Source organism: Triticum urartu, chromosome 1A (genome assembly GCF_056163025.1).
Source record: "Triticum urartu cultivar PI428250 chromosome 1A, HENAU_Tu73, whole genome shotgun sequence".
NCBI lineage: Eukaryota > Viridiplantae > Streptophyta > Magnoliopsida > Poales > Poaceae > Triticum > Triticum urartu.
In genome coordinates this window covers 380,922,877-380,994,965 of record NC_141873.1, presented here as the reverse complement: position 1 = coordinate 380,994,965, position 72,089 = coordinate 380,922,877, and positions in this window count along the sequence as shown.

The window sequence follows — 72,089 nt, the reverse complement described above, 5'->3', positions numbered from 1 at the left end:
ACTTTGCAAGCTTGCACAATTCACCACACACATCACAAAAATGCATGGGTTGCACCTCTGGAAAGATAAAAAAATTCTTAACAAAACATATGTAGGAATCACAGGCATATCATGCACACAATAATCATGGCAAAAATGACAAAAGTCTAAGATGAACTAGCAGATCTGACAATTAACTCACGAAGCCTCCTTCTAACAGCATTTCGGGCATCAACATGAGCTCAAATGAAAATGATGCAATGGAATGAAATGATGTACTCTCTGAGACGAACATTTTGATATGCTATATGCCCAAATCGGAGCTACAGATGAGGAGATATCACAGGTCAAAGTTTGCATAAAAATTAGGGTTCCGGGGAGAAAAAGTCAACCGAGGGGATTTTCCAGATCCAGATCCAGCGCGGTTCCCGATGCACTCCCCGGAGTCTCGCCAGAGTCCGGCCGGAGTAGGGCGTGGAGGAGGCGGCTGAGCTCTCCGAAGCCGGATCCGGCCACGGGAACACGGGGCGGCGAGGTGGGACGAGACGACGGCGGTGGACGGAGGCGAGCGGCGCTCCTCTCCGGCGAGGTCGCGCGGCGACCGGAGCAGGCGCGGCGGAGGGCGGCGCGGTACGGCGGCGTCGGGCGCGAGGGAGGCATGGAGTCGGGCGGCGGCGGATCGATGTGGGCCGCGGGGGCCTGAGGCGGGCCGGCCGGGCCTCGGGCGGCGCGGCGAACTGGGGACCCGCCCGGGACATGTGGCGCGCCCTGGTTCGTCACGGGCGGCGGCGACTTGTCCGGCCAGCACGGACGTGTCCGGCGCGGCGCGGAGATCTTTTTTTTTAGGGTTGGACGGGGAGAGATCCGGATTTGGAATGGGGGGTGTTTAAATAGGCATAGAGGGAGCTAGGAGAGTCCAAATGAGGTGCGGTTTTCGGCCACGCAATCGTGATCGAACGCTCTAGGTGATGGAGCAGAGTTTGGTGGGTTTTGGGCCAAATTGGAGGGGTGTTGGGCTGCAACACACACGAGGCCTTTTCGGTCCCTCGGTTAACCATTAGAGTATCAAACGAAGTCCAAATGATACGAAACTTGACAGGCGGTCTACCGGTAGTAAACCAAGGCCGCATGGCAAGTCTCGGTCCAATCCAGAAATGTTTAAACCCCACACACGTAAGAAAGCTAGAAATGACCACCGGAGGAGAATGAAGTGCCGGAATGCAAAACGGACAACGGGGAAAATGCTCGAATGCATGAGATGAACACGTATGCAAATGCAATGCACATGATGACATGATATGAGATGCATGACAACGAGAACAACACACGGAGACAAAGACCCGAACCCGAGAAATAAATATAACTTAACGCCGGAAACGGCAAGAGTTGGAGTACAAATTGGGAAAGTTATATCCGGGGCGTTACATACTAGCAATGTCCTCAGATGAGGAATTAGTGATAGCAGAGGCAGTTGAAGAATTTGCAGCAATGGAAGTATTTGAGCATTCAGGTGAAGAATTAGCAGTTTCACGTTCAATGCACTTCAAACATGGAGGAACAAATTCATCCTGAGTAGCGTTGATCTGTTGAGCAAGTAATGAATCATGCTCCTTCCGAAGATCTTCATAACTTACTCTTAACTGCTCAAGATCTTGCTTTCTTTGAAGAAATTCATAAGAAAGCTTCTCATGATCAGATAGGAGAGTGTTATGATGAGCTTGAAGATTTTCAAACTTGGACTGAAGTCTCTGAAGATTTTCAGTCAAGATTTTAGTGCGATCCATTTCCTCGCCCAACATATCATCGCTTTTATCTAGCATATTTTGAACCTTTTGAAGAGCCTTTTGCAGTTTCACAGCAATCTTAGCAAGTTTAGAATAGCTGGGTTTGTGGTTTTCATCAGATTCATCCTCACTAGATTCAGAGGAGGGATATTTGAGTACCTTTGAGCCTTTTGCCATGAAGCAATAGGTGGGAGCGTAGTCCTCATCGCCGTCATCAGTAGTGTTGGGGAGGTCCTTTTCTTCAGAGTTGAAGATGGATGATACGTCTCCGTCGTATCTATAATTTTTGATTGTTCCATGCCAATATTCTACAACTTTCATATACTTTTGGCAACTTTTTATACTATTATTGGGACTAACATATTGATCCAGTGCCCAGTGCCAGTTCCTATTTGTTGCATGTTTTATGTTTCGCAGAATATCCATATCAAACAGAATCCAAATGGGATAAAAATGGACGGAGCTTATTTTTGGAATATTTGGCAAATTCCGGAAGAAAAATCCACGTGAGACGGTGCCCGAGGTGGCCACAAGGCAGGGGGGCGTGCCTGCCCCCCTGGGCGCGCCCCTGACCCTCGTGGGCCACCCGTAAGGCGGTTAATGCCCTTCTTCGGCCGCAAGAAAGCTATTTTTTCGTAAAAAAATCACGGAGAAGGTTTCAGTCTAATCGGAGATACGGATCTCCATACATATATACGAAACGGTGAAAGGGCAGTAGACCAGAACGCAGAAACAGAGAGAGACAGAGAGAGAGATCCAATCTCGGAGGGGATCTCGCCCCTCCCATGCCATGGAGGCCAAGGACTAGAGGGGAAACCCTTCTCCCATCTAGGGAGGAGGACAAGGAAGAAGAAGACGAAGGGTCCCCCTCTCCCCTTCTCTTCCGGTGGTGCCGGAACGCTGCCATGGCCATCATCATCATCACCACTGTGACGCCCCGAGACCGTTGCGCCAGGTGTCTTCCAGTTATTCACCGTCATTGCCATGTCTTTCGCTTGCGTGTTCATCTTGTCATGTCATCATGTGCATTACATCATCATGTTTTCAAAACTTGCATTCGTCCGGGTTTCCCAGTTCTGTCTGTTGCCTGTTCTGAGCCCAGACACACTTGCACGCTCCCGCGGCATGTCCGAAATAGTATTTTATAAGTGGCCGGAAAATGTTCTTGGAATGGGTTGAAAGTTGGCATGCGGTGTTGTTATGTTGTTAGTAGGTCGCCTGCCAAGTTTCATCGCATTCAGAATTCGTTTGACGCTCCAACGGATAACTATAGCGGCAATAGTTGTCGGTCTATCGTCGGACGTTTTTGGTCTCCGGAACCTGTTGCCGGGTTTTCCCTCTCTTTCCTCCCTAGACCATCTACACAGTCCACTGCCTACCGCCAAGCCCAACCTAACCTCTCTCGTCAGCCCGCGGCCCTCCTCGGGCGCGCGTCCGAAACTGTCCCGAACCTGACCCGGATAGTCGTCACCGTTGGGTCCGGATCATCCCCAAACATCTACAAAACATCTTCGGTCTCGTATTTGGACTCCCTAGCCTATTCATTCTCGTTCATCGGATTTTGATCGGATGATCCAAACTCCCCTCTTTATCACATATATAGTCCAACCCTAACCCCTACTTGTCCCATCCATCCTCCTAGCCGCCGCCACCTCCTAGACCTATCAGGATCTCACCCCAGCTTCTCCCTCCCTCATTTCTTCCACCAATCCAACCGCATCTACACAAATCAAATCTTGTCTTCCTTGATTTCTGTGCCAACCCAATCACCCACAGCCTCGCTCGATCCAGATCGAGGGAATCATGGCTCCGACCACCTCCCTCGATTTGCGCCACCGCCCAACCACTCCCTCCAACCAATGCCTACCTCCTCGTCCCCATGCCGCAGCAGCGGAGCAGGAGCCCTCGCGCCCGAGCCTCACCGACTCTGCAGGCCGCGCCCTCCGGCGACCCCGCCGCCGGCGGCCACGACCAGGACCGGCCTCGTCCCGCTCCTCTCCTCCTCCTGTTTTTCCCTCTATCTCTCTCTCACGGTGGTCCTCTCTCTCTCCTTCCCAGGAACGAGCAGGAGCTCGCCCAAGCTCCATGGCACCACCGCCGTCGTCCTGCTTCGTCCGGCAACCTCCAAGCAGCGCCACCCACCGGATCTACTCGAGCTCGCCTCACCCCTACGCCTAAGTCCCGCGTCGCCAAGCCGCCTCCCTTCCCTCGAGTCCATCCAGCTCCGCCATCCACCATGGGCGTGGAGCTCGTCGGCGTCGTCCTCGTTGCCATCCCAGCCCCGTCGCCGTTTGCCTCATCGTCACCGGCTCCAGCCACTTCTCCGGCAACCTCCATCTCGGAGTTGCTGCCTCTGCCCGAGCTTCCTCGCCATGCTCTGGCGTCCTCCGCCCGAGGACCAACGCTGTTGTATCCTCCATGGCGCTGGGCCTCTTGCAGCTTCTTCGGGCTTCGTCCGCGGCCTCACGCACGCCACCGTCCAGGAACCCCAGTGCTGCCCCGCTTTACCTCACCGTACCAGAAGAAACGAGCTCCAGGGACGCACGTCTCCGTGCATCACCGGCCGCCGCTGGGAGCCTTACCTCGTGCCGCCCGGGTTCTGCATCCCCTGCCGGACCTCCCCTGCTTTGCCTTGGTCCGCCGTCGCTGCCCTTTGCGCCACCCTTTGCCAGGCCCTAGCAGCCGCCAGCGACCTCTGCTCGCTCTGCATCGAGCAGAGGAGATCTCGTGACTCCCTCAAGCTCGCCTCCTTGTTGACCCGATCCGGCGCCAACGTGGACAAACACCCCAGGCCCAGCTCGCCCTCCATCTCCTAGCGCCAGATCCCACCTTCACCGACTGGGACTCAGCCCATGGTGAGCAGCCCAGCTCCTTCAGATTCGGCCCGATAGTATTTTTTCCTTTGCACTGCAATTTGCTAATTATCCAGGGACACCAGTTTTGCAGTTTAGTCCCTAGAATCATGCATCTAATAACTTCTCACCCATGCATCGGAATTAAATAACTTATATATGTAAAGTGCTTAGAATTTTGTGTAGGTTAATAATATCCAACTTTCATCCATGTTAAAAATGTTTAAAGTGCTATTTGTTTAAATTTGCTTAAATAACTTGTTAAAATGCTTTAATTCATAACTTAATAACCGTAGCTCGGTTTTTAATAAATTATATATGTAAATGGGGTAGAAAAATGCCTAGTTTAACATGGTGCACTTTTCTTGCATGTTTAACAACTATAAAATATGCTTTAGGGCAGAATAGTATCAAATCTAATATATGCTCATGAGGATTTCTCTGGACTTGTTGCTTGTTGTTCTGGCCTCATTTAAACTTGTCTAGATAGGTAGTTTATTTATGCTTCACCTCTTGCCATGCTAACCAACATTTAATATTGTTGAGTACAAAAACGGGAGAGAACTAAATAAGTCACGTGGTGTTTCGTCAATATGCAACTCATTGCATATTGAGCTCCACTTAATTTGTAGGATTGTTTGTGCATTTTGCCATGCCATGACATGCCTCATTAAACCGGACATGCATCATACTTGGTTGTGCATCATGCCATGCTTATGTGATGGTTGTTTACTATGATGCTTATTTCTTTCCGGGTTGCTTCTCTCGTTAGCTTCGGTTTCGTTCCGGAGTTGTGAGGATCCGTTCGACTACGTCCATTTGTCTTCTTCGTGGACTCATTCTTCTTCCTTGCGGGATCTCAGGCAAGATGACCATACCCTCGAAATCACTTCTATCTTTGCTTGCTAGTTTCTCGCTCTATTTGCTATGCCGTGATACCTACCACTTGCTATATCATGCCTCCCATATTGCCATGTCAAGCCTCTAACCCACCTTTCGTAGCAAACCATTGTTTGACTATGTTACCGCTTTGCTCAGCCCCTCTTATAGCGTTGCTAGTTGCAGGTGAAGATGAAGCTTGTTCCATGTTGGAACATGGATATTTTGGGATATCACAATGTCTCTTATTTTAATTAATGCATCTATACACTTGGTAAAGGGTGGAAGGCTCGGCCTTATACCTGGTGTTTTGTTCCACTCTTGCCACCCTAGTTTCCGTCATACCGGTGTTATGTTCCTTGATTTTGCGTTCCTTACGTGGTTGGGTTATAATGGGAACCCCTTGACAGTTCGCCTTGAATAAAACTCCTCCAGCAAGGCCGAACCTTGGTTTTACATTTTCACTAACAACCTATCACCTTCCCTTCGGTTTTCGCGAGCCCGAGGGTCATCTTTATTTTAACCCCCCCCCCGGGGGGGGGGGGGGGGGGGCAGTGCTTCTCTAAGTGTTGGTCCGAACTAGAGCCCCTTGCAGCGCCACCTCGGGGAAACTTGAGGGTTGGTTTTAGTTGTATGGATTGCTCATCCGGTGTGCTCTAAGAACGAGATATGTGCATCACCTATCAGGATTTGTCGGCACATTCGGGCGGCTTTGCTAGTCTTGTTTTACCATTGTCGAAATGTCTTGTAACCGGGAATCCGAGTCTGATCGGGTCTTCGTGGGAGAAGGAATATCCTTCATTGACCGTGAGAGCTTGTGATGGGCTAAGTTGGGACACCCCTGGAGGGTTATGAACTTTCGAAAGCCGTGCTCGCGGTTATGGGCGGATGGGAATTTGTTAACTTCCGATTGTAGAGAACTTGACACCTAACTTAATTAAAATGCATCAACAGCGTGTGTAGCCGTGATGGTCTCTTTTCGGCGGAGTCCGGGAAGTGAACACGGTTTTGGAGTTATGTTTGAACGTAAGTAGTGTCAGGATCACTTCTTGATCACTTCTAGTTCACGACCGTGCTTTGCTTCTCTTCTCGCTCTCATTTGCGTAAGTTAGCCACCATATATGCTAGTGCTTGCTGCAGCTCCACCTCACTACCTTTTCCTACCCATAAGCTTAAATAGTCTTGATCGCGAGGGTGTGAGATTGCTGAGTCCCCATGACTCATAGATTACTTCCAAAACCAGTTGCAGGTGCCGATGATGTCAGTGCAGGTGACACAACCAAGCTCAAGGAGGAGCTCGATGAAGATTGTGTTTGTTGTGTTGTTTCGTTTCCAGTTGATCAGTAGTGGAGCCCAGTCGGGACGATCGGGGATCTAGCATTTGGGGTTGTCTTTCTTTATTTGGTTCCGTAGTCGGACCTTGATTGTATTCTGGATGATGTAATGCTATATTTATGTATTGTGTGAAGTGGCAATTGTAAGCCAACTCTTTATCCCTTTCCTATTCAGTACATGGGATGTGTAAAGATTACCCCTCTTGTGACATGCCTACCATGCGGTTATGCCTCTAATTCGTGATCCGACACGTGGGAGATATAGCCGCATCGTGGGTGTTACAACCGTGATCTACTCCAACACCTCCGCCATCTTCACCAACATCTCCATCACCTTCCCCCCTCTATCTTCAGCGGTCCACTCTCCCGCAACCCGTTGTACCCTCTACTTGAACATCGTGCTTTATGCTTCATATTATTAAACAATGATGTGTTGCCACCCTATGATGTCTGAGTAGATTTTCGTTGTCCTATCGGTGGTTGATGAATTGCTATGATTGATTTAACTTGTGGTTATGTTGCTGTCCTTTGGTGCCCATCATATGAGAGCGCGCGTGGATCACACCATAGGGTTAGTTGTATGTTGATAGGACTATGTATTGGAGGGCAAGAGTGACAGAAGCTTCAACCTAGCATAGAAATTGATGCATACGGGATTGAAGGGGGGCCAATATATCTTAATGCTATGGTTGGGTTTTACCTTAATGAACGTTAGTAGTTGCGTACGCTTGCTAATAGTTCCAATCATAAGTGCATAGAATTCCAAGTCAGGGATGACATGCTAGCAGTGGCCTCTCCCACATAATACTTGCTATCGGTCTAGTAAAGTAGTCAATTGCTTAGGGGCAATTTCACAACTCCTACCACCACTTTTCCACACTCGCTATATTTACTTTATTGCTTATTTACTTACAACTGCCCCTACTTTTTGTTTACATAATCTTTATTATCTTGCAAACCTATCCAACAACACCTACAAAGTACTTCTAGTTTCATACTTGTTCTAGGTAAAGCGAACATCAAGCATGCGTAGAGTTGTATCGGTGGTCGATAGAACTTGAGGGAATATTTGTTCTGCCTTTAGCTCCTCGTTGGGTTCGACACTCTTACTTATCGAAAACTGTTGCGATCCCCTATACTTGTGGGTTATCAAGACCTTTTTCTGGCGCCGTTGCCAGGGAGCAATAGCGTGGGGTGAATATTCTCGTGTGTGCTTGTTTTCTTTATCACTAAGTAATTTTTATTTGTTGTTCTTAGTTGTTTTCTATCTTTAGTTATGGGTAGGAAACACAAAATACCAAAAAAATTAGTTGTACCTACTAAACCAATGGTTGAAGAACCACTCAAAATCTATCACACTGCTGAAGCTTATTACTTGGATCATCTTCGATCCCTATGTGCTCGTGCTGAAACCCCAACTAGCTTAGTTGAGGGCAAATCTTTAGATGAGCATGCTTGTTATGTGCGACACCGAATATCTAAAAAAGGGAAAATTTTACTGGGTCAAACTCATTGTTTGTAATGCTATGCTTGGAATTTATGCGAAATATATTATATTACTTGTTGTTCTAAAAACCCTAAGAAACACCTTCCCTATCAATGTGAGTTTAGTGATAATGGAATCGTATCTTCGTATGCTAAGGGTGCTTATAGTTACTATGATGTTCAACAAATTGAAGAATTTGTTGCTTTTAAGGGTGCTTATGAAATTGCTTCTTTGATTGAAACGTATGATGCTACTCTTTACAAATCTAAATTTTTTGCCATACTTAAATATTGCTATGATAATTATGCTTCTAATGCCTATGTTGAATCATATATTGAGGACTACCCTGCTGTCCAAGAAGAGACTAATATTTTGCAGGAGCCTATGGAAGAAGAAATTGATGAAACTGTGAGCTCATTGGATGAAAAAGATGAGGAGGAGAGCGAAGAACAAAAGGAGGAAGAGCGGATTAGCTACCCATGCCCACCTTCTAATGAGAGTAACTCTTCAACTCATACATTGTTTAATTTCCCTTCGTGCTTACCGAAGGATGATTGCTATGATGATTGTTATGATCCCGTTGATTCTCTTGAAATATCCCTTTTTGATGATGCTTGCTATGCTTGTGGCCAAGATGCCAATATGAATTATGCTTATGGAGATGAACTTGCTATAGTTCCTTATGTTAAACATGAAATTGTTGCTATTGCACCCACACATGATAGTCCTATTATCTTTTTGAATTCTCCTGACTACACAATATCGGAGAAGTTTGCCCTTATTAAGGAATATATTGATGGGTTGCCTTTTACCTTGCACATGATGATTTTGATAGATATAATATGCATGTGCTTGCTGCTCCTACTTGCAATTATTATGAGAGAGGAACTACATCCCCGCCTCTCTATGTTTCCAATACAATAAAATTGCAAGAAACTGTTTATACTATGCATTGGCCTTTACTATGTGTGCACGAATTGTTCTTGTATGACATGCCGATGCATAGGAAGAGAGTTAGACTTCATCATTACATGATATATGTTACTTTGTGCTCACTACTAAATTACAAATCATTGTTAATTAAAATTGGCTTTGATATACCTTGGGATCCGGGTGGATTCATTACTTGAGCACCATATGCCTAGCTTAATGGCTTTAAAGAAAGCGCTGCCAGGGAGACAACCCGGAAGTTTTAGAGAGTCATTTATTTCTATTGAGTGCTTTCATATAGTTTAAAAAACCACAAAAATAAAGAGGGGAACCCAAAACTTTTTCAAAAAGGAAAGTGAAAGTGAGAAAGACAAGCATTGTTGAAGTGGGAGAGCTCCTTGAACTTTGTTCATGCTCACTGAAACTTTGTGAATCTTAATTACAGAATTTGTTCAACAAAAATAATTATCCCCTTGTACAATTCCATTGTATTATAAAAATAATGTGCCAAGGTTTGCCTTTAGGATGTTTACATTTGCTTGATGGTTTGTACGGTGCAGGACAGAAACTTTGGCTGTAGTGCGCGATTTTACATTCTTAGCTGGAACGTCAAACGGTTCTGATTATTTTTGCACTGTCTTCCTATACAAATTTTTTATTTTTCCTAATTTTGGTAGATTTTTTCAAGTATCAGAAGTATGGTGAATGTTCAGATTATTACAGACTGTTCTGTTTTAGACAGATTCTGTTTTTGATGCATAGTTTGCTTGTTTCGATGAAACTATCCATTTATATTAGTGGATTAAGCCATGTAAAAGTTATATTACAGTAGACACAATGCAAAAACAAAATATGAATTGGTTTGCAATAGTACTTATAGTAGTGATTTGCTTTATTATACTAACGGATCTTACCGAGTTTTCTGTTGAAGTTTTGTGTGGATGAAGTATTCGATGATCGAGAAGGTCTCGATGTGAGAAGAAGGAAGAGAGGCAAGAGCTCAAGCTTGGGGATGCCCGAGGCACCGCAAGTAAATATTCAAGGAGACTCAAGCGTCTAATCTTGGGGATGCCCCGGAAGGCATCCCCTCTTTCTTCAACAAGTATCGGTATGTTTTCGGATTCGTTTCGTTCATGCGATATGTGCAATCTTGGAGCATATTTTTGCATTAGTTTTCATTTTTATTTTATGCACCATGCTGGTACGAGATAGTCCTTGGTTGATTTATAGAATGCTCTTTGCACTTCACTTATATCTTTTGTAGCGACCCGACCTCAAACGGTCAAGTCTCTGTGCTTCAGTGTCATCCCTGGAACGGTAATGCTGACACACACATAGTACACGAGGATTTATAATAGAGTAGCAATCACACACTTATTAGATCGAATGTCTCAAAAGAGAACTTATAACAATAGATATGGCTTAAGGCCATCTAATACGATAACAACGGAAGGCTTGGAAGATAAAGTGAGTCCATCAACTCCAATGGCATAGCTGAGCTGCACGGCAACGACCTAATGAACCTTACTCCTCGTCTGAAAAGTCTACAACATAATACGCTGCAGCCCAAAAACGGGTCAGCACATCGAATATGCTGGCAAAGTAACACAGTAGAGCAAGAACAAAATAATGCTATCACTACATGCATATTTGGCTAGTGGAACGCTCTATGCTTACAGTTTTGCGAAAAGCCAATTTTTTCCTACAACAAAGGAATGGATTTTATTTAACTATCATGGTAGTTGAAACATCATTGAGAAGGTTCCTCCAACTCAATCCCAATTAAAGTAATTAACAACCCAACAATATTATTTAGAGTGATGAGATACTTATGATACTCCAAGTACTAGATACTCAAGATGTCCATAACCGGGGACACGGCTAACCATGATTAGTTTATAGACTCTACAGAGGTTTGTGCACTTTTCCCCACAAGACTCGATCTCCTCCGTTGGATTTCTCGCACTACATGGTGTTTGAGAAACGGATGACCGAGACAGTCTTTTCAGAAGCATTAACCCCTTACTCCGGGCAGACCATACCAAACCTACATCCCTCTACCTACTGATCCACCTCTTCGGGAGCTTCACGCAACTTACTCAACTATGCTAGAGCCCATATTAGCTTGTGGATGCACACGGAAGTTTCTAGCATGAAAATATCTCAGTTCCCTTTGAGCCTGGGTGGCGGACCATAGGATTATCACACGGGTACTCCAGGATATCCTAGGACAACACTGGATTCCCCAGGTGCCCAACAAACAATCCACCCAGATGTGTATTCAAGTTGCCACCTTAAGTTGAACCATTAATTAGCAATCTCACATCTGTCATGGATTTCACTCACCCAAACCACGTCTACGAGCATAGCATAGCAATATAAGAAATTTGTAGAAGTAATTCCCAAGGGTTTGATAATAACAAGGCAATAGGTTCTACCTCATCAACTACTTCCCAACCCACATGTTAATCACATCCTAACCATGCAATGTTTGAGGATTGGAACTAATGCATAAAAACTGGGTGATAAAGGGGTATGATCAAATTGTTACTTGCCTTGCTGATGATCCGCAAAACCTAGGGACTCGTAGTAGCACGCTTCGCACTCCGGGTGTTCTATCGCAAACAAACAATAGCATACATAAGCAATCAAGCAAAGAAACACGAGTAAATCTCAAATAAGAAGAGCTAACCAAAAAGTTCAACTTAAGAACTCCGGTTTGCAAAAAGAATCAAATCAAACAGAGCAACGAAACTCAAACTGTGAAGGAAACAAGACCCGTTTACTAATCTGGACTAAGGTCAAATTTTACAGTAGCAAAAGCTTGTTCAAGTTGGTTAAACGGAAAGAGGATTTCAAGATGAAGATCTAGGCGCTTGAATCGCCTGATTCCGGCAAACGAGCGAAAAGATAAACTAAAACGAAAATCGGATCAGAAATCACGATTGAAAATAATCGCGAAAAAATCCGAGAAAAAGAAAACTGACGAACTGGCTAACGAACGAGCGTTCGTTGTCTGTTACTAACGAGTGAACTCTGTTTGTTAAAACGAATGTACGGACGAACATCCGCAAAGTAACTAAACCAAAAAAAACCGGTGAACCGATCTATCCAAAAAAACTAGGGTTTCTAAAAAAACCGAACCGGTTTTAAAAAAACGAACGGTTCTACCTCCGGCGAGGTCCGACGCGGCGGGCGGCTCCGGCGAGCGGCGGGGCAACGCGGGGCGGCGGCGACGAGGGCAGGCGGCGGTGGCAGCTCCGGTGAGCGACGGTGGCGGCGAGGACAAGCGGCGGCGGCGCGGCGCGGCAAGCGAGGCGGCGGGGTGCAGCGGCTTGCGGCGGCGGGGGCGGCGGCATGAGGCGGCGGTGGCTCGGGGCTCCAAGGGGGCGAGGGCGGCGGCTTATAAGGAGGGGCGGGGCGGCGCGGCTTGGAGGAGGGGCAAGGCGTGGGAGAGGAGTTCCGGCTGGACTCCGGTCGGGCGGCGACGCGGCGCACAGTCTCCTGCTCGGAGACGGCGGCGCAGGGAGCGGGCCGGCGGCTGGGCTTCGGCCTAGTTGGCCACTGCGCCCTTTTAAAAAAATCTGCCGAAACAAGAAAAATCCTAGAAAATAAAATAAAAATCTAAAAATGCCAAAACAAATTTTCACCGTCTAAATAAAATATTTAGAACAAGATGAACATTTTCTTGGCCCTAAAATGCAACTTTGAAAAACATGCAATTTTTCTAATTCAAATAAAATAGCAATAAACTCTGAATAAAAACAAATATTTGATTTTAATATTTTCCCTCCAATATTTCATTTATTTTGGGGAAGTCATACTATCTCCTCTTATATATTTTAATATGAAATATTTTTGAAGAGAAAAAAATTTAAAACCAAAAATCCCTGTTTCGATATTTGGTAAAACCCAAATATGAAAACAGGGAAATCCCAAACTCTCTCCGAGGGTCCTTGAGTTCCTTAGGATTTCGAGGATCGCAAAACGAAATGCAATAAAATATGATATGCATGGATGATCTATGTGTAACATTCCAAATTGAAAATTTGGGATGTTACAAACCTACCCCCCTTAAGATGAATCTCGCCCTCGAGATTCGGGTTGGCTAGAGAATAGGTGTGGGTGGTCTTTGCGAAGATCATCCTCTCGTTCCCAGGTGGCTTCATCCTCGGTATGGTGGCTCCACTGAACTTTGCAAAACTTAATAACCTTGCTGCGGGTGACTCGGCTGGCAAATTCGAGAATCCTGACTGGCTTCTCCTCATAGGTCAAATCACTGTCCAACTGAATTGCCTCTAAGGGTACTATATCTCTTAACGGTACCTCGGCCATCTCAGCATGACACTTCTTCAGCTATGAAACATGAAATACATCATGAACTCCTGACAGTCCTTCAGGTAACTCCAACTTGTAGGCAACTTCTCACATACGTTCCAGAATTTGATATGGTCCTACAAATCTCGGGGCTAACTTTCCCTTAACTCCAAAATGTTTCACTCCTCGAAGGGGTGACACTCGCAGATATGCTCTGTCTCCAATTTCATAGGTTATTTCCTTGTGTTTCGAATCTGCATAACCCTTCTTCCTGGACTGAGCTATCCTTAGTCTATCTCTGATCAACTTAACCTTCTCTTCAGACTCTTTGATCAGATCTGGTCCAAACAATTGTCGGTCTCCGACTTCATCCCACATCAACGGTGTTCTGCACCTTCGTCCGTACAGGGCTTCGAACGGTTCCATCTTCAAACTAGCTTGATAGCTATTGTTGTATGAGAACTCCGCGTAGGGCAAATTGTCATCCCAACTAGACCCATAATCTAGCGCACAGGCCCTCAACATATCCTCCAAAATCTGGTTGACTCTCTCGGTCTGTCCATCCGTCTGCGGGTGGAATGTTGTACTGAACTCCAACCTTGTCCCCAAAGTTTGGTGCAGCTAATGCCAAAACTTTTAAGTAAATTGTGTCCCTCTATCTGATACGATGGTCCTCGGAACTCCATGCAGACATACAATCCTGGTCATATATATCTTGGCCAACTTTGCACTTGTATAGGTGGTTTTCACTGGGATAAAGTGAGCTACTTTGGTCAAGCAATCAACTACTACCCATATAGAATCATATCCTGATTTGGTTCTGGGTAATTCGGTGATAAAATCCATGCCAAATTTATCCCACTTCCATTCGGGTATCGGCATAGGCTGTAACAATCCTGCTGGCTTTTGATGCTCAGCCTTCACTCTCTGACATACATCACATACGGCTACATACTCGGCAATATCCTTCTTCATACCAGTCCACCAGAAACGTTCCTTCGAATCCAAATACATCTTGGTGTTTCTGGGGTGTATCGAGTATGGTGAGTCATGAGACTCCTGAAGTATTAACTTCCTGATCTTTGTGTTATTGGGCACATAAACACGGTCCTCGAACCATAAGGTGTCATTCTCATCCTCACGAAAACCTTTGGCCTTTCCTTCGCTCATTCTCTCTTTTATCTTGGCAACCTCTTTGTCATCCTTCTGAGCTTCCCGAATCTTTCCTAACAATGTAGACTGAACCTCCATTGTTGCAACAAAACCTCTAGGAACAATCTCCAATCGAAGTTCCCTGAGATCCTCCGCTAACTCCTTTGGCAATCTCGTGCTCACTAGGGTATTAGCATAACTCTTCCGGCTCAAGGCGTCTGCTACGACATTAGCCTTGCCTGGATGATAGTGAAGCTTCATGTCAAAATCATTTATAAGCTCCAACCATCTCCTCTGCCTAAGGTTCAGCTCCTTCTGTGTGAAAATGTACTTCAAACTCTTATGATCCGTGTACACATCACAACGATTTCCAATAAGGTAATGCCTCTAGGTCTTCAACGCATGCACTACGGCAGCCAACCCCAAATCATGTGTGGCATAATTCAACTCGTGCGGTTTCAGTTGTTGCGAGGCATACGAAACAACTCTTCCATCCTGCATAAGCACACTTCCAAGTCCTAGGCAAGAGGTCTTGATAACCCACAAGTATAGGGGATCGCAACAGTTTTCGATAAGTAAGAGTGTCGAACCCAACGAGGAGCTAAAGGCAGAACAAATATTCCCTCAAGTTCTATCGACCACCGCTACAACTCTACGCATGCTTGACGTTCGCTTTACCTAGAACAAGTATGAAACTAGAAGTACTTTGTAGGTGTTGTTGGATAGGTTTGCAAGATAATAAAGATTACGCAAATAAAAAGTAGGGGCTATTTTAGGTAAAGACACAAATAAGTTAGTTTTAGTAGAGAGCTTTTTGTTATGAGAAAGTTATTTGTCCCTAGGCAATCGATAACTAGACCGGTAATCATTATTGCAATTTTATATGAGGGAGAGGCATAAGCTAACATACTTTCTCTACTTGGATCATAAGCACTTATGATTGGAACTCTAGCAAGCATCCGCAACTACTAAAGATCATTAAGGTAAAACTCAACCATAGCATTAAAGCATCAAGTCCTCTTTATCCCATATGCAACAACCCCCTTACTCGGGTTTGTGTTTCAGTCACTCACGCAACCCACTATAAGCGAATCATGAACGTATTGCAACACCCTATAGCGGGGATCCCTCACGCTTGCGCGACAGGGAGAGAACCATAAGACAGCACCAATAATAAAACATGCAACTCAAACCAATCTTGATCATCAAATAGCCCATAGGACAAAACGGATCTACTCAAACATCATAGGATAGCCATACATCATAGGGAAATACTCCCTCCGTCCCATAATATAAGAACGTTTTTGGCACTAGTGTAGTGCCAAAAACATTCTTATATTATGGGACAGAGGGAGTAATATATAGCGTTGAACACCATGTTTAAGTAGAGATTACAGCGGGTAAGAGAGGAATTACACCGCTGCATAGAGGGGGGGAGAGTTGGTGATGATGGTGGTGAAGTTGTTGGTGAAGATTGCGGTGATGATGATGGCCCCCGGTGGCACTCCGGCACCACCGGAAGCGAGGAGGAGAGAGCCCCCCTCCTTCTTCTTCTTCCTTGACCTCCTCCCTATTGGAGAAGGGTTTCCCCTCTGGTCCTTGTCCTCCATGGCGTGGGATGGGCGAGAGCCCCTCCGAGATTGGATCTGTCTCTCTGTCTCTCTCTGTTTCTGCGTTCTGGGATTCTACCCTTTCACCGTTTCTTATATTCCCAGAAATCCGTAACTCCGATTGGGCTGAAATTTTAACACGATCTCTATCCGGATATTAGCTTTCTTGCGGCCGAAGAAGGGCATCAACCGCCTTACGGGTGGCCCACAAGGGTCAGGGGCGCGCCCCCTGCCTCGTGGCCACCTTGGGCACCGTCTCGCGTGGAATTTTCTTCCGGAATTCTCCAAATATTCCAAAAATATTCTACGTCTAGTTTTATCCCGTTTGGATTCCGTTTGATATGGATATTCTATGAAACATAAAACATGCAACAAACAGGAACTAGCACTGGGCACTGGATCAATATGTTAGTCCCAAAAATAATATAAAAAGTTGCCAAAAGTATATGAAAGTTGTCGAATATTGGCATGGAACAATCAAAAATTATAGATACGACGGAGACGTATCAAGAGGCATTGCAATACACTTGAAACTCCTTACGTATATCCGGCAGAATCAGCACTGGGGCTGTAGTCAAACATTTCTTTAACTCCTGAAAACTCGCCTCACATTCTTCTGTCCATTTAAATTTGGTATCCTTCTTCAATGAATCTCCGATAGTATCCCGTGAGTCCAAGAAAACTGCGGATCTCGCTAACTGAAGTGGGTGCCAACCATTCAGTGACTGGCTGAACTTTGGTCGGATCTACTGCTACACCTTCTCCTGATATAACATGTCCAAGGAATCCAACTTCCTTCAGCCAAAACTCGCATTTGCTGAACTTGGCATACAACTGATGTTCCCTGAGTTTCTCGAGAACTAAGCGCAAATGCTCTTCGTGCTCCTCCTCATTCTTCGAGTATACCATTATATCATCAATAAACACCACAACAAACTTATCCAGATATTCCATGAACACTTTGTTCATCATGCTCATGAAGTAGGCAGGGGCGTTAGTCAGTCCAAACGACATGACCGTATATTCGTACAACCCGTATCGTGTGGTGAATGCTGTCTTTGGTATGTCCTCTCTCGTATCTTCAGCTGGTGATATCCAGATCGCAGATCGATCTTTGAAAACACCTTAGCTCCTTGCAGCTGGTCGAACAAATCATTGATCATTGGTAGTGGGTATTTGTTCTTGATCGTCACCTCATTTAACGCACGATAATCAACAACCATTCTTAGGGACTTATCCTTCTTCTCGACCAAAAGCACTGGGGCTCCCCATGGTGATGAGCTCCGTCGAATGTAACCTTTCTCCAGTAACTCCTTGATCTGTTTCTTAATCTCCTCCAGATCATTTGCAGGCATCCGGTATGGTCTCTTCGATATAGGCCCGGTGCCTGGCAATAACTCTATCAAAAACTCGATGTCTCGATCCGGCGGCATGCCTGGTAACTCTTCTGGAAAAACATCCGAGTAATCCTTGACTACACGCACTTCCTCCTGAACAACTCCCATGAGGGTATTTAATTGGCTACTCCTTGGCACATGCCTAGGTACATACTTGATCCTTTTTCCCTCCGGGGTGGTGAGACAAATTGACTTACTAGCACAGTCAATGCTTCCTCCATACTTTGACATCCAGTCCATTCCTAATATCACATCCAATCCTTGTGACTCCAAGATTATTAGGTCAGACGGAAAAACATGGCTACCAATGGTTAAGGGTATCTGGTCGCACCATCGACTAGCCATATACTCTGCTCCAGGTGAACTTACTAACAAATGGGTCCTAAGGGTTTGGGTTGGTAGTTTAAACTTATCCACAAAGTCCCTTGATATGTATGAATGCGATGCGCTAGTATCAAAAAGAACAAGGGCGGTAAAAGACTTAACCAAAAACTTACCAATAACCGCGTCTGGCTGCTCTTCAACCTCCTCCACGTTGATGTGGTTCACTTGTCCTTTGTTGAATGGATTGGGCTTCTTTCCAACGCTCCCATTGTCGTTTCCATTCTTCGCTTCAGGGCACTCCGTGGCATAGTGTCCAGTCTTCCCGCACTTGAAACAAGTAAGGTGGCCTAGGTCTCTCTTCGCGGGTGTGGCTGGATTGGAGCGGTTCTGATTGTTGCTTGCTCCATTCCCATTCCCATTCCTTGGGCCAGTATGATTATGGTTACTTCCTCCATTATGGGTGTGGATTCCATGGTTATGAACAAGTCCTCCGGAGTTTGGGATTAGGCGAGGCTTCTGCTGAGCTCTGCTACCTGTTGAGCTTGCGTTGGATTTCCCCGAAGAGGAAAGGATGATGCAGCATAGTAGCGTAAGTATTTCCCTCAATTTTTAAGAACCAAGGTATCAATCTAGTAGGAGGCCATGCTCAAGTCCCTCATACCTGCACAAAACGATAGCTACTCACAACCAACGTGATTAGGGGTTGTCAATCCCTTCACGGTCACTTACGAGAGTGAGATCTGATAGATATAATATTTTTGGTATTTTTGGTATAGAGATGCAAAGTGAAAAGTAAAACGCAAAGTAAAAAAGCAAAGCAAGATTAAAGTGATGGAGATTGATATGATGAGAATAGACCCGGGGGCCATAGGTTTCACTAGTGGCTTCTCTCAAGAGCATAAGTATTCTACGGTGGGTGAACAAATTACTATTGAGCAATTGACAGAATTGAGCATAGTTATGAGAATATCTAGGCATGATCATGTATATAGGCATCAGATCCGTGACAAGTAGACCGAAACAATTCTGCATCTACTACTATTACTCCACTCATCGACCGCTATCCAGCATGCATCTAGAGTATTAAGTTAAAAACAGAGTAACGCTTTAAGCAAGATGACATGATGTAGAGAGATAAATTCATGCAATATGAAATAAACCCCATCTTGTTATCCTCGATGGCAACGATGCAATACGTGCCTTGTTGCCCCTTCTGTCACTGGGAAAGGACACCGCAAGATCGAACCCAAAGCTAAGCACTTCTCCCATGGCAAGAAAAACCAATCTAGTAGGCCAAACCAAACTGATAATTCGAAGAGACTTGCAAAGATAACTAATCATACATAAAAGAATTCAGAGAAGATTCAAATATTATTCATAGATAGACTTGATCATAAACCCGCAATTCATCGGTCTCAACAAACACACCGCAAAAAAGAAGAAGATTACATCGAATAGATCTCCACAAGAGAGGGGGAGAACTTTGTATTGAGATCCAAAAAGAGAGAAGAAGCCATCTAGCTAATAACTATGGACCCGAAGGTCTGAGGTAAACTACTCACACTTCATCGGAGAGGCTATGATGATGTAGAAGCCCTCCGTGATGACGGCCCTCTCCGGCGGAGCTCCGGAACAGGCCCCAAGATGGGATCTCGTGGATACAGAAAGTTGTGGCGGTGGAATTAGGTTTTTGGCTCCGTATCTGTTCGTTTGGGGGTACGTAGGTATATATAGGAGGAAGAAGTACGTCGGTAGAGCTTCGATGGCCCCACGAGGGTGGGGGCGCGCCTGGGGGTATAGGGCGCGCCCCCCTACCTCGTGCCCACCTCGAAGCTTCCTTGGCGTAGGGTCCAAGTCTCCTGGGTCATATTTGGGAAGAAAATCATGTTCCAGAAAGGTTTATTCCGTTTGGACTCCGTTTGATATTACGTTTCTTCGAAACACTGAAATAGGCAAAAAAACAGCAATTCTAGACTGGGCCTCCGGTTAATAGGTTAGTCCCAAAAATAGTATAAAAGTGGAAAATAAAGCCCAATATAGTCCAAAACAGTAGATAATATAGCATGGAGCAATCAAAAATTATAGATACGTTGGAGACGTATCAAGCTCCTGAATTATACCTTCCTTGTCCATACTTCCTCTTACGACTCTCAATCTGCTGCTGCTTCCCTTCAGTCATAAGAGGCTTATCTACCAACTCCTGGTAGTTGTTGAATGTTGCCACCATCAACTGCATGCTCATCTCATCATTCAGCCCTTCCATAAACTTCTCCAGCTTTGCGGCATCTGTGGCCACATCATCAGGGGCATAACGAGATAACTTGCTAAACTCATCCGCGTACTGAGCCACAGTGTGGTTCCCCTAGCGTAAGTTGCGAAACTCACGCTTCTTCATACTCATAGCTCCAGTTGAGACATGGGCTGTATGGAAAGCTTGTTGAAACTGATCCCATGTCACTGTGGCTATAGGGTAGGTGACAGTGTAATTCTCCCACCATGAGGCTGCTGGTCCATCCAACTGATGTGCGGCAAAATGCACCGTCTTGGCATCGGTACCTCCTGCAGTGGTTAGCTCCCTTCCAATCCTGCGGAGCCAATCATCTGCTACTATGGGATCGGTGCTACTAGAAAACACCAGCGGCTGCAACCTCAGAAAACGGGCTAAGTTATCAACTGGTGGTGGTGGCGGTGGATTTTTGTTGTTGTTGCCTTGGTTCTGAACTGACAACTACATCAGGGTATTCTGCTGCTGGATCAACTGAGTGAGCTCCGGTGGAAGGTAAATCCGGGGTCACGTCTCGGAGGCATCTGATGGGTTTTAGAGGGGAGAGATTAGAATAGAATGAGGTCTAATAAGAAAACACTACCCATATGCACATGAGACAAACACAAACATTTCACTCAACCAAAAAAGCAAGGGCATACAATCAATCTAACTATTGTTACAAAAGTGCTCTGACTATACTATTTACATGGTGGAATACTACTACTGATGTGGTGGTCTACTAAAAATATTCTTCGGTTGAATACTCCATGATATCTGCTCCAGCTTCGTCTTCATAGTCATCATCGCTATTGTCGGGGTCCGAGTCGGTGTCGTCAATGATGATGTAGTCCTCCGGGCGAATCTCCTTGGGTTCTTCGTCTTCTCCTCCTGGTGCGGGATCTCCCAGGAATACTGCTAGCTTCATTGTTAGGTCGGCATTCTTATCCACTATTACGGCGATTTCCTCCTCATAATCTTCACGAGTAGCCTTGAGTTCTTCCTCCAATTCCGTGATCCTAGTCATTGCTTTCTTCAGATCTATCATTCCTGCACACATCTGGTTCTCCTGGCGACGAATATGTTGGTTTAACTCCTGGATTAAAGCTGCAATTGATCTATCCTTCCTGGTGCTGATCATCTCCCATTGCTCGTCTCGGCGCCCACAAATCTGATCGATGGTATCCTTAAGCTCCTTATAATAAACTTCTCCAATGCGTCCCATGGTGATGTGAGCTGCCATACTCTTTCCTAGACTCCAGGTTGGTGCATCGAAGGAAAACTCTATGGGCTTAGTGACTGGCGTGAATGTCCTTCCTGGAACTTGAACTTGAATCACCCATCGCTCCTCTTATGGTAAAGTGGCGTTGTAAGTCCTGGTGAAGCTTGGTATTCCTATGTTCAGGTACCTAGTGACTTCCTTCAAGTGTCGTCCAAAAGGTGCTTCTTCATCTGGTTGTGCAAACTTGTTCCTTGCGTCCGCCATCCTAAAGAGTAGAAAATGGAGAGGATTCAAAAATGAGAAGAGAGTGGTGATCCAAGGCTTTAGCTTAGTGGTCGTGTCCTACATTCAGCATGTGCTCTGATACCATCTTGTAGCGACCCGACCTCAAACGGTCAAGTCTCTATGCTTCAGTGTCATCCCTGGATCGGTAATGCTGACACACACAGTACTCAAGGATTTATAAAAGAGTAGCAATCACACACTTAATACATCGAATGTCTTAAAAGAGAACTTATTACAATAAACATGGCTTAAGGCCATCTAATACGATAACAGCAGAAGGCTTGGAAGATAAAGTGAGTCCATCAACTCCAACGGCATAGCTGAGCTACACGGCAATGACCTAACGAACCTTACTCCTCGTCTAAAAAGTCTGCAACATAATATGTTGCAGCCCGAAAATGGGTCAGCACATGTAATATGCTGGCAAAGTAACACAGTAGAGCAAGAACAAAATAATGCTATCACCACATGCATATTTGGCTGGTGGAAAGCTCTATGGTTACAGTTTTGCGAAAAGCCAATTTTTCCTTACAACAAAGGAATAGATTTTATTTAACTATCATGGTAGTTGAAACATCATTGAGAAGGTTCCTCCAACTCAATCCCAATTAAAGTAATTAACAACCCAACAATATTATTTAGAGTGATGAGATACTTATGATACTCCAAGTACTAGATACTCAAGATGTCCATAACCGGGGACACGGCTAACCATGATTAGTTTATACACTCTACAGAGGTTTGTGCACTTTTCCCCAGAAGACTCGATCTCCTCCGTTGGATTTCTCACACTAAATGGTGTTTGAGAAACGGATGACCAAGACACGGTCTTTCAGAAGCATTAACCCCTTACTCCGGGCAGACCATACCAAACCTACATCCCTCTACCTGTTGATCCACCTCTTCGGGAGCTTCACGCAACTTAGTCAACTATGCTAGAGCCCATATTAGCTTGTGGCTGCACACGGAAGTTTCTAGCATGAAAATATCTCAGTTCCCTTTGAGCCTGGGTGGCGGACCATAGGATTATCACACGGGTACTCCAGGATATCCTAGGACAACACTGGATTCCCCAGGTGCCCAATAAACAATCCACCCAGATGTGTATTCAAGTTGCCACCTTAAGTTGAACCATTAATTAACAATCTCACATCTGTCATGGATTTCAGTCACCCAAACCACGTCTACGAGCATAGCATAGCAATATAAGAAATTCGTAGAAGTAACTCCCAAGGGTTTGATAATAACAGGGCAATAGGTTCTACCTCATCAACTACTTCCCAACCCACATGTTAATCACATCCTAACCATGCAATGTTTGAGGATTGGAACTAATGCACAAAACTTGGTGATAAAGGGGTATGATCAAAGTGGTACTTGCCTTGCTGATGATCCGCAAAACCTAGGGACTCGTAGTAGCACGCTTCACACTCCGGGTGTTCTATCACAAACAAACAATAGCATACATAAGCAATCAAGCAAAGAAACAAGGGTAAATCTCAAATAAGAAGATCTAACCAGAAAGTTCAACTTAAGAACTTCGGTTTGCAAAAAGAATCAAATCAAACGGAGCAACGAAACTCAAACTGCGAAGGAAACAAGATCCGTTTACTAATCTGGACTAAGGTCAAATTTTACAATAGCAAAAGCTTGTTCAAGTTGGTTAAACGGAAAGAGGGTTTCGAGACGAAGATCTAGGCGCTTGAATCGCCTGATTCGGACAAATGAGCGAAAAGATAAACTAAAACAATCACGATTGAAAATAATCGAGGAAAAATCCGAGAAAAAGAAAACTGACGAACAGGCTAACGAACGAGCGTTCGTTGTCTGTTACTAACGAGTGAACTCGTTAAAACGAACGTACGGACGAACGTCCGCAAAGTAACTAAACAAAAAAACCGGCGAACTGATCCATCAAAAAACTAGGGTTTCTAAAAAAACCGAACCAGGTTTTTTTTTAAAAAACGAACGGTTCTACCTCCGGCGAGGTCCGGCGCGGCGGGCGGCTCCGACGAGCAGCGGGGCAACGCGGGGCGGTGACGACGAGGGCAGGCGGCGGCTCCGATGAGCAGGGGCAGCGGCGAGGGCAGGCGGCGGCGGCGCGGCGCAGCAAGCGAGGCAGCGGGGTGCGGTGGCTTGCGGCGGTGGGGGTGGCGGCTTGAGGCGGCGGTGGCTCGGGGCTCCAAGGGGGCGGGGGCTTATGAGGAGGGGCGGGGCGGCTTGGAGGAGGGGCAAGGCGCGGGAGAGGAGTCCCGGCCGGACTCCGGTCGGGCGGCGACATGGCGCACAGTCTCCTGCTCGGAGACGGCGGCACAGGGAGCGGGCCGGCGGCTGGGCTTCGGCCCAGTTGGCCACTGCGCACTTTTTTTTAAAAAAATCCGCCGAAACAAGAAAAATTCTAGAAAATAAAATAAAAATCTAAAAATGCCAAAACAAATTTTCACTGTCTAAATAAATTATTTAGAACAAGATTAACATTTTCTTGGCCCTAAAATGCAACTTTGAAAAACATGCAATTTTTCTAATTCAAATAAAATAGCAATAAACTCTGAATAAAAACAAATATTTGATTTTAATATTTTCCCTCCTATATTTCATTTATTTTTGAGAAGTCATATTATCTCCTCTCATATATTTTAATATGAAATATTTTTGGAGAGAAAAATATTTAAAACCAAAAATGCTCGTTTCGATATTTGGTAAAACCCAAATATGAAAACAGGGAAATCCCCAACTCTCTCCGAGGGTCCTTGAGTTGTTTAGAATTTCAAGGATCGCAAAACGAAATGCAATAAAATATGATATGCATGGATGATCTATGTATAACATTCCAAATTGAAAATTTGGGATGTTACATCTTTTGAGTATGGCTTTATAGAATGCTTCATGTGCTTCACTTATATCATTTGAAGTTTGGATTGTCTGTTTCTCTTTACATAGAAAACCGCCATTTGTAGAATGCTCTTTCGCTTCACTTATATTTGTTAGAGCATGGGCATATCTTTTCTAGAAAGAATTAAACTCTCTTGCTTCACTTATATCTATTTAGAGAGATGACATGAACTGGTCATTCACATGGTTAGTGACGGTGTCCTGGATCGGGGGTACTCACCACGTTGTCTCCCGATCTGTTAGATTGGGTCGAGGACCCCCATGGCCGTATACTCATGGGCCAGTTCGGACAGCTGCCGCATACATGGAAGATTCCACAAGACTTGGTGATCAAGACAAGGACTTCTCCCCACCGGCGTATTCGGCTAGGACTCTTGTTATCCTAGGCCTCTGGTGCATTATATAAACCGAGGCCAGACTAGTCGATAGATGATATACAACAATCATACCATAGGCTAGCTTCTAGGGTTTTAGCCTCTACGATCTCGTGGTAGATCAACTCTTGTAATACTCATATCATCAATATCAATCAAGCAGGACGTAGGGTATTACCTCCATCAAAACGGCCCGAACCTGTGTAAACATCGTGTCCCCTGCCTCCTATTACCATCGATCCTAGACGCACAGTTCGGGACCCCCTACCCAAGATCCGCTGGTTTTGACACCGACATTGGTGCTTTCATTGAGAGCTCCGCTGTGTGAGTGGCAAAAGGATCAATGGCTCGCCCGCAGGTTAACTGTGACGCCGGCATCTTCGTCGCCGGCTCAACTGGTCACCTTGGCTCGACCGAGGACCGTGCTCCATCTCCGATCGTCATGTTCGGACGGGGCCTTCTTCAACATCAACTCCGATCTCTATCATGATCATAGAGGAGTCATCCATCGAGCTCGAGGGCTCAACGTCAACATTGCCCTCGGGCGGCCGTGCTGTTTTTATGGACAGCGAACTTGTATTCACCGTCACCACCTCCTCGAGCGTCGGTTTGACGATTGCTTCTGTGGAATAGTGCGGAATTACGTCTACAACAGCCATGCAAAATTTCGTCGAGTTCCGATGGAGGAATCTCCGACAATCTAGGATATACCAGAGCCCTATCAAATCTGGACGGGAATCTGGAAAAGTTTAGGGCGTGGTCTCCACAGCCTAGCTCGGAGGTCCTTTGAAAGATCCAACCATTCATCTACTGTGGAATTCCCATATCTACCACCCCTCCAAATTTCAGCTTGATCCGACGGTTCAAACTCCGGGAACCTTCCGATAAGTGGACCAATTTTTGAATCCATTTTCTGCGCGAATACGGATCCGACCCGAATTCATGTTTCTTTATGAACGTGATATTGGACAACCTTTTTAGAGGAATTCTCTTCTACGGTATTGCGTGTTGTTTTTAAACACGTGCCCGTAAATTTTTAAGCCTCCCCTGAGATCATCTTCATCATCATGCTGGTGTCAAACCAGTCCGATAATATTGCTTCAAGGCTGCCGACCTGCGCTAGACACGTCATCACTTTGTTGAGCCGAGCTCAACTTCTTCGGATCACCATCTCGGCAAGCCGAACAAGAGTCCGGCATCATGAAGGATAAATCATCACCAACATCGCCGCCCCACGGATTACACGGAGCGGGCATACCGGCATCGCCGCATAGTCACTTCATCAAGCCGGCATCGACCACGTCACGACCTGCATCGGCAGGGCCGCACTATTGCTTCTTCAAGCTGGTGTCCATCACGCCGACCTACTTTGACTCATCGGCTGACATCGAGGCTTCGACATCTCGGCTGGACCGGGGGCTTCGCCATCTCTTCATCAACCTACTCCAGAGACATCGGCGTCACTAGCCGACCAGCTCCGTCACATTAGCTGGACCGAGGACTTTGCCTCGGCAAGCCAACCTTTGCCAGCATCGCCATGCCGTCGCTTTATCACCCATCAGGCAATGGGTGTGCGGATCGAGTCCCAATTTTCGGAATCACCTTTCTTTGGATTGCTACAACAAATAAATCAGGTGCTATTAATTCTAGTATTTTTTACTTGTTCGGGTTCATTTTTCCCAATGAATTATTACTCTGGTTTGTTCATCATATGTACACAGGTCTATCAAATGATGGCCGCATTAACGATGGTCGCATGGTGGTTCGGTCTGTTTCCGTACATGGTCCGACGAACGCCGCATCCGGAACTCAGACCGACCTGTGAATTCAGGCTTTGCCACGCCTTTACCGCATCACGCCGACGCCCTGCATCGACATTGACTTCGGCGCCAGGCCATATTTCTTTTATTAATCACTTTACATAAATTATTTATTATGCAATGATTTTTTTAATTATTATTATTACTATTATCTCCGGTTTGCACTATTTTTTGTGCATAGGAAAATGATCCGGGTTGGGAAGTATCGTCAACTCGGCGTACTGACATACCACGTCACCTCGGCTGGACGGGGGGCTTCGTCAACACTTCATTACCCCATGCCAGGGACTTTGGCATCACTCTGCCGGCCCGCATTGACCATGCTATGTCACCACTTCGGAGTGCCGAGCTCTTTGCTCCGCCACCTTGGGACCGGCTTGGGGGATGGAACCTTGTCCCGCATCAAGCTCAGGCCGCGTCATCAATACCGCACATTAACCAGCTAAGTTGCCTTCATGCTCAAAGTTTTAAATTTTTAACTTGTGTTCGGTTTGACCAAGAATTATACCTTTTTGAAAAAAAGTTGCTTGCAGAGAATCTCCTTGTCAAAACTTTGTTTGTGACACACAAATTCAAATACCCCGTTTACTTGGGGGCTCCCTTGATGGAGCTTTTACTCTTGCATATGATTATACTTGTACGGCTTCGTTCCTTATTCGTGTATTATGCCACAATATGCACCATATTGACCTAAGCAATTTGCATGCTGGGTTGCCTGGCTACTGTGCTTACCCCTACGTTCCCTATTGTTCGGCTAGGGAGTAAAGGGAGCACCTCTGCGATTGTCACGATCGGGTCATCCGAGCTCTGACCTCAGACTGGGTGAAGCCGAAAGCTAGCGCTCTTATTGTTTTCAATCATGGTCGGCACACAACGGAACTCATGAGTACAAAAAATCTATTGCACAAGTCTCATAGTAATAATGAGCACCGAAGAAAGGTATCGGTGGGGGTACTATTTTCTTCGAAGATGCTTCTTACACTTCGTTAGTAATATAGCATAAGTTCCCTGAGCGCGCTTTGTCTGTTACAGCCTTATAGCCTGATTGCCTGGTCATCGGAAACACCATCGATACTCTCGACAGGCGGAGTACATGACACATTTTGCCCCTTGGCCGAAGAGGGAGAAGCCGACGGTCGGTTAAGACGCGTTTAAAGTTTGGGTGAACACAAATATGATATAAGCACTTCGGTACATACAATCATTATACATAAAATTCGTTTACCCAAGTCACTTGGAGGCTCTTAAAATTTATATATGAGTTGTAAATGTGTTTTCTTCTTGGTCGTTGTCAAAACACGACAGAAGCACAATTTTTTCTTTCTCTTCCAATTTTCGGATTGGCACCGAACACTTGATCTTGTTCGGACGTCATGTTTTTACTGACGTTTTTTGGTTTTCCAAGCTTTTTGGCACTTTTAAACTATTTGTGTTTCCAGCACAAGTCTCACAGTGCAATGCTGAACACCTTTATAGATTCGGCAAAAACATTCTTGGATCTCACTATATATGCATTAGTTTCGAATTGTGTCTTCGGTCAATAGTTGGGTTGCCCAGCTCCTGCGCTTGCCTCCTACGTTCCTCTTTATTCGGCTAGGTGTGCAAAGGGAGAACCACTGTGATTGTGCTTCCAGCTCACATGGTTAAGCACCTCAGTGGAGAAAGCCGAAAATTGACTGTCACAATAAGCGTAAACTGGTCAGTGATCCGATGACGGTGTTAAATGACGGGCCATTCATAACAATTGTCGAAGTGTTTACGGCTTGACCTCGACTGTCGCCGAACACTACCGGGGGCTATTAACTGGCCTCCCAAACTAAATCCTCGATATTTTGCTCTTACATTAGAGCTGAGGTTTCATGATCATGCTTAGCATGACAACCCAAAGAAAGGAACCGATAGCGGGACTATTTTCTTTGGAAGACATTTTTATGTTAAACAGTAATATAACATATCTCTTTGCGTACCTTTGTTTATAAAACCGTATGGCCAGATTGCCTTGTTTGTTGTAAATCTTTGCCCTCATAAAGGCTTTATAAAGTAGGACAAACACTCCTCGGCTACTAGCCGAGGAGGTGGAAGCCGATGGTCGGTCAACAAAGTTTTGTACAATGCGGATCCGAGCATTAAGGATGTAAAGTACTTGGATACATAGAGTCATTACACATAATTTGTGATTTTACTATGGATATCGATCATTAATTCAGCCACCCGTGCCCGCATTAAGGCTCGGGGGCTACTGGGCTTCGGGCTTATTATTTACAAATATTAAAGGGGCACATCGATCCCCTGATCTGGTGTTGCCACCCGACCAGTGTCTCGGGGGCTACTGCATTGCCTGTCCAATGCAGAAAATTTTAAGTGCAATACAGTTTTCCGAGGAGATTATGATCCTCTGGTTGGTCGGCCGCACCCAACCTGAGTCTCGAGGACTGAGCACGCCGCTTTTTGTATCCCGAAGTATTCTGCCGAGCTAGGACTTGATCCTCAGGCCGATTTTGCAAATCAACCTGAGTCTCAGCGGCTACTGGGATCAGTGGTCTTACATCATCCTTCAAGTGCATCTCGGGTTTTAAACCGATACACACGTTGAGGGTTACTCGCTATATATCTCGGCAGAGAATAAATTGCACCAATCAAAAATATTGACAAAAAATTGGCCCACAGTCGGGGTGGTGCACCACCTCGGAAGCGGTCCGACATAAAGCTCGGGCGCTAGTGGCTGGCTCCATAGAGGGCATTTCCAGCATTAGGCTCGGCTAAACTCCGTCTACCTTTTTGGACCAAGATGATCTATGACATCTTGGATATAGTCCGGCGTTGGAGCTCGGATACATTTCGGCGTTGGAGCTCGGAAGCAGTCCGGCATTGGTGCTCGGCTGCAAAAGATACCTCGAATGCAGTCCGGCGTTAGAGCTCGGACGCAAGAGGACACTGCCTCCCGGGAACAACTTCAAACCCGAGGTGTGGCATAAAAATAACAAGGCATTGATAAAGGCCGGAAACTTAAAGGGGCTCCTCGGATACCCAATGTGCAAACTCGTCGAATGCATTTCGGCGATCCTCAAGATCAAAGATGAGAAGATTTGTTGAACCATTTTTTCAAGACCGACAACCGAAGATGAAGAATAGTTCAGAAGAATCGAGGAGCATCCCTAACTTGAAGACCGGTTCAGGGGGCTACTGACGGTGTCCTGGACTAGGGGGTACTCACCACGTCGTCCCTGATCTGTTAGATTGGGCCGAGGACCCCCATGGCCGTATACTCATGGGCCAGTTCGGACAGCTGCCGCATACATGGAAGATTCCACAAGACTTGGTGATCAACACAAGGACTCCTCCCCACTGGCGTATTCGGCTAGGACTCTTGTTATTCTAGGCCTCTGGTGCATTATATAAACCGAGGCCACGCTAGTCGATAGATGATATACAACAATCATACCATAGGCTAGCTTCTAGGGTTTTAGCCTCTACGATCTCGTGGTAGATCAACTCTTGTAATACTCATATCATCAATATCAATCAAGCAGGACGTAGGGTATTACATCCATCAAGAGGGCCCGAACCTGGGTAAACATCGTGTCCCCTGCCTCCTGTTACCATCGATCCTAGACGCACAGTTCGGGACCCCCTACCCGAGATCCGCCGGTTTTGACACCGACAGTTAGTCATAAAATCCTACATAAAACTTGTAGATCACTGAATATGTGTGACGCCCGAATAATTAGGCTACAGTAATCCCACGTTAATGTCGCCACGTCACCTTGGTTACTATTGCTAATCTCGCGCTAGATCAAAACTGGTCCAAAATTCAAATTCAAAGTTTGGTAAATAATAAAAGTTTTCAAACATTAAAATAAAAATGTTCGGTTAGTGCCAAATATTACATAGGTAATTGTTGTGAAGAAAACCACATTTTTATAAAAGGTTTAAATGCACTTAAGTAACTAAAATAGTAGGTAAAACAATTAAACAAATGCGTTTCGGATTTTATAAAATACTATACTATTTTTTTCAGGGATAAAACCTTTTGTGGTAGTAGTTATAATTGTAACTCTATTTTAGGTAGGGTTTCACTTTTTGTAAAACTATATGATATAAAACAGAAAAGGGAAATAAATAAAAGAAAAGAAAATATAAAAAACAAAAAACAAAACAAAAAAGGAAAAGAAAAAGAAGAACCCCCCCCCACGCTGGGCCACGGCTCAGCAGGCCATCGGGCCGCCAGGCCGGCCCAGCCGCACCCCACACCCTCCCCCATATCCACCCCACTGGGGGAAAACCCTAACCACCCACCCCCCACTTTCCCCCACTCGCTCCCCGCAAGCCTCTCTCCCCTTCCCCGCCTGGATCGGGGCAGAGGGCCCCGACCCCTTCGCCTGGCTGCCGCCGCTGCCCAGTGCTTCCGGCCACCCCCCTCGCCGGCGCCCGCCTCCCCATCTTCCCCGCATGGCGCCCGCCCCACCTCGACCCGAGCTAGATCGGATCGATCCCGCGGCCTAGACGCCCGACGCCGCCCCGCTGCTCGATGCCGGAGCCTCCTCGCCGGACTGCCTCCCCATCGCGCGCCGTCCACGTCTTCCTCCCCGAGCCCCGCTGCCCATGACCCTACGCCCGCGCGGTGAGGCCCCCGATCTCCTCTCCCCCTGTCCTCGTACGCACGCGCACGCGATCGCCCCCCCCCCGCCGGCTTCCGCTGCTCGCCACACCCCACTGCCGTTGCTCACCCCGTGCCCCTTCGCTTCCCCCCGCTCCCCCTCTGCGCGCCGACCACGCCCGTCCGTGCTCCCTCGCGCCCTTCGCCACAGCTCTGCTGTGCCCGCTCCGGCCCCCTGCCCCGCTACCCCAGCGCTCCCACCCTTGCTCGCCTTTGCCTCGCCGCTTGCCGTGCCCCGCTGACCACGTGCGCGCCTCCGCTCGCCCGGACCGCGCCTCGCCGCTGGCCTGAGGCTGCATCGCCTCACCTCCCCCCTCTGTTGCGCTGCTCCCTGGCCGCCCTCCTCGCGCGCCACCGCCGTCCCCTGCTGCTGCCGCGATTTGCGGCGCGCCATCGCCTGACCCGTGCCACCCCCTCGCCGCGCCAGGCCGCGCCGGCGTCGCCCCTTCGCCTGAGGCCGGCTCGCCGCGCCCGCTGGTTGCTGCCAACTGCGTCCCGCCTCGCGCGCCCCTGGGCGAGCGCCGTAATGGGCACCCATGCGCCCGCATCCATCGCCCGTCGCCCGCGCCCGTTTGGCCCCTCTGGGCCACAGACACATGGGACCATCCCCAGAACGTTTCAAAAAAATGAAAAAAATGAAAAGATTTAAAATAATAATAATAAATAAAATAATTAATTAATTAACTTAATTAATTAATTAAACAATTAATTAGACTAAGTAATCATGATTAAGATTAACCAAATAACTAATTAAACTAACTGCTGTTAGTTAATTAACTAGTCAATGATAGTGGGGCCCACCCCCCTAATTAATCCTGATTAGGTTAATAAATGTGCTTAGTTAAATGGGTCACTAACAGGTGGGACCCACCTGTCAGGTTGACCAGGTCAACTGCTGACATCATGATGACGTCGGCAAGCACTATTCTGGATAATGTTGATTAAATTAATTAAATAAATCCTAAAAATGATTTAAATCTTTTAAAATTAATATAAAATAAATCATAGCTCAGATGGAAAAACTTTGTACATGAAAGTTGCTCAGAACAACGAGACGAATCCGGAAATGCGGCCCGTTCGTCCGCCACGCATCCCTAACATAGCAAACACACAACTTTCCCCCTCCGGTTCATTTGTCCAAAAACGCGAAACACCGGGAATACTTTCCCGGATGTTTTCCCCCTTCACCGGTACCACCTCGTACCGCGTTAGGGCACACCTAGCATCACGCGTTGTCATGTCATGTATCGTCATGCATTTGTTTGCATTATATTTATTGTTTCCTCCCCCTCTTCTCTCGCTAGACACCGAGACCAACGCCGCTGCTACCCAGTATGACTACGGTGTTGACGACCCCTCTCTCTTGCCAGAGCAACCAGGCAAGCCCCCCCTTTGATCACCAGATATTGCCTATTCTACTCTCTACTACTTGCATTAGAGTAGTGTAGCATGTTACTGTTATCCGTTAATCTTATTCTGATGCATAGCCTGTCCTTGCTACTACTGTTGTTACCTTTACCTGCAATCCTACATGCTTAGTATAGGATGCCAGTGTTCCATTAGTGGCCCTACACTCTTGTCCGTCTACCATGCTATACTACTGGGCCGTGATCACTTCGGGAGGTGATCACAGGCATATGCTATATACTTTATACTGTTACATTACTTATGATACTGTTTGGAATTGGGGGTTGAAGGGGCAGGTGGCTCCATCCCGGTAGAGGTGGGCCTGGGTTCCCGACGGCCCCCGACTGTTACTTTGTGGCGGGGCGACAGGGCAGGTTGAGACCACCTAGGAGAGAGGTGGGCCTGGCCCTGGTCGGCATCCGTGATTATTTCAAGATAACACGTTTAACAAGATCTTGGTATTTGATCTGAGTCTGGCTACTGGCCTATACGCACTAACCATCTACGCGGGGACAGTTATGGGCACTCGACATCGTGGTATCAGCCGAAGCCTTCGTGATGTCAACGACTGAGCGGCGCGCGCCGGGTTGGACCGTAAGCCTGCTCTTGTATTAAGGGGGCTAGTTCTGCTTCCGACCGCGTTCACGACGTGCAGGTGTGCAACGGGCAATGGGCCCAGACCCCTGCGCCATAGGATTTAGACCGGCGTGTTGACCTCTTTGTTGTGCCTAGGTAGGGCTGCGACGTGTTGATCTTCCGAGGCCGGGCATGACCCAGAAAAGTGTGCCCGGACAAAGGGGATCGAGCGTGTTGGGAAATGTGGTGCACCCCTACAGGGAAGGTAATCTATTCGAATAGCCGTGATCTTCGGTAACAGGACGACTTGGAGTTGTACCTTGACCTTATGACAACTAGAACCGGATACTTAATAAAACACACCCTTCCAAGTGCCAGATACAACCGGTGATCGCTCTCTCACAGGGCGACGAGGGGAGGATCATCGGTTAGGATTATGCTACACGATGCTACTTGGTGAACTTACCATCTACTCTCTTCTTCTGCTGCAAGGTGGAGGTTACCAGAAGCATAGTCTTCGAAAGGACTAGCTATCCCCCTCTTATTCCGGCATTCTGCAGCTCAGTCCACATATGATAGCCTTTTCCATTTGATACCAATGCATACATATTTAGTGTAGCTCCTTGCTTGCGAGTACTTTGGATGAGTACTCACGGTTGCTTTGCTCCCCCCTTTCCCCCTTTCTATACTCGATTGCTGCGACCAGACGTTGGAGCCCAGGAGCTAGACGCCACCGTCGACTACTACTACTACTCGGGAGGTGCCTACTACTACGTGCAGCCCGCTGAGGACGACCAGGAGTAGTTTAGGAGGATCCTAGTCAGGAGGCCTGCGCCTCTTTCGATCTGTATCCCAATTTGTGCTAGCCTTCTTAAGGCAAACTTGTTTAACTTATGTCTGTACTCAGATATTGTTGCTTCCGCTGACTCGTCTATGATCGAGCTCTTGTATTCGAGCCCTCGAGGCCCCTGGCTTGTAATATGATGCTTGTATGACTTATTCTATTTGTAGAGTTGTGTTGTGATATCTTCCCGTGAGTCCCTGATCTTGATCGTACACGTTTGCGTGTATGATTAGTGTATGATTGAATCGGGGACGTCACAAGTTGGTATCAGAGTCGGCTGCCTGTAGGAATCCCCCTTCCACACTCCTTGGCCGAAGTTGAGTCTAGACATTACAAAACTTTTACTAACATGGTTGTGTGCCTTACGGGCCCATGTCGCCATCTAGGTGGTATTAGTATCTTTTATTCCTCATCTATACTCTGGGACTCTGATCTCTCTTCTATTCGGGTTTAATGAATTTACTTAAATCTAACTTTAGGTTCTCGAAAATACTTTCTCCCGAAAAGCCCCTTCAGTCCAGATGATCGTCGGCTGCACCAGAAGATTTTGAAGATACTCTCCGATATTATCGCGAGAACTTGTGCTCACTGCGTTTGCAACTCCCTTCCACCGTCAACCCCTACAGATAACTACATGCACTTGCCATTCTTACCTTAGTCCCCAGTTGCTCTTGTTATTACTAGACACCACGGAAAACTTGCCAATATCTCGAGAATCCTTTGTGCCTGCTGTTAGGTCCTTTTAGCATGAATACACCTGCAAATAATTCCTCACACTTATCGAGGATTCGTTCATTCCCAGTTGATCACGTGTTTTACAAAATTCTTTGAAATACTATTCGGTCTTCCAAAAATCCTCAGCAGCCTATTGCTCTTGAAATTCTTGCTTACTTGCATTATGGTTAATTCCATAAGTCTCGTAATCTTATTGACTTCCCTTGTCATCTTCATTTCGAGTCCGTTGATTCAATATGTTGCGAATGCCCGCAATCCTCAATCAGATCATATGATTCATCCTTCTGGCTCAGACGTCATTTTAAACATGAGCTTGTTCTTGACCAATCTATTTGCCGTCAATTTTACCCTTAGGTCTATTGAACTTATCCACCCTTGACCAGAGCGTCTACTTCCGATACTTCGATTTGGAATCATAATTCCTTTGCATTTAAGCTCTGAATTATTCCGATGATTTCATAACTTGTTGCATTTGCATTCTTTCCTCTTCTGGTTGAGTATCGATACTCAAATCAGATCCTTTGTGGACCATCAAGTCCTTTGTTGGATTGTTATCCGACAGTGTCCTTCATATTTAATCACTGTGGAAGTTCTTTCCATGATACATAATGCCATTTGTAAATCATATTCTTTGATTTGGCCAACCATGCTCTGCTTTCGAGCTGGTGGTATTTACTATTGAAGCTTGTGGTATATGTTTCCACGATACCCTGACGGGTTGAACCTATGCCTTCCTTAATATGTGTGAACTCGGAAGTTTTCACGAGTCATACTCATCTGGTATTTCAACAGGTAAAACTTTCAACACTAATGCCTTTATCAAAGCGAGAAGTGAATGGAAGGTTATACATTGAAGAAGTGGGAATCGACCTTGAACCTTGCGTTCATGCCCATGGACACGATGTATAACTTATCATGGAAGCTGCTCGTAAAAATAATTACCCCCCTTGTTATAAGTTCATCTTGTATCCGTGGGTTGATCATTTATGATCATGGTTTCCGACCATGTTCTCCTTTAAATACCATTTCTCGTGCAAGTTTAAGCACTTGTCTTCTGCAGAGTAATACCCCAGTCCAACCTCTACTTTGATTTGTCGTCGAGTATTACCCCCCTGGTATCTCAAGATTATCACGGAACTGCATAACTTCTTATGAGTTCTTCATCAAGTGCTACATTCTCATTGATTCCAATTTTCACGGGCTCTGAGTTATTTAACACTCAAAGACATCGATAACTAAATCGTGTCCGCATCGCGATTAAGCAACTCTTGGTAACCTTCATCACTTACGAGTTTGAACTCAATCACGGCATTCCTAGCCTGTTTGGCTATATCCTTGTCATGCCGATTTTAACTGTGCTACCTGGTCCTCTTCCGAGAGCATAATTTTTTACGATAAGCTAAGCTTACGTCGATCTTTCCTCATCATATCATATCGCTTTGGAAAGCAAGCTTGCTTTGGAGTTTGTGTCGTACCCTTGGTTCCATTAACCTTTCTCTTCATCATTCCTTTGACTTGATGTCATTGCCGATCTATTACATCTTCGTGGAGCCTCTCGACAAAAATTGTCATGATCATCATCAACATTTTGACTCCTTCCTGGATATCAATTGAATTCATGATGAGAAATACCATCCTTGCCCTCGATGAATTTTATTATCATCGACCACTTTATTGCCTTCCCTCCAACACAAACTTTTTCGTGTTTTGTGTTATACATTGAGTTCCTTGCTATCCATCATTTGTTCTTCTTTACCTTGGAATATTACCACCTTTTATGTCAAGGATGTCATGGTAATTTTACCACCTCTTGAGAATTCTTGATATAGTAATAATTCTCACCATCACCATTCTTTCTTGGTCCACGTGTTTGTTCTAACCGGGATACCAACAGGTGAACGATGCTGTTTGGATTCTGCCCTTCTAGCAACCCTATTGCTTTGAAGTTAATGGTCGAACGTTCATTCTTAGACTATCGATCACTGAATCACCATTCGAACATTTGATCATGCTACCTAAGGCCATACTTTGGGCACACTTTTCAACTAATGTTTAATTATGTATGTTTTTCCTTGAGCATACATCATTATATCATTTGATCCGACAAATGTTATCTCCTTGTTCACATAACTGTGGAAATCCATCTTTTTGGATACCTCGTTGAATTATCGCTAAGTCCATCAGCCACCTCCTCATCCTCTCCTTGGCTTAATGATGAATCTCTTCGTGTATCCAGATTCTGACCTTTGCTTGAAGACCCTATAAATGCTATCTCGAAGCATGTCTGTGGTACTCTGATCATCGATAAGAACATTTGAAGCACAATGCTAAATTTTCTTATCAAATTTTCCAAACACCGTTGTATGGGTAATGTCATGAAATTTCTCTCCCCTTACCTAAAGAGTTTTCTACATTATATCCTGACATGGATATCATGCTCTGCTTGTCCTTGGGAAGGATATGCCCTTGAAATACGTGTTTAAACACATTTTTCCTTTCCATTGTTCTGTTTAACCTGATGATCACATTGTCCTTTCCATTTGTTTGATTGACCTTTCTTGTGATCCATATAATCTAAGTAGTAATAATTCACTGTTTATGTAAACACCTCGGTGTACAACTCTGTAAGTGAGGCCCTGTTTCTACTATGGATGACTTTCCAGTAGCCATTGATGGACGAGAACTTTGCCTATTGGTCCGCCTCGTTCAATGAGCAGGAGAAGGGTTCTCTTCGTCCCTCGCCCTTGGTACCGATGTTGTTGCCTTAACAGACAGGCTATCCTCCGACACACCTTGCTTACATGATCGTGCAAATCATCACCGCCTCCCTACTTTTAACCCACATGGTGGGCCCATAACCCACAGTTCCACAGGATCGAAACCTGACTCTCCTATACACCACCTGTTCCCAAGGTTGTTCCTCGTGCTTGACTTCGTATGTAATTCACGGACCACCTGTCTAGTGATCTATTCTGGTATGAGGCGCAATACCTATTCTCGCTGCCCTGAAACCCTTTCACCTTCTGATTAGGCATCAAACGATTGCCTATCCATTTGAAACTTCTCATGGTACCTTCTTACTTTGCTCTCAATATCTTCTTAAGTTTCAAATCGAGAGATACTTATGCTTCTTCCCTGAGTTAACCGTCTGATGCTCAATCTTGTTAGAATCCATCCATACAGAGTTTTCCCTTCTTACCCTTTCGTAAGTACGGTGAAGATCCTGAAGGAACGACGATGACTTCATCATGATGACCTAAAGCAGAGGACTAAAGACATCAATGTAATGGATCAACCTCTTCGAGAAGAGCAACTATGACCGAGAAGAATCGTTACAATTTTGTAACCAGATCCCTTCCCCTTATAACCGCTCCTAAATCTCAGGACGAGATTTCTTGTAGTGGAGGAGAATTGTGATGCCTGGATAATTAGGCTACAGTAATCCCACGTTAATGTTGCCACATCACCTTGGTTACTATTTCTAATCTCGCGCTAGATCAAAACCGGTCCAAAATTCAAATTCAAAGTTTGGTAAATAATAAAAGTTTTCAAACATTAAAATAAAAATGTTCTGTTAGTGCCAAATATTACATAGGTAATTGTTGTGAAGAAAACCACATTTTTATAAAAGGTTTAAATGCACTTAAGTAACTAAAATAGTAGGTAAAACAATTAAACAAATGTGTTTTGGATTTTATAAAATACTATACTATTTTGTTCAGGGATAAAACCTTTTGTGGTAGTAGTTATAATTGTAACTCTATTTTAAGTAGGGTTTCACTTTTTGTAAAACTATAAGATATAAAATAGAAAAGGGAAATAAATAAAACAAAACAAAAAAAGGAAAACAAAAAGAAGAACCCCCCCCATGCTGGGCCACGGCCCAGCAGGCCATCGGGCCGCCAGGCCGGCCAGCCGCACCCCACACCCTCCCCCATATCCACCCCACTGGGGGAAAACCCTAACCACCCACCCCCACTTTCCCCCACTCGCTCCCCGCACGCCTCTCTCCCCTACCCCGCCTGGATCGGGGCAGAGGGCCCCGACCCCTTCGCCTGGCCGCCGCCGCTGCCCAGTGCCTCCGGCCACCCCCCTCGCCGGTGCCCGCCTCCCCATCTTCCCCCGCATGGCGCCCGCCCCACCTCGACCCGAGCTAGATCGGATCGATCCCGCGGCCTCGACGCCCGATGCCGCCCCGTTGCTCGACGCCGGAGCCTCCTCGCCGGACTGCCTCCCCATCATGCGCCGTCCACGTCTTCCTCCCTGAGCCCCGCTGCCCTAGACCCTACGCTCGCGCGGTGAGGCCCCCGGTCTCCTCTCCCCCTGTCCTCGTACGCACGCGCACGCGATCGACCCCCCCCCCCCCCCGCCGGCTTCCGCTGCTCGCTCGCCGCGCCCCACTGCCGTTGCTCACCCCGCGCCCCTTCGCTTCCCCCCGCTCCCCCTCTGCGCGCTCGCGCTCACCGTGCGCCGACCGCGCCCGTCCGTGCTCCCTCGCGCCCTCCGCCACAGCTCTGTTGCGCCCGCTCCGGCCAGCCCCTGCCCTGCTACCCGGCGCTCCCTCCCTTGCTCGCCTTTGACTCGCCGCTTACCGTGCCCCGCTGACCGCGTGCGCGCCTCCGCTCACCCGGACCGCGCCTCGCCGCTGGCCTGAGGCTGCATCGCCTCACCTCCCCCTCTACTGCGCTGCTCCTTGGCCGCCCTCCTCGCGCACCCCCTTCGTCCCCTGCTGGTGCCGCGATTTGCGGCGCGCCATCGCCTGACCCGTGCCCCCCCCCGCCGCGCCAGGCCGCGCCGGTGTCGCCCCTTCGCCTGAGGCCGGCTCGCCGCGCCCGCTGGTTGCTGCCAGCTGCGTCCCGCCCCGCGCGCCCCTGGGCGAGCACCGTAACGGGCGCCCATGCGCCCGCATCCATCGCCCGTCGCCCGCACCCGTTTGGCCCCTCTGGGCCACAGACATATGGTACCATCCCCAGAACGTTTCAAAAAAAATGAAAAAAAGAGAGAAAAGATTAAAAAATAATAATAAATAAATAAAATAATTAACTTAATTAACTTAATTAATTAATTAAAAATTAATTAAACTAATTAATCATGATTAATATTAACCAAATAACTAATTAAACTAACTGTTGTTAGTTAATTAACTAGTCCATGACAGTGGGGCCCACCCCCTAATTAATCCTGATTAGGTTAATAAATGTGCTTAGTTAAAATGGGTCAGTGATAGGTGGGACCCACCTGTCAGGTTGACCAGGTCAACTGCTGACGTCATGCTGACGTCAGCAAGCACTATTCTGGATAATGGTGATTAAATTAATTAAATAAATCCTAAAAATGATTTAAATCTTTTAAAATTAATATAAAATAAACCGTAGCTCGGATGGAAAAACTTTGTACATGAAAGTTGCATAGAACGACGAGACGAATCCGGATATGTAGCCCGTTCGTCCGCCACGCATCCCTAGCATAGCAAACACACAACTTTCCCCCTCCGGTTCATCTGTCCGGAAACGCGAAACACCGGGAATACTTTCACAAATGTTTTCCCCCTTCACCGGTACCACCTCGTACCGCGTTAGTGTTGGGAAACGTAGTAATTTCAAAAAATTTCCTACGCACACGCAAGATCATGGTGATGCATAGCAACGAGAGGGGAGAGTGTGATCTACGTACCCTTGTAGATCGACAACGGAAGCGTTTGGTTGATGTAGTCGTACGTCTCCACGGCCCGACCGATCAAGCACCGAAACTACGGCACCTCCGAGTTCTAGCACACGTTCAGCTCGATGACGATCCCCGGACTCCGATCCAGCAAAGTGTCGGGGAAGAGTTCCGTCAGCACGATGGCGTGGTGACGATCTTGATGTACTACCATCGCAGGGCTTCGCCTAAGCACCGCTACAATATGACCGAGGTGGAATATGGTGGAGGGGGGCACCGCACACGGCTAAGGAACGATCACAAAGATCAACTTGTGTGTCTAGGGGTGCCCCCCTTCCCCCGTATATAAAGGAGCAAGGGGAGGAGGTCGGCCGGCCCCTATAGGCGCGCCAGGAGGAATCCTCCTCCTAGTAGGAGTAGGACTCCTACTAGGAGGGGGAAAGAAGTGGGGAGGGAGAGGGAAAAGGGGGGGCGCCGCCCCCCTCTCCTAGTCCAATTTAGACCAGGGGGGAGGAGGCGTGCAGCCCACCTCTGGCTGCCCCTCTCTCTCTCCACTAAGGCCCATATGGCCCATTACTTCTCCCGGGGGGTTCCGGTAACCCTCCGGCTCTCCGGTTTTCTCTGAAATCACCCGGAACACTTCCAGTGTCCGAATATAGCCGTCCAATATATCAATCTTTATGTCTCGACCATTTCGAGACTCCTCGTCATGTCCCCGATCTCATCCGGGACTCCGAACTCCTTCGGTACATCAAAACTCATAATATAACTGTCATCGAAACCTTAAGCGTGCGGACCCTACGGGTTCGAGAACAATGTAGACATGACCGAGACACGTCTCCGGTCAATAACCAATAGCGGAACCTGGATGCTCATATTGGCTCCTACATATTCTATGAAGATCTTTATCGGTCAGACCGCATAACAACATACGTTGTTCCCTTTGTCATCGGTATGTTACTTGCCCGAGATTCGATCGTCGGTATCTCAATACCTAGTTCAATCTCGTTACCGGCAAGTCTCTTTACTCGTTTCGTAATACATCATCTTGCAACTAACTCATTGGTTGCAATGCTTGCAAGGCTTATGTGATGTGCATTACCGAGAGGGCCCAGAGATACCTCTCCGACAATCGGAGTGACAAATCCTAATCTTGAAATACGCCAACCCAACATGTACCTTTGGAGACACCTGTAGAGCACCTTTGTAATCACCCATTTACGTTGTGACGTTTGGTAGCACACAAAGTGTTCCTCCGACAAACGGGAGTTGCATAATCTCATAGCCATAGGAACATGTATAAGTCATGAAGAAAGCAATAGCAACATACTAAACGATCGGGTGCTAAGCTAATGGAATGGGTCATGTCAATCAGATCATTCACCTAATGATGTGATCTCGTTAATCAAATAACAACTCCTTGTTCATGGTTAGGAAACATAACCATCTTTGATTAATGAGCTAGTCAAGTAGAGGCATACTAGTGACACTCTGTTTGTCTATGTATTCACACATGTATTATGTTTCCGGTTAATACAATTCTAGCATGAATAATAAACATTTATCATGATATAAGGAAATAAATAATAACTTTATTATTGCCTCTAGGGCATATTTCCTTCAGTCTCCCACTTGCACTAGAGTCAATAATCTAGATTACACAGTAATGATTCTAACACCCATGGAGCCTTGGTGCTGATCATGTTTTGCTCGTGGAAGAGGCTTAGTCAACGGGTCTGCAACATTCAGATTTGTATGTATCTTGCAAATCTCTATGTCTCCCACCTGGACTAGATCCCAGATGGAATTGAAGCGTCTCTTGATGTGCTTGGTTCTCTTGTGAAATCTGGATTCCTTTGCCAAGGCAATTGCACCAGTATTGTCACAAAAGATTTTCATTGGACCCGATGCACTAGGTATGACACCTAGATCGGATATGAACTCCTTCATCCAGACTCCTTCATTTGCTGCTTCCGAAGCAGCTATGTACTCCGCTTCACATGTAGATCCCGCTACAACGCTTTGTTTAGAACTGCACCAACTGACAGCTCCACCGTTTAATGTAAACACGTATCCGGTTTGCGATTTAGAATCGTCCGGATCAGTGTCAAAGCTTGCATCAATGTAACCTTTTATGATGAGCTCTTTGTCACCTCCATATATGAGAAACATATCCTTAGTCCTTTTCAGGTATTTCAGGATGTTCTTGACCGCTGTCCAGTGATCCACTCCTAGATTACTTTGGTACCTCCCTGCTAGACTTATGGCAAGGCACACATCAGGTCTGGTACACAGCATTGCATACATGATAGAGCCTATGGCTGAAGCATAGGGAACATCTTTCATATTCTCTCTATCTTCTGCAGTGGTCGGGCATTGAGTCTTACTCAACTTCACACCTTGTAACACAGGCAAGAACCCTTTCTTTGCTTGATCCATTTTGAACTTCTTCAAAACTTTGTCAAGGTATGTGCTTTGTGAAAGTCCAATTAAACGTCTTGATCTATCTCTATAGATCTTAATGCCTAATATGTAAGCAGCTTCACCGAGGTCTTTCATTGAAAAACTCTTATTCAAGTATCCATTTATGCTATCCAGAAATTCTATATCATTTCCAATTAGTAATATGTCATCTACATATAATATCAGAAATGCTACAGAGCTCCCACTCTCTTTCTTGTAAATACAGGCTTCTCCAAAAGTCTGTATAAAACCAAATGCTTTGATCACACTATCAAAGCGTTTATTCCAACTCCGAGAGGCTTGCACCAGTCCATAAATGGATCGCTGGAGCTTGCACACTTTGTTAGCTCCCTTTGGATCGACAAAACCTTCTGGTTGCATCATATACAACTCTTCTTCCAGAAATCCATTCAGGAATGCAGTTTTGACATTCATCTGCCAAATTTCATAATCATAAAATGCGGCAATTGCTAACATGATTCGGACAGACTTAAGCATCGCTACGGGTGAGAAGGTCTCATCGTAGTCAATCCCTTGAACTTGCCGAAAACCTTTTGTGACAAGTCGAGCTTTGTAGACAGTAATATTACCGTCAGTGTCAGTCTTCTTCTTGAAGATCCATTTATTCTCAATTGCTTGCCGATCATCGGGCAAGTCAACCAAAGTCCATACTTTGTTCTCATACATGGATCCCATCTCAGATTTCATGGCTTCAAGCCATTTTGTGGAATCTGGGCTCACCATCGCTTCTTCATAGTTCGTAGGTTCATCATGATCTAGTAGCATGACTTCCAGAACAGGATTACCCTACCACTCTGGCTCGGATCTCACTCTGGTTGATCTACAAGGTTTCAGTAGTATCTTGTTCTGAAGTTTCATGATCATCATCATTAGCTTCCTCACTAACTGGTGTAGGTGTCATAGAAACAGTTTTCTGTGATGCACTACTTTCCAATAAGGGAGCAGGTACAGTTACCTCGTCAAGTTCTACTTTCCTCCCACTCACTTCTTTCGAGAGAAACTCCTTCTCTAGAAAGTTTCCGAACTTAGCAACAAAAGTTTTGCCTTCGGATCTGTGATAGAAGGTGTATCCAATAGTTTCCTTTGGATATCCTATGAAGACACATTTCTCCGATTTGGGTTCGAGCTTATCAGGTTGAAGCTTTTTCACATCGCAGCCCCAAACTTTCAGGAACGACAACTTTGGTTTCTTGCCAAACCACAGTTCATAAGGCGTCGTCTCAACGGATTTTGATGGTGCCCTATTTAACGTGAATGCGGCTGTCTCTAGAGCGTGTCCCCAAAACGATAGCGGTAAATCAGTAAGAGACATCATAGATCGCACCATATCTAGTGAAGTACGATTACGACGTTCGGACACACCATTACGCTGTGGTGTTCCGGGAGGCGTGAGTTGCGAAACTATTCCACAATTTTTCAAATGTACACCAAACTCGTAACTCAAATATTCTCCTCCACGATCAGATTGTAGAAACTTTATTTTCTTGTTACGATGATTTTCAACTTCACTCTGAAATTCTTTGAACTTTTCAAACGTTTCAGACTTATGTTTCATTAAGTAGATATACCCATATCTGCTTAAGTCATCTGTGAAGGTGAGAAAATAACGATATCCGCCACGAGCCTCAATATTCATCGGACCACATACATCTGTATGTATGATTTCCAATAAATCCGTTGCTCTCTTCATAGTACCGGAGAACGGTGTTTTAGTCATCTTGCCCATGAGGCACGGTTCGCAAGTACCAAGTGATTCATAATCAAGTGGTTCCAAAAGTCCATCAGTATGGAGTTTCTTCATGCGCTTTACACCGATATGACCTAAACGGCAGTGCCACAAATAAGTTACACTATCATTATCAACTCTGCATCTTTTGGCTTCAACGCTATGAATATGTGTGTCACTACTATCGAGATTCAATAAAAATAGACCACTCTTTAAGGGTGCATGACCATAAAAGATATTACTCATATAAATAGAACAACCATTATTCTCAGATTTAAATGAATAACCGTCTCGCATCAAACAAGATCCAGATATAATGTTCATGCTTAACGCTGGCACCAAATAACAATTATTTAGGTCTAATATTAATCCCGAAGGTAGATGTAGAGGTAGCGTGCCGACTGCGATCACATCGACTTTGGAACCGTTTCCCACGCGCATCGTCACCTCATCCTTAGCCAATCTTCGCTTAATCCGTAGTCCCTGTTTTGAGTTGCAAATATTAGCAACAGAACCAGTATCAAATACCCAGGTGCTACTGCGAGCATTAGTAAGGTACACATCAATAACATGTATATCACATATACCTTTGTTCACCTTGCCATCCTTCTTATCCACAAAATACTTGGGGCAGTTCCGCTTCCAGTGACCAGTCTGCTTGCAGTAGAAGCACTCAGTTTCAGGCTTAGGTCCAGGTTTGGGCTTCTTATCTTAAGTAGCAACTTGCTTGCCGTTCTTTTTGAAGTTCCCTTTCTTCTTCCCTTTGCCCTTTTTCTTGAAACTAGTGGTCTTGTTGACCATCAACACTTGATGCTCCTTCTTGATTTCTACCTCCGCGGCTTTTAGCATTGCGAAGAGCTCGGGAATAGTCTTATTCATCCCTTGCATATTATAGTTCATCACGAAGCACTTGTAGCTTGGTGGCAGTGATTGGAGAATTCTGTCAATGACGCAATCATCAGGAAGATTAACTCCCAATTGAATCAAGTGATTATTATACCCAGACATTTTGAGTATATGCTCACTGAAAGAACTGTTCTCCTCCATCTTGCAGCTATAGAACTTATTGGAGACTTCATATCTCTCAATCCGGGCATTTGCTTGAAATATTAACTTCAACTCCTGGAACATCTCATATGCTCCATGACGTTCAAAATGTCGTTGAAGTCCCGATTCTAAGCCGTAAAGCATGGCACACTGAACTATCGATTAGTCATCAGCTTTGCTCTGCCAGACGTTCATAACATCTGGTGTTGCTCCAGCAGCAGGCCTGGCACCCAGCGGTGCTTCCAGGACGTAATTCTTCTGTGCAGCAATGAGGATAATCCTCAAGTTACGGACCCAGTCCGTGTAATTGCTACCATCATCTTTCAACTTTGCTTTCTCAAGGAACGCATTAAAATTCAACGGAACAACAGCACGAGCCATCTATCTACAATCAAGCATAAACAAGCAAGATACTATCAGGTACTAAGTTTCATGATAAATTTAGGTTCAATTAATTTACTTAAATAACTCCCACTTAGATAGACATCCCTCTAATCCTCTAAGTGATTACGTGATCCAAATCAACTAAACCATGTCCGATCATCACGTGAGATGGAGTAGTTTCATTGGTGAACATCACTATGTTGATCATATCTACTATATGATTCATGCTCGACCTTTCGGTCTCCGTGTTCCAAGGCCATATCTGTATATGCTTGGCTCGTCAAGTATAACCTGAGTATTCCGCGTGTGCAACTGTTTTGCACCCGTTGTATTTGAACGTAGAGCCTATCACACCCGATCATCATGTGGTGTCTCAGCACGAAGAACTTTCGCAACCGTGCATACTCAGGGAGAACACTTCTTGATAATTAGCGAGAGATCATCTTTTAATGCTACCGTCAATCAAAGCAAGATAAGATGCATAAAAGATAAACATCACATGCAATCAATATAAGTGATATGATATGGCCATCATCATCTTGTGCTTGTGATCTCCATCTTCGAAGCACCGTCGTGATCACCATCGTCACTGGCGCGACACCTTGATCTCCATCGTAGCATCGTTGTCGTTTCGCCAATCTTATGCTTCCACGACTATCGCTACCGCTTAGTGATAAAGTAAAGCATTACAGCACGATTGCATTGCATACAATAAAGCGACAACCATATGGCTCCTGCCAGTTGCCGATAACTCGGTTACAAAACATGATCATCTCATACAATAAAATTTAGCATCATGTCTTGACCATATCACATCACAACATGCCTTGCAAAAACAAGTTAGACATCCTCTACTTTGTTGTTGCAAGTTTTACGTGGCTGCTACGGGCTTAAGCAAGAACCAATCTTACCTACGCATCAAAACCACAACAATAGTTTGTCAAGTTGGTGCTGTTTTAACCTTCGCAAGGACCGGGCGTAGCCACACTCGGTTCAACTAAAGTTGGAGAAACTATCACCCGCAAGCCACCTATGTGCAAAGCACGTCGGGAGAACCCGTCTCGCGTAAGCATACGCGTAATGTCGGTCCGGGCCGCTTCGTCCAACAATACCGCCGAACCAAAGTATGACATGCTGGTAAGCAATATGACTTATATCGCCCACAACTCACTTGTGTTCTACTCGTGCAAATAACATCAACATATAAAACCTAGGCTCGGATGCCACTGTTGGGGAATGTAGTAATTTCAAAAAAATTCATACGCACACGCAAGATCATGGTGATGCGTAGAAACGAGAGGGGAGAGTGTGATCTACGTACCCTTGTAGATCGACAACGGAAGCGTTTGGTTGATGTAGTCGTACGTCTCCACGGCCCGACCGATCAAGCACCGAAACTACGGCACCTCCGAGTTCTAGCACACGTTCAGCTCGATGACGATCCCCGGACTCCAATCCAGCAAAGTGTCGGGGAAGAGTTCCGTCAGCACGACGGCGTGGTGACGATCTTGATGTACTACCGTCGCAGGGCTTCGCCTAAGCACCGCTACAATATGACCGAGGTGGAATGTGGTGGAGGGGGGCACCGCACACGGCTAAGGAACGATCATGAAGATCAACTTGTGTGTCTAGGGGTGCCCTCCTGCCCCCGTATATAAAGGAGCAAGGGGAGGAGGCCGGTCGGCCCCTATAGGCGCGCCAGGAGGAGTCCTCCTCCTAGTAGGAGTAGGACTCCTACTAGGAGGGGGAAAGAAGTGGGGAGGGAGAGGGAAAAGGGGGGGCGCCGCCCCCCTCTCCTAGTCCAATTCGGACCAGGGGGAGGAGGCGCGCAGCCCACCTTTGGCTACCCCTCTCTCTCTCCACTAAGGCCCATATGGCCCATTACTTCTCCCGGGGGGGTTCCGGTAACCCTTCGGCTCTCCGGTTTTCTCCGAAATCACCCGGAACACTTCCGGTGTCCGAATATAGCCGTCCAATATATCAATATTTATGTCTCGACCATTTCGAGACTCCTTGTCATGTCCCCGATCTCATTCGGGACTCTAAACTCCTTCGGTACATCAAAACTCATAAACTCATAATATAACTGTCATCGAAACCTTAAGCGTGCGGACCCTACGGGTTCGAGAACAATGTAGACATGACCAAGACACGTCTCCGGTCAATAACCAATAGCAGAACCTGGATGCTCATATTGGCTCCTACATATTCTACGAAGATCTTTATCGGTCAGACCGCATAACAACATATGGTGTTCCCTTTGTCATCGGTATGTTACTTGCCCGAGATTCGATCGTCGGTATCTCAATACCTAGTTCAATCTCGTTACTGGCAAGTCTCTTTACTCGTTTCGTAATACATCATCTTGCAACTAACTCATTAGTTGCAATGCTTGCAAGGCTTATGTGATGTGCATTACCGAGAGGGCCCAGAGATACCTCTCCGACAATTGGAGTGACAAATCCTAATCTCGAAATACGCCAACCCAACATGTACCTTTGGAGACACCTGTAGAGCACCTTTATAATCACCCATTTACGTTGTGACGTTTGGTAGCACACAAAGTGCTCCTCCGGCAAACGGGAGTTGCATAATCTCATAGTCATAGGAACATGTATAAGTCATGAAGAAAGCAATAGCAACATACTAAACGATCGGGTGCTAAGCTAATGGAATGGGTCATGTCAATTAGATCATTCACCTAATGATGTGATCTCGTTAATCAAATAACAACTCCTTGTGCATGGTTAGGAAACATAACCATCTTTGATTAACGAGCTAGTCAAGTAGAGGCATACTAGTGACACTCTGTTTGTCTATGTATTCACACATGTATTATGTTTCCAGTTAATACAATTCTAGCGTGAATAATAAACATTTATCATTATATAAGGAAATAAATAATAACTTTATTATTGCCTCTAGGGCATATTTCCTTCAGTTAGGGCACACCTAGAACCATGCTTTGTCATGTCATGTATCGTCATGCATTTGTGTGCATTATGTTTATTGTTTCCTCCCCCTCTTCTCTCGCTAGACACCGAGACCGACGCCGCTGCTACCCAGTACGACTACGGTGTTGACTACCCCTCTCTCTTGCTAGAGCAACCAGGCAAGCCCCCCCTTTGTTCACCAGATATCGCCTGTTCTACTCTCTACTGCTTGCATTAGAGTAGTGTAGCATGTTACTGTTATCCGTTAATCCTATTCTGATGCATAGCCAGTCCTTGCTACTACTGTTGTTTCCTTTACTTGCAATACTACATGCTTAGTATAGGATGCTAGTGTTCCATCAGTGGCCCTACACTCTTGTCCGTCTGCCATGCTATACTACTGGGCCATGATCACTTCGGGAGGTGATCACGGGCATATGCTATATACTTTATACTATTACATTACTTATGATACTATTCGAAGTTGGGGGTTGAAGGGGTAGGTGGCTCCATCCCAGTAGAGGTGGGCCTGGGTTCCCGACGGCCCCCGACTGTTACTTTGTGCCGGAGCGACAGGACAGGTTGAGACCACCTAGGAGAGAGGTGGGCCTGGCCCTGGTCGGCGTCCATGGTTATTTCAAGATAACACGTTTAACCAGATCTTGGTATTTGATCTGAGTCTGGCTACTGGCCTATACGCACTAACCATCTACGCGGGGACAGTTATGGGCACTCGATGTCGTGGTATCAGCCGAAGCCTTCGTGACATCAGCGATTGAGCGGCGCGCGTCAGATTGGACCGTAAGCCTGCTCTTGTATTAAGGGGGCTAGTTCTGCTTCCGGCCGTGTTCGCAATGTGCAGGTGTGCAACGGGCAATGGGCCCAGACCCCTGCGCCATAGGATTTAGACCGGCGTGCTGACCTCTCTATTGTGCCTAGGTAGGGCTGCGACGTGTTGATCTTCCGAGGCCGGGCATGACCCAGAAAAGTGTGCCGGACAAAGGGGATCGAGCGTGTTGGGAAATGTGGTGCACCCCTACAGGGAAGTTAATCTATTCGAATAGTCGTGATCTTCGGTAACAGGACGACTTGGAGTTGTACCTTGACCTTATGACAACTAGAACTGGATACTTAATAAAACACACCCTTCCAAGTGCCAGATACAACCGGTGATCGCTCTCTCACAGGGCGACGAGGGGAGGATCATCGGTTAGGATTATGCTACACGATGCTACTTGGTGAACTTACCATCTACTCTCTTCTTCTGCTGCAAGATGGAGGTTACCAGAAGCGTAGTCTTCGAAAGGACTAGTTATCCCCCTCTTATTCTGGCATTCTGCAGTTCAGTCCACATATGATAGCCTTTTCCATTTGATACCAATGCATACATATGTAGTGTAGCTCCTTGCTTGCAAGTACTTTGGATGAGTACTCACGGTTGGTTTGCTCCCCCCTTTTCCCCCTTTCTATACTCGATTGCTGCGACCAGACGTTGGAGCCCAGGAGCCAGACGCCACCGTCGACTACTACTACTACTACTCGGGAGGTGCCTACTACTACGTGCAGCCCGCTGACGACGACCAGGAGTAGTTTAGGAGGATACCAGGCAGGAGGCATGCGCCTCTTTCGATCTGTATCCCAATTTGTGCTAGCCTTCTTAAGGCAAACTTGTTTAACTTATGTCTGTACTCAGATATTGTTGCTTCCGCTGACTCGTCTATGATCGAGCTCTTGTATTCGAGCCCTCAAGGCCCCTGGCTTGTAATATGATGCTTGCATGACTTATTTTATTTGTAGAGTTGTGTTGTGATATCTTCCCATGAGTCCCTGATCTTGATCATACACGTTTGCGTGTATGATTAGTGTACGATTGAATCGGGGACGTCACAATATGATATGTTTGATTCCTTGCAATAGTTTTGCGATATAAAGATGGTGATATTAGAGTCATGCTAGTGAGTAGTTGTGGATTAGTAGAAATACTTGTGTTGAGGTTTGTGATTCCCGTATCATGCACGTATGGTGAACCGTTATGTAACGAAGTCGGAGCATGATTTATTTATTGATTGTCTTCCTTATGAGTGGCGGTCGGGGATGAGCGATGGTCTTTTCCTACCAATCTATCCCCCTAGGGGCATGCGTAGTAGTACTTTGCTTTGAGGGCTAATAAACTTTTGCAATAAGTATATGAGCTCTTTATGACTAATGTTGAGTCCATGGATTATATGCACTCTCACCCTTCCATCATTGCTAGCCTCTCTAGTATCGCGCAACTTTCACCGGTACCATAAACCCACCATATACCTTCCTCAAAACAGCCACCATACCTACCTATCATGGCATTTCCATAGCCATTCCGAGATATATTGCCATGCAACTTCCATCATCATCATATACATGACTTGAGCATTCATTGTCATATTGCTTTGCATGATCGTAAGATAGCTAGCATGATGTTTTCATGGATTGCCCGTTTTTTGATGTCATTACTACGCTAGATCATTGCACATACCGGTACACCACCGGAGGCATTCATATAGAGTCATATCTTTGTTCTAGTATCGAGTTGTAATATCGAGTTGTAAGTAAATAAAAGTGTGATGATCATCATTAATAGAGCATTACCCCAGTGAGGAAAGGATGATGGAGACTATGATTCCCCCACAAGTCGGGATGAGACTCCGGACGAAAAAAATAGTAAAAAAAGGAAGGCCCAAAAAAACAAAAAAAAGAGAAAAAGAGAGAAGGGGCAATGTTACTATCCTTTTACCACACTTGTGCTTCAAAGTAGCACCATGTTCTTCATATAGAGAGTCTCTTGAGTTATCACTTTCATGTACTAGTGGGAATTTTCATTATAGAACTTGGCTAGTATATTCCGATGATGGGCTTCCTCAAACGCCCGAGGTCTTCATGAGCAAGCAAGTTGGATGCACACCCACTTAGTTTCAGTTTGAGCTTTCATACACTTATAGCTCTAGTGCATCCGTTGCATGGCAATCCCTACTCACTCACATTGATATCTATTGATGGGCATCTCCATAGCCCGTTGATACGCCTAGTTGATGTGAGACTATCTTCTCCTTTTTGTCTTCTCCACAACCACCATTCTATTCCACCTATAGTGCTATATCCATGGCTCACGCTCATGTATTGCGTGAGGGTTGAAAATGCTGAAGCGCATTAAAAAGTATGAACCAATTGCTTGGCTTGTCATCGGGGTTGTGCATGATGTGAATATTTTGTGTGGTGAAGATGGAGCATAGCCAGACTATATGATTTTGTTGGGATAACTTTCTTTGGCCTTATTATTTTGAAAAGACATGATTGCTTTATTAGTGGGCTTGAAGTATTATTGTTTTTTATGTCACATGATAGACTATTGCTTTGAATCACTCGTATCCTAATATTCATGCCATGATTAGATATGTGATCAAGATTATGCTAGGTAGCATTCCACATCAAAAATTATCTTTTTATCATTTACCTACTCGAGGACGAGCAGGAATTGAGCTTGGGGATGCTGATACGTCTCCGTCGTATCTATAATTTTTGATTGTTCCATGTCAATATTCTACAACTTTCATATACTTTTGGCAACTTTTTATACTATTTTTGGGACTAACATATTGATCCAGTGCCCAGTGCCAGTTCTTGTTTGTTGCATGTTTTATGTTTCGCAGAATATCCATATTAAACAGAATCCAAACGGGATAAAAACGGATGGAGCTTATTTTTGGAATATTTGGAAAATTTCGGAAGAAAAATCCACGCGAGACGGTGCCCGAGGTGGCCACGAGGCAGGGGGCGTGCCTGCCCCCCTGCGCGCGCCCCTGACCCTCGTGGGCCACCCGTAAGGCGGTTGATGCCCTTTGTAACACCCGGATAATCATGCTACAGTAATCCCACGCTAATCGTGCCATGACACCTCGGTTACTGTTGCTATCCTCGCAATAATTCGAAACCGTTCGAAATTCAAATTCAAATTAATGATAACAATAAAAGTTTTCAAAAGTTAAAACTAAAATGTTCGGTTGGTGCCAAATAATGCTTAGGTAATTATTGTTGAGAAACCACACTTTTATAAAATGTTTAAGTAAACTAAAATGAGTAAAACAGTAGCTAAAACAATTAAATTAATGCCTTTTAAATTTTATAAAATATTAAACTATTTTGTTCAGGGGTAAAACTTTTTAAGACAGTAGTTGGAATTGTAACTCCATTTAGGGTGTGGGCTTTATTTTTGTAAAACTATAAAGTATTAAATAAATAAAAGCAAACAGAAAAGACAAAAAAACAGAAATAAAAAGAAACCCCCCAGGCTAGCTGGGCCTCGGCCCAGCCAGTGGCCTGCCAGGCCGGCCCACTCCCTCCCCTGGCCTATAACCCCGTGGGGGCACCGAACCCTAGCACGATCCCCATTCCCCCCTCGCACTCCTCTCTCTCCCTCCTCTGCCCGATCTGGATCGGGGCGAACCCCCCGATCCCATCGGCCCGACGCCGCCGTCGATCCCCATCGCCCCGCCGCCGTTCACCATCGCCACCGCCGCCCAGCTCCCTCCTCCTCAACCCTCCTTCCCAGCGCCCCCCACGCTCGGCTGGTTCTGGATCGGGGAGGGGCCCGATCCCGCGTCGCCCTGCACCCCCGATTCCGTCGCCCGTTGCCGCGACGACCTCGCGTCCACGTCTTCCTCCCCGAGCCCCCACTACCCGTGCCCTACTCCTCCCGATGTGAGCCCCGCCTTGCTCCCTCCCTCACCCTCGCGCGCTCGCGCTCGTCGCCGCGGTCCCCGCCGATCTCGCCCTCGGTTGACGCGCTCCGGCCGCGTCCGATGCGCGCTCACTGCGCCGGCGACGCCGCTACACCCGCGGCCAACTCCGAGCCCCCCCCTCTCAGCTCTGTCCGCGCCCGCACTCCCCTGGAGCGCGCCGGCACCCGCACCCGCCGGTCACCACGCGCGCACGCGTGCCTCGCCGTTCCCTGCTCGCGACCCCGCTTCCCACGGCCCTACTTGCCAGCCCGCGCGCGCCCGTCGTGGCCGCGTCCGGCCACAGCCCTCCGCCCCGCTTCTGCAGTCCCGACGCCGCTCGCTGGCCGGACCCCGCTCCGGCCATGGCCTCGCCATGGCCACTGACCTCCCCTGCACCGGTGCCCTGCCGGGTCTGCTACCCCTGGGCGTGCGCCTGCTCGGGCAACATCGCCCCACGGCCCCGTTAACCACCACCCGCCCGCCCGCTATGGCCCTTTGGCCCACTTACACGCGGGCCCCAGCGCCCAGAACGTTTTATAAAAAAAATGAATTAATAAAATTAATAATTAATTAGTTATTTAATTAGTGAATTAATTAAGTTAATTAATCATGTTTAAGTTAACTAATCTCTAATTAACCTAAACAGTGTATGACAGGTGGGTCCCACTGGACCCACTGGTCAGGTTGACCAAGTCAACCTGTTGACTGCTGATGTCAGCATGACATCATGCTGATGTCATTAATCTGTTTTTCGAATTAATTTAAATAATTAATTAAATTCCAGAAATTAATAAAATCTTTAGAAAATCATATCTTTTAATTCGTAACTCGGATGAAAAAGTTTTATACATGAAAGTTGCTCAGAACGACGAGACGTATCTGGATACGTGGTCTGTTCGTTCGTCACGCGTCCCTAGCATAGTGAACCTGCAACATTTCACCTCCGGTTCATCTGTCCGAAAACGCGAAACACCGGGGATACTTTCCCGGATGTTATCCCCCTTCACCGGTATCACCTAATACCGCGTTAGGGCACCTCTAACGTCGTTACTTGTCATGTCATGCATCACTATGCATATGCTTGCTTATATATTTATTGTTTCTCCCCCCTCTTCTCTCGATAGACACCGAGACCGACGCCGCTGCTACCCAGTACGACTACGGAGTTGACGATCCCTCTCTCTTGCCAGAGCAACCAGGCAAGCCCCCCCCCCCTTTGATCACCAGATATCGCCTACTCTTCTCTATACTGCTTGCATTAGAGTAGTGTAGCATGTTACTGCTTCCCGTTAATCCTATACTGATGCATAGCCTGTCCTTGCTACTACTGTTGTTACCTTACCTGCAATCCTAATGCTTAGTATAGGATGCTAGTTTTTCATCAGTGGCCCTACATCCTTGTCCGTCTGCCATGCTATACTATCAGGCCGTGATCACTCGGGAGTTGATCACGGGTATATACTATATACTTTATACATGATACATGTGGTGACTAAAGACGGGTCGGCTTGAGGAGCACCCGCGAGTGGATCTTTGAGGCGGAGCGACAGGGCAGGTTCCGACCACCTAGGAGAGAGGTGGGCCTGGCCCTGGTCGGCGTTCGCGGATACTTAACACGCTTAACGAGACCTGGGTATTTGATCTGAGTTTGGCCATTTGGTCTATACGCACTAACCATCTACGTGGGAGTAGTTATGGGTATCCCGGCGTCGTGGTATCAGCCGAAGCCTTCGTGACGTCAACGACTGAGTGGCGCGCGCCGAATTGGAACGTAAGCCTGCTCTTGTATTAAGGGGGCTAGTTCTGCTTCCGGCCGCGTTTGCAACGTGCAGGTGTGCTAAGGGCGATGGGCCCAGACCCCTGTGCGCTTAGGTTTAGACCGGCGTGCTGACCTCTCTGTTGGTCTAGGTGGGGCTGCGACGTGTTGATCTTCCGAGGCCGGGCATGACCCAGGAAAGTGTGTCCGGCCAAATGGGATCGAGCGTGTTGGGGTATGTGGTGCACCCCTGCAGGGAAGTTAATCTATTCGAATAGCCGTGATCTTCGGTAACAGGACGACTTGGAGTTGTACCTTGACCTTATGACAACTAGAACCGGATACTTAATAAAACACACCCTTCCAAGTGCCAGATAACACCGGTGCTCGCTCTCTCACAGGGCGGCGAGTGGAGGATCATCGGTTAGGTTTATGCTATGCGATGATACTTGGAGGTCTTCAGTCTACTCTCTTCTACATGCTGCAAGACGGAGGCTGCCAGAAGCGTAGTCTTCGAAAGGATTAGCTATCCCCCCTCTTATTCTGGCTTTCTGCAGTTCAGCCCACCGATATGGCCCTTTACACATTTACCCATGCATATGTAGTGTAGCTCCTTGCTTGCGAGTACTTTGGATGAGTACTCACGGTTGCTTTCTCCCTCTTTTCCCCCTATCCCTTCTACCTGGTTGTCGCAACCAGATGTTGGAGCCCAGGAGCCAGACGCCACCTTCGACGACGACTCCTACTACACCGGAGGTGCCTACTACTACGTGATGCCCGCTGACGACGACCAGGAGTAGTTAGGAGGATCCCAGGCAGGAGGCCTGCGCCTCTTTCGATCTGTATCCCAGTTTGTGCTAGCCTTCTTAAGGCAAACTTGTTTAACTTATGTCTGTACTCAGATATTGTTGCTTCCGCTGACTCGTCTATGATCGAGCTCTTGTATTCGAGCCCTCGAGGCCCCTGGCTTGTAATATGATGCTTGTATGACTTATTTTATTTGTAGAGTTGTGTTGTGATATCTTCCCGTGAGTCCCTGATCTTGATCGTACACGTTTGCGTGTATGATTAGTGTACGATTGAATCGGGGGCGTAACAAGTTGGTATCAGAGCCGACTGCCTGTAGGAATCCCCCTTCCACACTCCTTGGCCGAAGTTGAGTCTAGTCGATGAAAACTGTTTTTCTAACATGGCTGTGCGGCCCATGGGCCCACGTCGCCATCTGGGTGGTATTAGGATCTTTTACTCCTTGATCCTTACTCTGGGACTCTGATCTCTCTTCTATTCGGGTTAAATGATTTGACTAAAATCTAACTTTAGGTTCTCGAAAATACTTCCTCCCGGAGAGCCCCATTCAGGCCAGATGATCGACTGCTTTAACAGAAGATTCTGACAATACTCTCTGATGTTCTCCCGAAACCTTATGCCGTTGCTTTTGCAATTCCCTACCACCGAAATATCCCTATGGACACGTATTTAGACCTATCGTGCTTACTTTTATTCCCAGTCGATCTTGTTATTATAAGATACCCCGAGAATACTTTGTGCCTACTGCCTTGCAGTTCTTGGCCACATGCATACCACTACGGATAATTACTCGCATTTATCGAGTATCCGCTCATCCCCAGATATTCATGCAGTTCACAAAATTCTTCGAAATACCATTCGGTCTTCCGAAGATCCTCAGCAACCTATTGCTCCTGAAATTCTTGCTTGCTTGCATTATGGTTAATCCCATAAGTATAGTAATCTTATTGGCAACCTTTGTCAATATCATTTTGAGTCCATTGACTCAATATGTTGCGAATGCTCGCAATCCTCACTCAGATCATAGGATTCATCCTTCCAGCTCAGATGTCATTTAAAACGTGAGCTGGTCCTCGGCCAATCAGATTGCCATCGATTGTACCCCTAAGTCTATTCAACTTGTCCGCCCTTGATCAGAGCGTTTGCTCCTGATCCCTTGATTTGAAAATCATAAATCCTTTGTTATTTAAATGTTGAATTATTCAGATGTTCTGTAAAACAATGCATTTGCATTCTTTCTTCCTCTGATTGGGTATCGATACTCACATCAGCCCCATTGTGGATCACCATATCCACGGTTGGATTATTATCCGACAATGTCCTTCATAATTAATCACCTTGTGAGTTCTTTCTCCGATATATAAGGCCTTTGGTAATTTGTATCCTCTCCTTTTGCCAACCATGCTCTGCCTTCGAGCTGGTAATATTTACTCTCAAAGCTTGCGGTATATGTTTCCACGATACCCTGACGGGTTGAACCTATGCCTTCCTTAATTTGTGTGACCTCGAAAGTTATGCGGGTTATACCCTGCTGATGCTTCGTCAGATAACTTTTCAGCACTACAACTTCGAAAAGGGGAGGTAAATGTAAGGTTATGCATTGAAGAAGTGGGAGTCGACCTTGAGCTTTGTGTTCATGCCCATGGACGCGATGTAGATCTTATCATTAAAGCTTCTCTTAAATTAATTACTCCCTTGGTATAAGTTCAGCTTATATCTGGGATCTGGCCTTTGGCAATCGTGGTTCCGACCATGTTCTCCTTTAAATACCATTTCTCGTGCAAGTTTAAGCACTTGTCTTCTGTAGAGCAATACCCCAATCCAACCTCTACTTTGATCCGTCTTCGAGTATTACCCCCTGGTATCTCGAGATTATCATGGAACTACATAACTTCTTATGAGTTCTTCATCAAGTGCTACATTCGCACTGATCCAATTTCCACGGGCTCTGAGTCAATAAACACTCAAAAACACCGATAACTGAACCGAGTCTGCAGAACGGTTCAACGACACTTGATAATCTTCTTTAAGTACGAGTTTGTATCCGACCACGCCATTCCTAGCTTGTATGGCTATATCATTGTCGTGGTGGTTTTAACTGTGCTACCTGGACCTTATTCTCGGAGCACCACTTCGACGATGAGCTAAGCTTAAGTCGATTTTCCTTGTCATATCAATTCACCTTGAAAAGCAAGCTTGATTTCGAGTTGTGTCGTATCTGTGCTTCCATTGACCTCTTGCTTCATCATTCCTTCGACTTGATGTCATCGCTGATCGATTACATCCTCATGAAATCTCTCGACAAATGTGTCGTGATCATCATCAGCATTCCGAGTTCTTCCAGGATATCAATTGAATTCATGATGAGAAATACCATCCTTGCCCTCGATGAGTTGTTTTGTCATCGACCACTTTATTGCCTTCCCTCCAACACAAACTTGTCCGTGTTCTGTGTTGTACCTTGAGTTCATTGCTATCCAGCATTTGTTCTTCTTTACCTTGGAGTATTACCATCTTTTATGACAAGAATGTCATGAGGATTACTCCACCTCTTAAGAATTCTTGGTATAGTGATACTTCTCACCATCACCATTCTTTCTTGGTCCCCGTGTTGATTCCAACAAGTGAACGGTGTTGTTTGGATTCTTTCCTTCTAGCAACCCTATTGCTTTGAAATTAATGATCGGCCGTTCGTTCTTAGACTATTGATTATTGAATCACCATTCTGACATTGGTCGTGCAACCCAACCCATATTTTGGGCGCACCTTTCAACCAATGTTTAATTGTGTATGTTTTCCATGAGCATACTTCCTTATATCATTTGATCTGACAAATGTTATCTCCTTGTTCACTTAATTGTGGAAATCCATCTTTTGGAAATCTCGATGAATTGCCGTTGAGTTCACCAGACACCTCTTTGTACTCTCCTTGGATTAATGATGAACTCTTGTTAACGGAAATCACTTCATAGTTCATTCCCGAGAATCTTACAATGTCGTCTCGTCAATTTGTCTTGCACCTTTTCTTCTCAGGCATCTTGGGTCTGAGGTTTCCTAACACCGATCAGATCTGAATCTCGGTCAGATATGATGGTTGGAACATACTTTCAAGAGTTATAACATTGATCCTCATATGACCTGGTAAGGTGATGTCATGCCTAGCTCACCTGGCTGGAGGCCCAATTGTTATGGTTTCCCTTTTCAGCCAGGCTATCCTTTCTTCCATGAGGAAATTGTAAGACTTATTCTATAAGTTCTTCCTGATGGACCCTTTTTGTTTCCAAAGTCTGAACTTGCTTGAAGACCATGTAATGCTATCTCGAAGCATGTTTGTGGTACTCCGATTGTCAACAAGGACATTTGAAGCCAATGCTAAATGTTTCCTGTTAAATTATCCAAACACCGCTATATGGGTAATGTCATGAAGTTTCTCTCCCCGTTTCTAAAGGGTTTTCTACATTATATCCTGTCATGGATATCATACTCTGCTTGTCCTTGGGAAGGATATACCCTTGAAATATGTGTTTAAACACATTTTCCTTTCCATTGTTCTGCTTAAAACCTGACAATCACTTTTCCTTTCCATTGGGATTGTTTAAACCTTCTTGTGATCTATATGATGTAAGCAGTAGTTTTCTCCTACTTAGGTAAACACCTCGGTGTACAATTCTGTCAGTAAGACCTTGTTTCTATTGTTGATGACATTCCGGTAACCACCGATGGATGAGAACTTTGCCTATTGGTCCGCCTCGTTCAATGAGCAGGAGAATGGTTCTCTTCGTCCCTCGCCCTTGGTATCGATGTTGTTGCCGACATAACTGACAGACTAGCCTCTGACATGCCTTGCTATCTGACCATGCAAGATGTCACCCCTCCTACTTTTATCCCACATGGTGGGCCCATAACCCACAGTTCCACAGGATCGAAACCTGACTCTCCTATACAACACCTGTTCCTAAGGTTGTTCCTCACGCTCGACTTCGTATGTAATTCACGGACCACCTATCTAGTGATCTATTCTGATATGAGGCGCAATACCTATTCTCGTTGCCCTGAAACCCTTTCACCTTCTGATTAGGCATCGAACGATTGCCTATCCGTTTGAAACTTCTCATGGTACCTTCTTACTTTGCTCTCGATATCTTCTTAAGTTTCAAATCGAGAGAAACTTATGCTTCTTCCCTGAGTTAACCGTCTGATGCTCGATCTTGTTAGAATCCATCCATATACAGTTTTCCCTTCTCACCCTTTCGTAAGTTCGGTGATGGTCCTGAAGGAAGGACAGTGACTTCATCATGACGACCTGAAGCAGAGGACCGAAGACATCAATGTAATGGATCGACCTTTTCGAGAAGAGCAACTATGACTGAGAAGAATCTTTAGAATTTCGTAACCAGATCCCTTCCCCTTGTAACCGCTCCTAAATCTCGGGACGAGATTTCTTGTAGTGAAGGAGATTTGTAACACCCGGATAATCATGCTACAGTAATCCCACGCTAATCGTGCCATGACACCTCGGTTACTGTTGCTATCCTCGCAATAATTCGAAACCGTTCGAAATTCAAATTCAAATTAATGATAACAATAAAAGTTTTCAAAAGTTAAAACTAAAATGTTCGGTTGGTGCCAAATAATGCTTAGGTAATTATTGTTGAGAAACCACACTTTTATAAAATGTTTAAGTAAACTAAAATGAGTAAAACAGTAGCTAAAACAATTAAATAAATGCCTTTTAAATTTTATAAAATATTAAACTATTTTGTTCAGGGGTAAAACTTTTTAAGACAGTAGTTGGAATTGTAACTCCATTTAGGGTGTGGGCTTTATTTTTGTAAAACTATAAAGTATTAAATAAATAAAAGCAAACAGAAAAGACAAAAAAATAGAAATAAAAAGAAACCCCCCAGGCTAGCTGGGCCTCGGCCCAGCCAGTGGCCTGCCAGGCCGGCCCACTCCCTCCCCTGGCCTATAACCCCGTGGGGGCACCGAACCCTAGCACGATCCCCATTCCCCCCTCGCACTCCTCTCTCTCCCTCCTCTGCCCGATCTGGATCGGGGCGAACCCCCCGATCCCATCGGCCCGACGCCGCCATCGATCCCCGTCGCCCCGCCGCCGTTCACCATCGCCACCGCCGCCCAGCTCCCTCCTCCTCAACCCTCCTTCCCAGCGCCCCCCACGCTCGGCTGGTTCTGGATCGGGGAGGGGCCCGATCCCGCGTCGCCCTGCACCCCCGATTCCGTCGCCCGTTGCCGCGACGACCTCGCGTCCACGTCTTCCTCCCTGAGCCCCCACTGCCCGTGCCCTACTCCTCCCGATGTGAAGCCCCGCCTTGCTCCCTCCCTCTCCCTCGCGCGCTCGCGCTCGTCGCCGCGGTCCCCGCCGATCTCGCCCTCGGTTGACGCGCTCCGGCCGCGTCCGATGCGCGCTCACTGCGCCGGCGACGCCGCTACACCCGCGGCCAACTCCGAGCCCCCCCCCTCTCTCAGCTCTGTCCGCGCCCGCACTCCCCTGGAGCGCGCCGGCACCCGCGCCCGCCAGTCACCACGCGCGCACGCGTGCCTCGCCGTTCCCTGCTCGCGACCCCGCTTCCCACGGCCCTACTTGCCGGCCCGCGCGCGCCCGTCGTGGCCGCGTCCGGCCACAGCCCTCCGCCCCGCTTCTGCAGTCCCGACGCCGCTCGCTGGCCGGACCTCGCTCCGGCCATGGTCTCGCCATGGCCACTGACCTCCCCTGCGCCGGCGCCCTGCCGGGTCCGCTGCCCCTGGGCGTGCGCCTGCTCGGGCAACATCGCCCCACGGCCCCGTTAACCACCACCCGCCCGCCCGCTATGGCCCTTTGGCCCACTTACACGCGGGCCCCAGCGCCCAGAACGTTTTATAAAAAAAATGAATTAATAAAATTAATAATTAATTAGTTATTTAATTAGTGAATTAATTAAGTTAATTAATCATGTTTAAGTTAACTAATCTCTAATTAACCTAAACAGTGTATGACAGGTGGGTCCCACTGGACCCACTGGTCAGGTTGACCAAGTCAACCCTGTTGACTGCTGATGTCCGCATGACATCATGCTGATGTCATTAATCTGTTTTTCGAATTAATTTAAATAATTAATTAAATTCCAGAAATTAATAAAATCGTTAGAAAATCATATCTTTTAATTCGTAACTCGGATGAAAAAGTTTTATACATGAAAGTTGCTCAGAACGACGAGATGTATCTGGATACGCGGTTTGTTCGTTCCTCACGCGTCCCTAGCATAGTGAACCTGCAACATTTCACCTCCGGTTCATCTGTCCGAAAACGCGAAACACCGGGGATACTTTCCCGGATGTTATCCCCCTTCACCGGTATCACCTAATACCGCGTTAGGGCACCTCTAACGTCGTTACTTGTCATGTCATGCATCACTATGCATATGCTTGCTTATATATTTATTGTTTCTCCCCCCTCTTCTCTCGATAGACACCGAGACCGACGCCGCTGCTACCCAGTACGACTACTAGTTGACGATCCCTCTCTCTTGCCAGAGCAACCAGGCAAGCCCCCCCCCTTTGATCACCAGATATCGCCTACTCTTCTCTATACTGCTTTCATTAGAGTAGTGTAGCATGTTACTGCTTCCCGTTAATCCTATACTGATGCGTAGCCTGTCCTTGCTACTACTGTTGTTACCTTACCTGCAATCCTAATGCTTAGTATAGGATGCTAGTTTTTCATCAGTGGCCCTACATCCTTGTCCGTCTGCCATGCTATACTATCGGGCCGTGATCACTCGGGAGTTGATCACGGGTATATACTATATACTTTATACATGATACATGTGGTGACTAAAGACGGGTCGGCTTGAGGAGCACCCGCGAGTGGATCTTTGAGGCGGAGCGACAGGGCAGGTTCCGACCACCTAGGAGAGAGGTGGGCCTGGCCCTGGTCGGCGTTCGCGGATACTTAACACGCTTGACGAGACCTGGGTATTTGATCTGAGTTTGGCCATTTGGTCTATACGCACTAACCATCTACGCGGGAGTAGTTATGGGTATCCCGGCGTCGTGGTATCAGCCGAAGCCTTCGTGACGTCAACGACTGAGTGGCGCGCGCCGGATTGGAACGTAAGCCTGCTCTTGTATTAAGGGGGCTAGTTCTGCTTCCGGCCGCGTTTGCAACGTGCAGGTGTGCTAAGGGCGATGGGCCCAGACCCCTGTGCGCTTAGGTTTAGACCGGCGTGCTGACCTCTCTGTTGGTCTAGGTGGGGCTGCGACGTGTTGATCTTCCGAGGCCGGGCATGACCCAGGAAAGTGTGTCCGGCCAAATGGGATCGAGCGTGTTGGGGTATGTGGTGCACCCCTGCAGGGAAGTTAATCTATTCGAATAGCCGTGATCTTCGGTAAGAGGACGACTTGGAGTTGTACCTTGACCTTATGACAACTAGAACCGGATACTTAATAAAACACACCCTTCCAAGTGCCAGATAACACCGGTGCTCGCTCTCTCATAGGGCGGCGAGTGGAGGATCATCGGTTAGGTTTATGCTATGCGATGATACTTGGAGGTCTTCAGTCTACTCTCTTCTACATGCTGCAAGACGGAGGCTGCCAGAAGCGTAGTCTTCGAAAGGATTAGCTATCCCCCCCTCTTATTCTGGCTTTCTGCAGTTCAGCCCACCGATATGGCCCTTTACACATTTACCCATGCATATGTAGTGTAGCTCCTTGCTTGCGAGTACTTTGGATGAGTACTCACGGTTGCTTTCTCCCTCTTTTCCCCCTATCCCTTCTACCTGGTTGTCGCAACCAGATGTTGGAGCCCAGGAGCCAGACGCCACCTTCGACGACGACTCCTACTACACCGGAGGTGCCTACTACTACGTGATGCCCGCTGACGACGACCAGGAGTAGTTAGGAGGATCCCAGGCAGGAGGCCTGCGCCTCTTTCGATCTGTATCCCAGTTTGTGCTAGCCTTCTTAAGGCAAACTTGTTTAACTTATGTCTGTACTCAGATATTGTTGCTTCCGCTGACTCGTCTATGATCGAGCTCTTGTATTCGAGCCCTCGAGGCCCCTGGCTTGTAATATGATGCTTGTATGACTTATTTTATTTGTAGAGTTGTGTTGTGATATCTTCCCGTGAGTCCCTGATCTTGATCGTACACGTTTGCGTGTATGATTAGTGTACGATTGAATCGGGGGCATAACACCCTTCTTCGGCCGCAAGAAAGCTAATTTTTGGTAAAAAAAATCACGGTGAAGGTTTCAGTCCAAACGGAGTTACGGATCTCCATATATATACAAAACGGTGAAAGGGCAGCACACCAGAACGCAGAAACAGAGAGAGACAGATCCAATCTCGGAGGGGCTCTCGCCCCTCCCATGCCATGGAGGCCAAGGACCAGAGGGGAAACCCTTCTCCCATCTAGGGAGGAGGTCAAGGAAGAAGAAGACGAAGGGGCCCCCTCTCCCCTTCACCAACACCTCCGCCATCTTCACCAACATCTCCATCACCTTCCCCCCTCTATCTACAACGGTCCACTCTCCCGCAACCCGCTATACCCTCTACTTGAACATGGTGCTTTATGCTTCATATTATTATCCAATGATGTGTTGCCACCCTATGATGTCTGAGTAGATTTTCGTTGTCCTATCGGTGGTTGTTGAATTGCTATGATTGATTTAATTTGCTTGTGGTTATGTTGCTGTCCTTTGGTGCCCATCATATGAGAGCGCGCACGGATCACACCATAGGGTTAGTTGTATGTTGATAGGACTATGTATTAGAGGGCAAGAGTGACAGAAGCTTCAACCTAGCATAGAAATTGATGCATACGGGATTAAGGGGGCCAATACATCTTAATGCTATGGTTGGGTTTTACCTTAATGAACGTTAGTAGTTGCGGACGCTTGCTAATAGTTCCAATCATAAGTGCATAGAATTCCAAGTCAGGGATGACATGCTAGCAGTGGCCTCTCCCACATAATACTTGCTATCGGTCTAGTAAAGTAGTCAATTGCTTAGGGGCAATTTCACAACTCCTGCCACCACTTTTCCACACTCGCTATACTTACTTTATTGCTCCTTTACTTACAACAGCCCCTACTTTTTGTTTATGTAATCTTTATTATCTTGCAAACCTATCCAACAACACCTACAAAGTACTTCTAGTTTCATACTTGTTCTAGGTAAAGCGAACATCAAGCGTGCGTAGAGTTGTATCGGTGGTCGATAGAACTTGAGGGAATATTTGTTCTGCCTTTAGCTCGTTGGGTTCGACACTCTTACTTATCAAAAACTATTGCGATCCCCTATACTTGTGGGTTATCAAGAATGGATTTGCTGACGAACGCGGTAGCGAGGGCTAGGCTCGCCACACCAGAGTCTGACTCTTCAGATTCCTCCTCTTCCTCAGATTCAGCCTCAGAATCCATTTCCTTGCCAATGAATGCTTGAGCCTTCTTTGAGCTGCTCTTCTTGTGAGATGAGGACCTTGAGGGTCTTAATGACGAGGACTTTGAAGATTTCTTCTTCTTCTTTGAATCATCAGAATTGTAATCCTTGTACTTCTTCTTCTTCGATTCCTTTTCCCACTGAGGACAATCTTGAATGTAGTGTCCAGGTTTTTTGCATTTATGGCAGAGTCTCTTCTTGTAATCATGGGATGAGGAATCTGATCTCAAGTCACCACCTCTTGAGGATTTACCAAAACGACCATGTCTTGAGAACTTTTGAAACTTCCTCATGAGCATTGCTAGCTCCTGGCTCAGTTCTTCAGGTTCACCAAGGCTGCTGTCAGAATCTTCACCATCAGATTCGGATACTGCCTTGGCCTTCAGAGTCCGTTATCTACCATAACTTGGTCTATAGAGATCTCTCTTCTCAGCAAGCTGGAACTCATGAGTGTTTAGTCTCTCGAGGATATCAGCGGGATCAAGTGACTTATAGTCTTCACGTTCTTGTATCATCAATGCCAAGGTATCAAATGAGCAATCAAGCGATCTCAGCAATTTCTTCACCACCTCATGGTCGGTGATGTCAGCGGCACCAAGTGCTTGAAGCTCATTTGAGATGTCAGTGAGGCGATCGAAGGTTTGCTGAACATTTTCATTGTCGAGTCTTTTGAAGCAGTTGAAGAGATTTCGAAGAATGTCAACTCGAGAGTCACACTGTGTTGAGACTCCCTCATTGACCTTGGACAGCCTGTCCCAGATAAGCTTAGCTGTCTCCAGAGCACTCACTCTGCCATACTGCCCTTTGCTCAGATGGCCACATGTGGTATTCTTCGCTTGAGAGTCGAGTTGCTTGAATCTCTTCACATCAGCAGTGTTGATGGTGGGAGTGACAGAGGGAACACCATTCTCCACGACGTACTAGAGATCGTTATCAGTTCCCTCAAGATGCATGCGCATCTTATTCTTCCAGTAGGGGTAGTCTGTCCCATCGAAGGTACGACACCCAGCAGAAACCTTGATCATACCTGCGATTGACATAACTAAAACTCCAGGTGGTTAAACCAAAATCACACAGAACAAGGGAGTACCTTGCTCTGATACCAATTGAAAGTGCATTATATCGACTAGAGGGGGTGAATAGGAGATTCTTATGAAATCCTCACTGAGGAATTTCAGGGTGAGGAAATTCCTGAGTGAAGAACTACTTGCAGCGGAATAAGTACTCAGAAGTAAACATAACACAACATGAGCATGGTCTTCATGATGAAATGAAAAACAAGCACAGAGTACAGAAAGCGTAAACACAGGATAACACAGGATGAAGACAAACAGACTGAAGAAATTGAACTGAGGAAATTGAGAAAGTCTCAGTCAAAGTCTTCGAACAGATATGAACAAGCACACAACACAGAAATGAGGAAATGAAAGGGTTGAGGAAATGGAACCAGGTAGCTTGGTGAAGATAATGATTTGGTAGACTAGTTCCAACTGCTGTGACAGTTGTACGCCTGGTTAGGGCGGCTAGGTATTTAAACCTGAGGACACACAGTCCCGGACACCCAGTTCTGAACACGCAGTCCAGAATACTCGGTCCTCACTGTATTCCCCTTGAGCTAAGGTCACACAGACCTCGCCCAATCACTCGTGGTAAGTCTTCAGGTGACTTCCAAACCTTCACAGACTTGGTCACTCGGTGATCCACAATTTCCTCTTGGATGCTCTAGACCATGACGCCTAACCGTCTGGAAGATGCGAGGTCTTCAAAGGTAACAAGCGTTGGATCCACGCAGGATCAATCTCTTCAGTGATGCTCAATCACTTGGGGTTTGTAGGTGTTTGGGTTTGGGTTTTCCTCACTTGATGATTTTCACTCAAAGTCCTCGGAGGATGGGATGCTCTCAAATGAAAAGTGTCAGTTTCTCTCGGAGGAGCCAACCAGCTAGTGGTTGTAGGGGGCGGCTATTTATAGCCTAGGGAGCAGCCCGACATGATAAGACATAAATGCCCTTCAATGATATGACCGTTAGGTGGGTAGATATTTTGGGACAGCTAGCGCATAGCACAGCAACGGTCGGAATTTTGGGTAGCAAAATCCTCAGGGCTATCATGTTCCTTACTGTGTAGGCAATCCGCACTGGCAAATTCCTAACTCCTCAGTCAAAACAAATTCCTCGGAGACCAGAAGAACTTCGTCTCTGTCACTGAATAAATTGACTGAGCTGTATGAGATTTCCAATGGCTTCACTCAAAGGGATTGGTAGGTGTAGGATTTGAGTTGAGTATCACATGGAAATTTTTCCTTAGTATTTCCTCGACCCCCTTTAACAGTACGGTGTTTCCTATGACTCAAGAAAGAGAAATTGAAACTATGAAAACAAAAGTCTGCATGCTTCATGTTCCTCGAATGAATACCAAGTCTTCAGGATTGCACCAATTTCTTCATCTTCAAAGTCTTCAGAAATCCAAAGTCTTCAGTCGAAGAACTTCATTTTTAGGGGTTGACTTTCTCTGTAAATATCAAACTCCTCATAGACTTATGGGCCTATGTACACTCATAAACACATTAGTCCCTTAACCTATAAGTCTTCAATACACCAAAATCACTAAGGGGCACTAGATGCACTTACAGTTACGTTTGTTCCTGAGGACATGGGAGAAGTCTTGCTATTAGTAGTCATGTGAATTTGGTATTCGTTCGATATTTTGATGAGATGTATGTTGTCATCCCTCTAGTGGTGTCATGTGAACGTCGACTACATGACACTTCACCATTGTTTGGGCCTATAGGGAGGCATTGGGAAGTAATAAGTAGATGATGGGTTGCTAGAGTGACAGAAGCTTAAACCCTAGTTTATGCGTTGCTTCATAAGGGGCTGATTTGGATCCATGTGTTTCATTCTATGGTTAGGTTTACCTTAATACTTTTTTTGTAGTTGCGGATGCTTGCAATAGGAGTTAGTCATAAGTGGGATGCTTGTCCAAGTAAGGACAGTACCCAAGCACCGGTCCACCCACATATCAAATTATCAAAGTACTGAACGTGAATCATATGAACGTGATGAAAACTAGCTTGACGATAATTCCCATGTGTCCTCGGGAGCGCTTTCCTTCATATAAGAGTTTGTCCAGGCTTGTCCTTTGCTACAAAAAGGATTGGGCCATCTTGCTGCACCTTATTTACTTTTATTACTTGCTACTCGTTACAAATTACCTTGTCACAAAACTATCTGTTACCGATAATTTCAATGCTTGCAGAGAATACCTTACTGAAAACTGCTTATCATTTCCTTCTGCTCCTCGTTGGGTTCGACACTCTTACTTATCGAAAAGGCTACAATAGATACCCTACACTTGTGGGTCATCAGCATCCGGTGGCCGGACATATGTACCTTGAAAGTTATCACGGAAGGCATCTTCCAACTCCTCCCAGCTGCCAATTGAGTTTTCAGGCAGACTATTTAACCAGTGCCGAGCTGGTCCTTTGAGTTTTAACGGAGGTATTTGATGGCATGAAGGTCGTCTCCGCGGGCCATGTGGATATGGAGAAGGAAATCCTCAATCCACACCGTGGGATCTGTTGTTCTGTCGTATGATTCGATATTCACGGGTTTAAACCCTTCTGGGAATTCATGCTCCATTACTTCTTCAGTGAAGCAGAGTGGGTGTGCGGCGCCTCTATATTGGGCCACGTCACGATGTAGCTTATATGGAGTCCATCTGCGGTTTTCGGCCCGGTCATGACTAGACTTGTCACGTCCGAATAGGTAGCCGTCGTTGCGCGTCGAGGCACGTCCTCGCGATCCGTAGATCGATTTGGTATGTTCTTCTCTACTGTACAGGTCCTGCCGAGGGTCGTATGTATGATCCCGAGCTGTTTTATCTCTGTTTTTTCTTTGGGTTGAGGCAGGCTGTTGTTCGGCTCGAGCTACCGCTTTATCCCGACCGCATGGTGGTCAGTTAACCACATTGTCCCGACCGTGTGGTACAGGTTCCGGCGCCTCCTCATCGAACTGAGGTAGCAATCTGCGCTTCAGGTAACCCTTGGTTGTGCACTTGAGGTTGTATTCTTCGTCTATTAGGATGTCTGTCCATCTATCATTGAGCAGGTCTTGGTCAGCTTGGAGCTGCTACTGCTTCTTTTTCAGGCTCCTTGCAGTGGCCAATAGCCGGCGTTTAAAGTGCTCCTGCTCGAGAGGTTCCTCAGGCACGATGAAATCCTCATCGCCGAGGCTCTCCTCATCCTCGGAGAGCCGAAGATAATTACTGTCCTCCGAGTCTTCATGTATGGCCTGTTCATCAGGGCTATCGTGCCCGTCTTCCCGTTCATCCTGTTCGGACGTTGCCTCAACAGGGTCTTCGTTGTCTCCGGCATCGTCCGGGGTGTTGTTTTCTCCGGTGCCGGCGTTGCTGTCTTTTGCATGACGTGACTTAGAGCGGCGGCGCTGATGCCGGCATCTAGGCTGTGTCTCAGAAGGTTTATCCTCGACCGGATCATCTTTGTCATCGTCGTTAGTTTCTTTAGGTGTATCCACCATGTATACGTCGTATGAAGAAGTGGTCGTCCAATGTCCGGTAAACGATGGGTTTTGGCCCTGCTCCTCATCGGCATCGTCGACTATACCGTCGAGGTCTTCGGAGCCGTAATCGAGCACGTCGGTTAAGTCCTCGACAGTGGCTATGGAGTGGGTGGCGGGTGGTAAGAAAAATTCTCCATCATCAGCCCCTATTTCGAACCGGATATAATTCGGTTGTAAGTCCTCCGCCAAGGACAAGTTCTTTAATGAGTTTAGCATGTCGCCCAAGGACGGGTGCTGGAAGATGTCTGCGGCACTGAATTTGAAGATCGATAAACGATTAGGTTCGGCATCCGTGGACTCACATGGTTCAGAACTTACACCCAGAGATGAGTCTGGGGTTCCGGTGACACAAATATTGTGTGAGTTTAAGTCCATGTGCAGCTCCAACATCGGGGAATCTATGGCCTCCGTGGTGGGGTTGAACCACCAGTCCTTAGATGGCGCCGTATGCTCCGGATCTAAGGCCAGAGCAGTTACAGGAGCTATCTCCTGAATGTGGTCCGATGACAGATTTAGGTCATGTTCATCAAGGTGACCAGGAGCGGTCGCCGCGGTTTCGAATCCAACGAAGATCAAATCTCCATGGATGTCTGCGACGTAGTTCAAGCTCCCAAATCTGACATGATGGCCAGGGGCGTAGCTATCGATCTGCTCTAGATGGCCAAACGAGTTGGCCCGCAGTGCGACGTCGCCGAACATGAAAATCTGTCCGGGAAGGAAGGTTTCTCCTTGGACAGCGTCATTGTTGCCGATTGAAGGGGCCATCGAACCTTTTGAGGATGGCACAGTGGAACTCTCAATGAAAGCACCAATGTCGGTGTCAAAACCGGTGGAACTCAGGTAGGGGGTCTCGAACTGTGCGTCTTAGGTCGATGGTAACAGGAGACAGGGGACACGATGTTTACCCAGGTTCGGGCCCTCTCTATGGAGGTAATACCCTACGTCATGCTTGATTGATATTGATGAATATGAGTATTACAAGAGTTGATCTCCCTCGAGATCGTAATGGCTAAATCCTAGAGGCCTAGCTTGTATGGCTATGGTAATGAATATCTATCTCCCCCTCCCCTCCGGACTAAGTCCTCCAGTTTATATAAGACACCGGGAGGATCTAGGGTTACACAAGATCGGTTACAAAGAAAGGAATCTACATATTTGGTCACCAAGCTTGCCTTCCACGCCAAGGAGAGTCCCATCCAGACATGGGTGTAGTCTTCGGTCTTCGTGTTCTTCACAACCCATCAGTCCGGCCCATAGCTAACAGGTCGGACACCCAAGGACCCCTTAGTCCAGGACTCCCTCACCCACTAAGCTAGATGAAGCATTTCTGGAGCCTGGGTGGATTCAAGCGATGCAAGAGGAATTACATCAGTTCGATCTCAACAATGTGTGGGAACTTGTCA